Source organism: Equus caballus, chromosome 4 (assembly GCF_041296265.1).
Source record: "Equus caballus isolate H_3958 breed thoroughbred chromosome 4, TB-T2T, whole genome shotgun sequence".
NCBI lineage: Eukaryota > Metazoa > Chordata > Mammalia > Perissodactyla > Equidae > Equus > Equus caballus.
The window spans coordinates 89048888-89109185 of NC_091687.1; the positions used below are offsets into that span (position 1 = coordinate 89048888).

General features: G+C 47.7%; 2 protein-coding genes and 1 pseudogene across 9 annotated transcripts; 2 read left to right on the forward strand and 1 right to left on the reverse strand.

The window, feature by feature from the left end:
• Positions 1-16733: 16733 nt before the first annotated feature.
• On the forward strand, positions 16734-37265 carry CPA5 (carboxypeptidase A5). Of its 8 annotated transcripts, none has more exons than XM_070265068.1 (12): positions 16742-17152; positions 18355-18566; positions 20431-20512; positions 21532-21666; positions 28893-28991; positions 30227-30328; positions 31482-31583; positions 31940-32050; positions 32490-32580; positions 35882-36081; positions 36374-36458; positions 36947-37265. In XM_070265068.1, exons 2-12 carry the CDS (start codon positions 18451-18453, stop codon positions 37132-37134), a joined length of 1311 nt encoding a protein of 436 aa, XP_070121169.1. In that variant the 5' UTR covers positions 16742-17152; positions 18355-18450; the 3' UTR covers positions 37135-37265. The 8 variants fall into 8 exon arrangements, with proteins under 8 accessions (XP_023495446.2, XP_070121169.1, XP_023495447.2 ...); XM_070265066.1 differs by having other exon boundaries at positions 16765-18033; XM_070265067.1 differs by having other exon boundaries at positions 16765-17910.
• A 10223-nt stretch (positions 37266-47488) lies between these two features.
• CPA1 (carboxypeptidase A1) lies at positions 47489-54229 on the forward strand. Its single transcript, XM_001503015.5, has 10 exons — positions 47489-47645; positions 48132-48213; positions 48652-48885; positions 49129-49230; positions 49796-49897; positions 50091-50201; positions 50903-50993; positions 51500-51699; positions 52223-52307; positions 53960-54229. Exons 1-10 carry the CDS (start codon positions 47581-47583, stop codon positions 54145-54147), a joined length of 1260 nt encoding a protein of 419 aa, XP_001503065.2. The 5' UTR covers positions 47489-47580; the 3' UTR covers positions 54148-54229.
• A 2231-nt stretch (positions 54230-56460) lies between these two features.
• LOC138923698 (elongation factor 1-alpha 1 pseudogene) lies at positions 56461-59071 on the reverse strand (annotated as a pseudogene).
• Positions 59072-60298: the final 1227 nt, after the last annotated feature.

The following is a 60298-nucleotide window of genomic DNA, read 5'->3' on the forward strand; positions in this document are numbered from 1 at the left end:
AAAGGAGATGTAAAGAACTCCTACAGATAAATAAGTAAAGGACAAATAACCACACAGAAAAATGGACGAAAGATATGAGTAAGCATTTCACATAAGAGGAAACAGGTATATCTGATAAACATATGAAGAGATGGTTACTGATCTCAGACATCCAAATCAAGAGTGCAGTGAGATGCCATTTTATACTCATTCAATTTACAAAAATCAGAAAGCTGGAGAGGAGGTGGGTGATAGGATCTCATACGTTATTGGTGGGTGTGTGAATTAGTAAAACTGCTTTGGAAAATGATTTGGCATTATATTCTAAAGTTCACACCTTATGATCCAGCTATTCCACCTCAGGCATAAATCCAAGAAATTTTTCTACCTATACAACGGCACACGTATATGAGAATGTTCACAGCAATACTGTTCATAAGAGCAAAAACCTCAAAACAATTCATAAGTCCACCAGTGGGAGAATGGGTAAATAAAGTATGATATTTTCACACATTGTAATATTATACAACTGTCAAGACAAAATTTAGTATGATTTCATTTCTAGAAAGTTCCAGATAACCTGAAAATACATATATACATATGTGTGTGTGTATATACACATTTATATATGTGTGTATATATATATATATATACACACACATTTAAGGAAGACATACAAACTTTGATAAAACTGTATAAAAATGGAAGCAAGATACAGCAGACAAGCCCAGACCCCCTTCTCCTGGTTAAGTGCACTGATCCCTAGCTGCTATGAGTGTTGGCTGCCAACAGCTCAAGGCTCCATCCCTCTCTGGAGAATTGCCCTTAGCCAAAAGGGCGCTGCCTCACCCAGGAGTCTATGCACCTGCTTTTCCTATATCACCTCCCCAAATGTGAGCCAATGATGACTGACTTGGGGGTACAAACAGCTAGTCTTTTTCCTCAAGGTGGGGTCAACACTTGGTGCAATGTGTGTTCCAGAGCTCTGAGTCCAGTTTCCAGCTGATTCTACGTCCTTGCTTAGCTTTTTTCCCTGCCCGACCCTGCTCCCCAAACTCTCCTTCTGAGAACTCCCTCAATAAATCACCTTAAACAAGAATCCTGTCTCAGTCTCTGCTTCCAGGGAAATGGACGTAAGACGAGAGGAAGTGAAGAACCTGGGATTCTGAATGATGATTACTTCCGATGGGGAGAGGCAGCGGGTTGGATGGATGCCAGGGCCCTGCGGTTGGATGAAGGACCTAGCTTTTGTTTTAGGTTCTGTTTTTTCAGGTGTTCATTACATGATTTTTTTAAAAATGTAATTAAATAGCTAAAGTAAGTAAATAATAAAAGTGGACCAAGCATGAATCAATGATGAGCATGCCATTAGCCAAGGATTATGATTAATCTATTTCTGTGGACCTGAAATCCAATTTTAAAAATGTTTACAAAGATGCAGACTTTAACACAAAAAGGTTTTCCTGTTCAACGTGCGTTTATTGGTTGTCTTGTGTGTGCCAGGAACAGTTTTAGATGCTGGCAATACAATGGCAGATGAGAAGACAAAAGCCCTTCCTGCATGGGGTTTCATTGTAGCTGGAGAGACAGAAAGTACTCAAGTAAACAGATTAAATTTAATTTGGGTGATGAGAGCTGCCATAAATAAAAGAAAATTAGCTGCTATAAGGAGAGCAATAGGTGGTGGTAGGGCCTCTAGGTTGAGAAAGTTAGGGAAGATGGCATATGGGCTCATATTCTGTTATTCTTAACTTTCTTCTTTGTATTCTTTTTATACACATGAAAAAGGTGGACTAGATGTTATCCACATTTTATGGCTGGAAAATCTTCAGAGTAGTATGTTTCTCACCTGAGACAAATAATTAAGGTGTTTTGTTTTCTAAGTGAAGGTCCCACTGAAAAAGAGAAAACCTGAGCCATAAACATTCATGGATGTGATTTAAATCTCTGAAACACATTTAAGTTCAAAAGGCTTTTGTACCTCATCAAATCAATCTCCATGGCATTTTTCACTATTCAGGACACCAGTGAGGATGACAAAGGGGTGATCCATTGATAATGGAAAAAAGTATTTTGAGTTCTCTTTTTTGCAGTATTGGGGAGGGGATTTGCTGAGCCACCTCCAGGTCTTACACCCAGTCCTGTTGGGGACCGAAAGAAGACCTTTGTGAAGTAGCTGACACGGTGAGGGATACAGTCCATGCTGTGGATGGGATTAACTGTCCTATGTGCTGCCTACTTGAAACCAGAGCCTCTCATTGAACTGCATCCACCTGGGACTGAAGAGCAGACCATAGCCACTCTGTCTCCTGGGTTACGGATGGGGAGGAACAGTGGAATAGCCAACTCCTTCACTTAGCCATGTGACCTTGGGCCATGATGTAACCTCTGGGAGCCCTAGTTTCCTCATCTTTAAAATGAGAATGATGATAGTATTTACAATGGCTTATCAAGAGTACTTATTAAAGTACTTTGTACCTTACCTGGCAGTAGAAAGACACAGTATGTGTTTGCTTGAATTATTATTCTCAACAAGTGGTGGAAATTCATTTATAAATCAGGTTATTGGCATTTTCCCTAATTGGGAGCCTTATTTTCTTTAGACTTTTCTTGAGAGTTAATGAAAAAGATCTCAACAGTTCACAGAAAATCACTAGTTGGATGTTAAGTCATTTTTGGTATTTGCTATTTTAGTATTTGGTATTTAGTATTGGGATTCTTGCCCTGGGAGCTTTCCCGTGTTAAATAGATACTCTGATGCCCTTTCACTGGATGCATACAAAGGATCATTGCCTGAAACCTTCACAGGTCCAGCTTCCAAGCACAACTGTGTCAAGTATATGGGATCACCTTTGATTTTTACAGGTGTGGGAAGGCCCTGCTAGATGTCTATTTTGGGTGAAGTTGAAGTGATGTTCTAGCTATGGAATGTCCTATGTAGACTGCACTTCTTTTATATCACTATGTTAGGACCAGCTCTGCAGAATCATTTTTTAATCATTATCATCATCATCCTTATCTTTCTGTTTGATGAATTCTGGAATTTTGCCAAACCGGACAGCTTGTAAAATAACTTCTCTCTACTATTTGTAGTGAGCCTTGAATCATGAACACCAGCTGTTTCTGTATTTGAAGTAAAGATCCAGGTGTATTGGGGCATCCAGAGAGCACAGGCAGTTTTTTCCTCCTCGAGAATATATGGGGACTGTGGCGCAGCTGGGCAATTTGTCCCTTTAATTCAGAAAGTGAATCTCATAGTTTTTTGTATCTCCTACAAGGCCAGGCTCAGCAGCCAGTAAATATTTGTTGATTTGATTTGCTGCAGGGCAGCAAGTTAAAAATCCATAAGCCATACTCTCAACAAGTTAGGGCAGCTGGAAAAGAGCACTTTTTCCAACCAATATTATCAGTGGAATTCTGGAAAATAGATTGGAATGTATTTCCCGAAGTTCTAAGAGGGACAGAGTATAAATTAAACCTTCAGAGCTAAGGAAGACTTGATATTAGTTAAATTACTTGCATTTTTGTAATGATTTATAGTTTTAAAATGCTTTTATAGATATTGGATAATTGTTACTACAACCACCTGGTAATATATGTGGACTGGGGATTATTATCTCTGTTAAACTGATGAAGAATCGAAGTCTTAAGGAAGTGAAGTAACATGTCCAAACGCACACAGTTGGAAACGGTGAAGCAGACCCTCAAGGCCAGCTCTACAGATTGTTGCTGCAAAAGCAAAGAGGACACTGTTCTGTTGACTTCGTTTTTTAATTTAGACACCTTTAAAATGCGTAGAGTTCCTTCAGTCCCTCTGGGCTCACAGCCCTGTATTACGTGCCTGGTCCTGAAGCCTTTGAGCTTCCAGTTTTGCACTGATGACAGGGAATTTAGGGGGGAAACAGAAGCCAGGTCTCCCTCTCTGGCTTCCATTGCTGGCTGATGATGACCACGATTGAGGGCATTGTGTCATAGTTCCTATGGGTCTGCCCACCTTGTGCCTGCGCCAGAGACTGTCATACAGGAGTAGTGTTTTAATTATTATAAAACATCCAGAATGGACCCAAGACACCGTTTCTGTCCTTTAAGGACTTTATGCCTTTCATAGGGATTGGACAACCCATGGAACCACCTACCCCCATCTTTCACTATTAGCCTTTTGAAACCTAGTGTGACAAAATGTCCTCTTCTCTCAACAAGCAACTAGATATATTCTGTTGGAGTGTTTAAACAACTTGGCCTAAACTTAGAAAACCTTTAACCCAGGTTTTGGGCTTATAATTTCCTCAAGGGCAGAGCCAGGGTTTGATTTATTTTGGATCCCCAGCACCTAATGGTGGATGGTCATGGTGCATCAGGAAGACATTGAACGAATACTTGCAGCCATGTCAGTTTCACATCTGATCCAAGAGAAGCCCATCGTCTTTCTTCCGCTTAGCTAACTGGCTGAGGCAGTCTCCCTTCCTTGGCTCTGAGTACCTTGCCCTGGCATCGTTCTTTTCTGATCGATGTGAGAAACGCAGAGGTCAGGGAAAGCAAAGACCTTCTGCTCCAATTTCAGCAAATCTGTACTGGAAAGCTCAACAAGGCCAATCCTGGTGGGAAAGGAACGCTGGCCTATCGCATCATTGTGAAGTGGTATTTCTAAACTGCTTCCAGAGGCAGCTTGGTGGTGGGCAGGTTTTAACTTGTTAAGGAGGCAGGTCAAAGAACAAGGCCCTAGATCTTCCTCATTCTCTCCCTCCTGCCCCAGGGCCATGAATAGGATCAATATTTAATAGGCGTGTCTCTCTATGTCCTCGGGGCTCCCTGGTGCCTGGCAGAAGGTCTAGGAGCCTTCTGTTTACTCTGGAAAACAAGTGAAAGACTTGTATAGTCAGAAAGATATTCATTCAAGCTGGAAAGTGGACAAATTGCTAGACTGGCGAAGGCCTGATAATGAGTAGCACTGGCCCTGGAAGAGACTATTTCCCTCCCACTCCTTACCAGTGCTGCGGGGTAGTGGAAGGGTGCAGGGGCCCTCTCTGTCATCTCAGAGGCCAATGATATCATGACTTTGGAAGTTAAACCAGGAGATTGGAAGGAGGTGGGCCAGAGATGATTTCCGTTACTCTCAACAGAAGGAGAAATAATAACAAGTTGATCAATGTTTTATCTGAGTTGCTCAAACCTGTTGGAGCTCTTGCTCCAGCAATATCAGGATTTTATTTTTTATTTCTCTGACCCTTAGATCCAAATTTGTGGACCCTTCCCCAACTGCTACCATTATCAATATTTGAGCAATGTAAGGTTTAGAGGAAAGTTGTTGCTTAGGATTTAACGGCTCTGTGCTCTAAATCTCTGTTTTTTCAACACCCTGAAGTGTCTCTCAAATTTCTCATGACCTCAGCACCCAGGGTATTTCTGTGGCCCTAGGAAGGGATAGACCTCGCTCTTATTGCCAGAACCATCTTCCAGAGTCAGCCTGCCTTCTCCTTTCATACATGATAAATTCCTGAACATGTATGTATATAAAGCCTCAAGTATGAAAGTCTAGCAGTAAGCACAGATTATAACGAGAAGTTTATTCCCGGTGAGGCAAAAACTTTCTGCTCAAAGTCAAATGACAGCATCAGGCTGTACCAGGAAGCTTGTCAGAAACAGAATCTCTAGCATCACTCCAGATCTACTAAATCTGATTCTCAGGAAGTTCATGTGCCCAGCAGAGTTTGGGAAGCACTGAGCTAAAAATCTATATTATACCTTTCCTCATCATCTCTTAGAGAGGTGGTCTCCATTCTGGCTATAGGTTAGAATCACCTGGGGCTTTTGCGAAATACAGATGCTTGGGTTCCATCCCAGACCAATTAAAACAGAATCTCTGGACGTGGGTTTTGTAAAAACCTGCCCAGGTGATGCTAATAGACAGCCAAGGCTGAGGACCATTGTCTTAAACCCAATTTCCAGCACCATTTTTCCAATTTTTTTTTTTAAGATTTTACTTTTTCCTTTTTCTCCCCAAAGCCCCCCGGTACATAGTTGTATATTCTTCGTTGTGGGTCCTTCTAGTTGCGGCATGGGGGATGCTGCCTCAGCGTGGTTTGATGAGCAGTGCCATGTCCGCGCCCAGGATTCGAACCAACGAAACACTGGGCTGCCTGCAGCGGAGTGCGTGAACTTAACCACTCGGCCGTGGGGCTAGCCCCCTCCAGTGTTTGATATACATCAGTTGGGAGACAGGCCTCCATGGATTTCTTATATTTCTGCACATCCAGATTATTCCAGATTATCTTTTCAAGGATGTTAGAATAATAAACAACCTTGGAAGACAGAAATAATGTCTGTCCTCTGTGGTGAAGGGCAGATTTGTTTATGGTCCAGTATAATAGAAATAATCGTCATATTCAAACTGCAGAAAAATAAAGACAAAGAGAAAATCTTGAAAGAAGCCAGAGGCAAAAAAGCCGCCTTCCCAATAGAGAAATAAGAAATTACAGTGAACTTCTTATCAGAAGAGGAGAGTGGAGTGAAATATTTAAAGGATTGAAAGAAAAACCCACCAACCTAGAATTCCTATGCAGTGAGATTATTTGGGTGAAGGAGAAATACTTTCTCAGACAAACAAAAACTGAGGGAATTTGTCACCAGCAGACATGCTCTGCAAGAATCATTAAAAGAAGTTCTTCAGGAAGTAGGAAAATGATATAGATCAGAAATTCATATCTACATAAAGAAAGGGAAGGAGAAGGAATAAATAAAGGTAAAATAAATTTTTAAAATGTTTTTTTTGAGGAAGAATAGCCCTGAGCTAACTACTGCTAATCCTCCTCTTTTTGCTGAGGAAGACTGGCCCTGAGCTAACATCCATGCCCATCTTCCTCTACTTTTTTATATGTGGGACTCCTACCACAGCATGGCTTGCCAAGTGGTGCCATGTCTGCACCTGGGATCCGAACTGTCGAACCCCGGGCCGCTGAGAAGCGGCATGTGCGAACTTAACCACCGGGCTGGCCCCAAATAAAATATTTTAATTTTCTTATTCTTAACTAGTCTAAAAGATAGCTGTTTAAAGTTGTATTGTGTGATTATAGCTTATGGATAGTGAAATTTATTTCAGCAGTGTCTTAAGGGATAGGAGGAAGGAATTGGGAAAGCTCTGTTTTGAGGTACATGCTCTACATGTGAAGTAGTGTAGTGTTATTTGAAGGCAGATATAGATTAAAGTGTACATTGCAAACTCTAGATCAATTGCTAAAATAATGATAATAAGTATACTTGATACGCCGAGAGAGAAGATCAAATGGAATCATACAAAATGCTCAATTAAAACCAGAGAAGGCAGGAAAAGAGAGGAACAAAAGAAACAAAGAACAAGTGTAATAAGTAGAAAACAGTTACAAACATGGTAACTATTACTCCAATTATATCAGTGACACACTTAAATGTGAATGGTCTAAATACACTAATTAAAAGACAGAGATTGTCAGACTGGATAAAGAAACAAGATCCAACTATTAAGTTATCTACGAGAAACTCACTTTAAACATAAAGATTCAGATACGTTAAAAGTGAAGGGATGGAGAAAGCTATTCCATGCTAACGAATCAAAAGAAAATTGTAGTCATATCTTAATTTCAGACAAAGCAAACTTTAGAAAAACAAAAATTATCAAGGATAAAGAGGGGCATTATGTGACAACACAGGATTTAATTCTTAGAGAAGAGATAACAATTCTTAATATGTAGGTGCTTGACAAGAGTGTGTCACAATACACGAGGCACAAACTGATAGAACTGCCAGGAGAAACAGACAATCCACTGTCTGGGTGGAGACTTCAACACTCTTCTTTCAGTAATTTATAGGTCAAGCAGGCAGAAAATCAGTAAGAATATAGTTGACCTGAACAGCACCATCAATCGACTTGATCTAATTGACATTTATGGGACACTTTATCCAACAACAGTAGAATACACATTCTTCTCAAGCTATCATGGAATTTTCGTGAAGATAGACCATATTTGGGGTGATAAAAAAACCTAACAAATTTAAAAGAATAGAAATCATAAAAGGTTTCAGGTTCCCTACGATCAGGATAATGCAGGTGTCACCTGGCCCTCTTTGTGGAAAATAGGGCTCAGGGAACTGGCACAAATGCTGATATTGCCATGAGTAATAAAGTCCTTTGTCTGTGACCCAGGATTTTTGTCTCCTGCTGGCATCCATGAAACTGTGGCAAGCTAACTTGTTAGCCTGAAGGCTGGGTAAGATCTCTGACCTTTCAGAGTTTTGACAACATCTTTGATAATTTTATTCTTTTCTTGCCCAGATCAATACCTAGCTCCTGGGTTAATCCAATGAGTGTCCAAGCGAGGCTATTTGCTCCCAGAATGTTTATTTCCATCTTTATCTCAGTTGCATCAAGTTTATCTCAATTATGTAATCATTGGCACTAATAATTTCAGTTTTCCATTTTCCACTAATTTCTACAACATATGGGCAAAATGCACAAACACTGCTGTTTAGATGAAATCAAGTAAGTTGAGGAGCTAAATTGGCAGGCAGCCCCCTCCCACCTTCCACCCCCCTCACATTTGCTCTCCTTCCACTGTTGCACAGAAGTCTGCTGTTGTACAAGAGGCTGAGTTCAGCGCATACAGAGAGTGTTACTGCACAACTGCTGTAAGTGGAGGAGAGCCTGAAGGACACACGGGCCCAGCCGTGGTCTTAGAGTTCTTGATCCCAAAGTCCTGCTGCGGGGGAAGATGGTTCTGACGAGCTACATGACAAAAAGGAGCAGCAAAGATTCAAAATCCCAACCAGACACCAGGTTCCAAAGGCAGAACCTTGCTCACAGCAGTGCTCAAACAGCTTTTTTTTTTCCTCATAATACGTTGATTTCACAGATAGTGAAATTCTCCCATATCTGCCAACATTGATTTAAATAAATTTTAGTTTAAAAAATCAGATTTTACTACCCAATGCTATGTGAGAGAAGAGGTACTTATTAAGAATGCCAGCACTTAGGCCAGCATTCTTCCGATTTTTTTCATCCTGCACTCCTATAATTAAAAAATTTTTAGCGTGTCACACGGAACATATAAATTATAAATTCTGCATAAATACTATTGAACTCATGTATTTTATAAAATTGAAGAAATGGAACAGAAATTGAAATAAAAAAGGATGAGATAAAAATATACCGTAGAAGTCTTAATACTTTCTTTCTTTACTCCCAATAGGAGTGAATGCCTCACTTTGGAGATCGTTAGATTTGATTAAGAATGCTTCTAACTCCTTCTCTAATTTACCTTGAACTCTAGTAGTTTCTCTAATAGTCTCATAAATGAATGGCTGCCTTGTCAATTAGACCAGGGGTAGGCAAACCACAGCCTGCAGGCCAAATCCAGTCTCCACCTTTTTATCTTTTTTTTTTTGAGGAAGATTAGCCCTGAGCTAACATCCACCACCAATCTTCCTCTTTTTGCTGAGGAAGACTGGCCCTGAGCTAACATCTGTTGCCCATATTGCTCTACTTTATATGTGAGATGCCTGCCACAGCATGACTTGATAAGTGGTGCATAAGTCCGGGCCTGGGATCCCAGCCGGCAAACCCCGGGCTGCCAAAGCGGAGCTCGCGAACTTAACCACTCAGCCACCGGCTGGCCCCCCTAGACTCCACCTGTTTTTGCACAACCCGAAAGCTAAGAATGGTTTTTATATTTTTAAATGTAAGAAAGACTATTCAGCAAGAACAGGGCTGTACAGGTGGCTCTCCAGCCCAAGGGGCTGGCCCTGGCGGTAGCTGCACCCCTGGGCCTGTAGGTACCCTTCTTCCAAAAAGGAGGAAGTGGCTTCTTGGGTGGTGACTGCCAACCGTCTTCCTCACTGGGAGCGGGCTCTTGGCCTGTGGTCTGGGGCACCTCACAGTGATCATTAGCTAGGCAGTCCTGGCTGGCCAGAGTCTCAGCCACAGGATGGTGAGAGCTGTGGGCTGAGGGCCAGGGCATGTCACTGGGCAAACCCTCTCCCCCTTAGAGACTGAGTAGAGGTGGCCTGGAGCTGGCGACTCCCTTGTTAGCTGGCTGGACCAGTGCGCAAGGGGGTGGGTATACTGCGTTTGGGAGGAGCCCAGCTGGGTGCCCAGGTGGAGGCAGCCGTGTGGCAGAGGGTAGCCCAAGAGCCTGTCATCAACTGCTGGGTCTCAGTTTGGGAATGGACACCAGTCCTAGCAGAGGGGAAGGCAAGACCCTGCTGTCGGAGGGCTGCACTTAAGATGACACCAGGTGAGGCCTCTGGTTGTGGGTGGTGAGAATGGGGTCTAGACACTAAAAATGGGGAGCAGGACAGAACAAAGATTTAGGAACTCTGAGCTGGTGGAACAGGCACAGGGAAAGGCCTGGGAAACAAGGGTTGGTTTCCCTGAGCTTTGGGCCATCATTGGAATGAGTGAATCAACAACTCAGTCAATAAGTAGGTCCTAGGCAGTGGCCTGGGCTGTATGCAGGGCTCCTGGGGTCACATAGATGAAAATGACACGGACCCAGCCCACGAGGACTTTGTTTCATGTTAGACTGATGCTTGTCGAGAATTAGAACCTATACGCTATGTGATGATAGGGGGAGGCACAAGGTGTGATTAGCTAAATTGGAGATATGAGCAGCCGTCTACGGCTTCTCCCCAGGGGAGGGTGGGGGTTGGCCCAGTGTGGGATTTGAAATGATGAAGTGGATTTAGAAACTCTAGTCTAGAGCAGCATTAACCCACCATTTGGGGGGTCATTGTTTTCTTGGATTTTCGGTACTTGATTTCCTCTGAAAACACCTGTTTAGAATATTTCTGGAAGGCAGGATAAGCCTGCTTTTTGTTGATTAAAGCGCATTTTGAGTGTAGCAGGGAAGCTGGCTATGTTAAAAGACTGTGGTAAATCCTCTTGTTAATCAGAGTCCTTTTGTAATGTGAAGGATGACACTTCTGTTTTTCTGTTTTTTAAGATTACATTTGATGTATTTATTGCCATTAAGCACCCAAAGGGGACTTTTGGACATTAAACATAATTTAGTTTGGGAGTTTTATGTGCAGATATTGGAGCACCCCCTGAGATCTCTGGGACCCTTGGCTGGGGGGGGGGGGGGAGGGTGGGGTGGGGGTCCTAACCAGCAGTGGGAATTAATACCTTTAATGAAGAAGTAATTCAGGGCAAGAATCAGATTTCCTGCAACCTCCTCACCCTGCTTCGGCTTGTTAACTCCTTCATACCCAACCTAACTCAGCTCAAATGAGCTTTAATTTTCTGCGTGTGGTAAAATGTACATAAAATTTACCACTTTTAATACTTTTTGAGTGTACAGTTTCGTGGCATTGAGCACATTCATATTGTTGTGCCAGCCTCAGTAGCATCCGTCTCCAGAACTTTTTCATCTTCCCCAACTGAAGCTGTACCCAGCAAACACTACCTCCCCATTGCCCCTCCCCCCGCGCCTGGTGACCACCATTCTACTTCCTGTCTCTATGAATTTGACTCCTCTAGGTATCAAAAGCCACTTTTTAAAGTTCAGTTTTATTTTAATCAGTTATACAGTTAAATAAATTGTTTGAAGAGTCAGTGGGTTCTACAAGACTTGTGAGAAAAAGCAGCAGGGTCCTACTCCCCTTCCTTCTTCCCACGTCTTGCTTTCTGGCAACAACCGTACTGAATTCATTTAACCTTGTTATTCACATCCACAAACCTAGACAAGGTGTTTATGTTGCTGCTTCTTGATTTTTCAGCTTTAGGCATTTCCTATTGATTTTTCACTGTAAAAATAAGAATTTAGCTTTTCCATATTTCCTTTAAAATGTGTCATTATAAAGTATATCATACATACAAGAGCTTGTCTAAAACTTCCATAACCTGTTAAAAATCAAATTAACACTCTTTTCCCCACTGTTTAGCTTAAGAACAAGAACATAAGGCTGCCCGAGAGGTCTGTATGTGCCCCTCAATTGCGCAGCCTTCCCTTCCCCAGAGGCAACCACTGATCCATGCTAACAATTTCCTTCCTTTGCCTTCTAATTACCATGTGTGTAGACATTCCTAAACAATACATTGTTTCGTCTTGCCTGTCCGTGAACGTATATAAATGGGAATAAACAGTGCATGTTCTGATTTTGCTTCTTTTACTCAACATTCCAGTTTTGAGGGTCATCCCCTGGGTGCATGTAGCTGCAGCGCGTTCATTTTCTCGACTCTGTTGCCTTCTGTGTGAATACAACCATATCTCCATTTATCTAATCTCGTACATTTATCTCGCTGCACATGCACGAGAGTTTCTGCAGGCTGTATAGCTGGGAGTGGAATTGTCAGGGCAGAGGGTGTGCAGTACATTTTCAACTTTACTAGGTGACAACTGTTTTCCAAAATGATTTCATCAATTCAAAGCTCCACCAGGGGTGAGTGAGAAATTCTGTTGCCCCCCATCCTTGCCAACACTGGGTATTGACTGACTCACTTCACTTCTGCCCATTTGGTGGTGTGATATGGTAATTTCATTGTGGTTTTGGCTTGCTGTTCCCTGATTACTCATTACTAATTTTCATATGTTTACAGATCATTTGCGAGTCCTCTTCTGTGAAATGGCCTTTCATGTTTTTTGCCCATTAAAAAAAATTAATTCACAGATGTTGTTTATAAATCATGGATATTAATTGTTTACCAGTTTTACGTGTTGTAAATAAGTCTTCTCAGTTTGAGGTCTGCTTTCTAATCTCTGTCAAGGGTCTTAAGAACAAAAAGTTCTTAATTTTAATGTAATTAGTTTGTCCATCTTTCCCTTTATGGAAGTCTTTATTTTTTTTTTCTTTTTGTGTCTTATTTAGAAAAATTATTCCCTATCCAAATGTCATAAAAAATATTCTCTATATTGTCTTCTAAGTGTTTTATAGTTTTGCCTTTTACATTTAAATATTGTAATCTACCTGGAATTGATTTTTTTTCTTTTTTTCTTTTCTATCTTTCTTTATTTTGAGGAAGATTAGCCCTGAGCTAACATCTGCTGCCAATCCTCCTCTTTTTTTGCTGAGGAAGACTGGCCTTGAGCTAACATCCATGCCCATCTTCCTCTACTTTATATGTGGGACGCCTATCACAGCATGGCTCGACAAGTGGTGTGTAGGTCTGCACCCAGGATCCGAACCGGCGAACCCCACACCACCAAAGCAGAACATGCGAACTTAACCGCTACACCGCTGGGCTGGCCCCTGGAATTGATTTTTGTATGTGGCATGATAGGGATTTGGTTCCATTTTTCCCAAGTAGATCTACGATTGTCTCAGCGACATTTATTACTTATTCTATCTGTTCCACAATGATCCACTGTGCCAAGTCTGCAAAAAGTAAAGTCTCCAAATGTGCTTGGCTTTGTTTCTGTGCTGTGTTCTATTGATCTATGTGTGCCAAGACTATGCTGTCTCCATAACTATAGCTTTATGTGTTTTAATGTCTGGTATACAAAGTTCTCCCACTTTGTTCCTCTTCAGGATTGTGTTGACTCTTCTTAGGATCTTTGTTTTTTTCATGTACATTTTTATCAGCTTGTGAAGTTTTGTGGGACTCTTGGCCTTTTGACTAGAATTACATCGAATCTCTAGATCTATTTGGGGAGAATGGATAATTTTATCACTTTGAGTTTTCTTATCCAAAAATATAGTGTATCTTTAGATTTATTTAGAAACTTAGCATTTTTCAATCAAGTTTTATGATTGTCTCCAGGAAGGGTTGCATAGTTTTTGTTAGAATTATTCCCGAATATTTTTATATGTTACATATTCTTGGGAAATTGAAAGTAGTATCATTATTTAGTGACCTTCTTATTTCTGATAATGCTTTTTGCCTTAAAGTTTATTTTATCTTATATTAATAAATGCACAGATGCTTTCTTCCACTTAGCATTTACCTGGAATATCTTTTTTCCATCTTTGACTTTTAGTTTCCCTTTGCTCTTATGCTTTGAGAATGCCTATTGTGAATACATATAGCTAGGTTTAAAAAAAATCTATTCTGATCATTTTTGTCTTCCACTGGAGAGAGAAAACCATTTACATTTAGTACAATCAAAAATATGTTAGTGAGTTTCTTCTTTTTACGTCCTATTTGTCCTCCTTTTAAAAATTCCTTTGTTCACCTTCTTTTCTTACTTCTTTTGCTTCATTTTTCCCACCTTTTCTCATTTCATCTCCACCTTTTCTACCTGTTTGGAGATTATATAGCTCTATGCTTAGTCTTTTAGTTGTTATTTAAGCAATTTGAACATTGCATACTTACCAAAGTCTAGAAAATTATCAAAATCTCTTCTTTCTCCCAACAATTCCAAGACCTTGAAACACTAACTCTGATTTCCCACTTGCAGCTGATATGCTATTATTGTCCAGGATTTTAAAATCTTGGTGTTAGTTAGGTGATCTGTGGAAAAATATCCCCTGAGAATTCATAACCATAAGTGAGCCCCTACCTGAGTTTGTGGTCTAAATTTATGCTAACCATACAATCCAAAAAAACTCAAGTAAATAATTTAATTTAGAGTGGTCTCAGGTTGGTAGGGCCCCCCCAGGCAATTCACAAAAGTAAATGCAAATCCTCTCAGGAGGAATTCAACTTCAATCCAGGCCTCGAAGGATTTCCACCGATAAAGGTTCAAAGAAAATGACTGGCTCATAGATAAATGGCACAAGAAAACAATGCACCATGAATCAAAACCATAAGAAACAAAATGCAGAAGAAATAGACTTACAAAATCTTCAGATGTTGCAATTATCTGACACAGAATATAAACTGTGTTTTATAAGTTTAAGGAAACAAACAAGGAGTTCTAAAATACATAAGAAATACAAATCATTTGGGCTTGACAAAAGAATCAAATGGACTTTCTAAAAATGAAAAATGAACACCATATTGCATTGACTAAAAAACACAATTGATAATAAGATGTACCATAATTTTATGTACCATCAAAAACACTGCCAATTATCATTGCAAGATGCCACTGATTAAAAGATGTACCCTGATTTCAGAGGTGTTAAAATGTGGGAAAAAAATTGTTTCAAAGTCCATGAACTGTAGAAATAGAAATTTACAATTTAGCAGATTGATTAAAGTACAGATTAAACTCAGCTGATGAGAGAATCAGTTAACTGGAATAAAGAAACAAATATTTGATACAAATAAATTATCCGGAATGCAGCCTAGAGAGATAATGAAATGGAAATATAACAGAATGATTAAAAGTCTTGGAGGACAGAAGAAGACCTAACATATCTAATCAAAGTTCCAGGGGAAAGTAATAGGAAGAATGGAAAAGAGGCAATGTTTAAAAATATAATGACTGAGAAATTTGTGAAAATAGTGGAAAGAGAGCTACCTCCAGATACTGGAATCTAAATGACTCCCAAGCAGGGTGAACCAAAAGAAATTTATGCCCAGATGCATTGTGGTGTATGGTGGTGAAGATAAAATGGCAGGACATCAAAAGACAAACAGAAGATCTTCAAAGCAACTAATTGATTACCTTTTAACAGCAAATGGAGGCCAGAAGACCGTGGGAGAGTGTTTTCAGTGTGCTGAGAGAAAAACAATAATCAACCTAGAATTCAAACCCAGTAAGACTCTTTCAAGAATGAAAGTAAAATAAAGAATTTTCAAGCAAATACAAACAGAGAACTTTGCCAAAGGAAAGTTTTAAAAGATATACTTCAAGCAGGACAATGATCTTAGATACGAGATGTATTCTTCCAGGTGAAAGATGGAGAACTCTCGAGTTCGGAGGACTCTTCAGGAGAAAATGTGATTACCTCTCAGGCGTCTGGCTTTTGCTTCTTTGTGGGATCTGTAGATTCTTACTTTCATGCTGACACAGCAATATATTTAAAAAGCTGTTATTAAAAATATTTTATCCAGGGCTGGCCTGGTGGTGTAGTGGTTAAGTTCGAGTGCTCTGCTTTGGCATCTTGAGGTTCACAGGTTTGGATTGCAGGCATGGATCTAGCACTGCTCGTCAGGCCATGCTGTGGCGGCATCCCACATAAAATAGAGGAAGATTGGCACAGGTGTTAGCTCAGTGACAATCTTCCTCACCAAAAAAAAAAAAAAAAAAAGTTTATCCAGCATTTTAGTTGTTTCCTTTGGGCAGAATTGTCTAGCTGTCTAATCCACTCACCTGCAGGAGATAAAAGTCCTCCAAGAAAATTCTTCAGGGAAACTCTTGTCTCTTCAGTCTGTGTGGAGTCCATGTTACCTGTCCTCATGGCACATGGCACCTTCCCCTTGTAGCACATACACTAGCTATATTTTTATATTTATTTGTATGCTCTTTGAATTAATTGTTTACTTTCCCCATTAGAAATCTAAGGGCCAAGTCTGTATGGCTCTCTATTTTATTCCCAGGCCTTAGCAAGTGTCTGGCACATAGTAGGTATTCGATGGACATTTATTGAATAAATGATTAGATGAGTAAACAGTTTTGAGTGAGAAGTCAACATTAGGTATTAAGTCAGGTACAGCTGTGTGTCTCTGCTTCCGATCCAGCCATTGGAGGGAGTCTCTAGGGCAAGTGAATTCCCATAGAATCATGCAGCCAACAGGATAGCCATTACCACATGAGCCTGTTTAAATTAATTAAAATTAAATAAAATGAAAAATTCAATTCCTTAGTCTCACTAGTCACGTTTCAAGTGGCTAGCGGCTCTCCCACTGGACACTGTGGACATAGAACATTTCCATTATCACAGAAAGTTCTATTGGAAGTGCTACCATAGAATTCTCAAAAATTCTTAACTGCTCCTCTCTCTTTCTCTTTCTTTCTCTTTTGCTCTGCTTTTGCTCTCGCTCTCTCTCTCTCTCTCCTCCACCCCTAAACCAAGGACAGGAATAGTTGTCTTATTATTAGTGACTTAAAATGATGCTTTTGAACGAGAAGATGCTGGGTACTTTTGGTGACTAGCACCATCTGCACTTTTTTTTCTTTTAAATTCCTGAGCTATTGTTTACTAATGCGTTCTTTTATTCCTGTTTCTACTAAAGCTGAATGTTACTTGGGTGGAAAACCTAATTGCTTTCTTTTCTAGGTCCCTAAACCCTTTGCTAATGTTTCTGTCTGAGAGTTCCCAAAGCCAGGGTTCTAGGAGAGTGTGGCACAGCTCGACAGCTGAACCACGAGATAATGGAGTAGGTCCAGTGGGGTGTGGGAGCAAGGCATTCTGTCAATAAAAGAGCTCCCCTCTCTGCACACATGGCCAGTTAATTGGCCGTTCTGGGAAAGGACGGATGGGGAGGGGGGCTTCTGAGAATCGCCGGTGACAGTTAAGCGGCCTTTTGTTGATGTCCTCTGCCGAACAATTTTGTTGGATTTAGTCTCTGCCTTTCCTCCACCTCCTGCGGATTTTCTGTTAGATTCATCATTTACCATTCAGGCATCATCTTTCACTTTCTCCTTCCAATATGACTGCTTTGTGTGCTGGCCTCTGCTTTATTCCTACTATTCTCAGACCATAAAGGGGGCCATGTGGGGCTTCAGCGGGACTGAGAAATTGGCTCTCCTTTCTGTTGAGAACCATAATAATGGCGGCAGTGACCTTCATGTCTGGCAGAAAACGCACTACCTATCCTAGCATAATGGTGACCCCCTGCAGATAGAGAAAAGGGAATCTTCACTGAATTCCTTCTCATACAATACATATTTCCTTTGTTCCCCTCTCCATTCTCTTCTCTTCCCGTTCTCCCCATTGCAACTGGAGTACTGACCCAAGATGCGGCTATGACTAAGAATTAATGCTTTGAAATAATAATGTTACATTTTTCAGGCTTTGCTAAGCCAGTTCCTCAGATTGTCTCCTCTAATACCATCCCCTCTAAACCCTGTGAAGTAGGGCCAGGAGGTGTTATTAACCCCATTTGGCTGATGAGTAAACCGAGACTTAGAGAGAGTAGGTGAATTGTCCTGGATCTTTTAGACACGAAGCGAGCACCAGCTGTCTCTCTCTAAACCCTGCATTCTTTCAATGGTGTCCACACCCTTATGCATAAGGAGGCTGTGGCCCAGGGAAAGTGTGAGTGGATGGGGAGGCAGAAGGAAGTGAAAGAAAAGAATTAAATGAGGAGGGAGGAAAGGAGTGGTGTCCTTGGGCCTCTAGCTGCTTTCATCTTTCCCGAGAGATAGAGGGTTCGATGTTCACAAGAGGTTGGCCCAGCACACCTCCAGGGGGCACAGAAAGCTAAGGGCCTTGTCTTCCTCTTTCCCCCTTCCCTCTCCCCTTCCCGGGAGAGGATTTGCCTGGAAGTGGAGAGGGGCAGCCCTGGCTCTCCCAAGGCCTGGTATGTGCGAGTCATACGCTGGGTCTCCCCAGAGACAGCCTAACACCCATTCTCAGGCCGGGCCTGCCGGCCTTTAGGTGCTGTGCTGTCCTGAGGCCTGGGCCATGCCTGTGCGTGAGGAAAGCCCCTGAAGCTCGCCTGGAGGAAGAAGCATGCAGGGCACCCACGGAGGAGGCGTGGGCCCTGGGCTGTCCCCTGTGGACAAGCGGACGCTTCTGGTCTGCAGCTTTATCCTGGCAGCAGCTTTGGGCCAAATGAATTTCACAGGGTGAGTGACAGCTCCCTAGTGGGAGGGAGGGACCACTAGTGCCAAGAGCTAGGGGACCAGGTGTCCAAGTGGGGTCTGTCCTGCTGAGACCTAATCAAGGCAGAGGGAGTCAGAATTTCGGTTCCCACCCTGAACCCACTTCCAGTTCCATAATCTCCCACTCTCTTGCTCAAAGGCAGGGCACAAAGCTGTAGGATTCTCCCTTCCCAAATCCAGAGTTGTAATCTGGGGTCTTTGGGTAAGCTTTCAAGGCTCGAAGAATCCTCTGAAATCATATGTAAAGTTTTTTGTGTATCTACCTTTTTTTTCTGGGGGAAGTGTTCATAACTTTCCTTTGATTCTTAAAGAAGTTAGTAACCCCCAAAATACTGTGTACCCCTACCATAAGTATGTGGTATTGTCCTCCTTTGAATAACAATGAGCACTAATATAAATAACATATAGTATACTATACTTTTTGTGTGTGTGTGTGAGGAAGATTGTCCCTGAGCTAACATCTGTGTCAATCTTGCTCTATTTTCTGTGGGACACCACCACAGCATGGCTTGATGAGCGGGGCTAGGTCCCTGCCTAGCACCAAACCTATGAACCCCGGGCTGCCAAAGCAGAGCACGCAAACTTAACCACTATGCCACCAGGCCAGCCCCCACTATTTTTTATATATACATACAAATAATATAGTATAATAAGCAGTAGCAGCCTGGTGGCCTAGTGGTTAAGATTCAGTGCTCTCACTGCCACAATCTGGGTTCAGGTTGGTTTCCCGGTCAGGGAACCACACCACCCATCCTCTGTTGTCATACTGTGGCGGCTATGTGTTGCTGTGATGCTGAAAGCTATGCCAATGGTATTTCAAACACCAGCAAGGTCACCCATGGAGGAGAGGTTTACAGTGGGGTTTCCAGACTAAGATAGTCTAGGAAGAAGGACCTGGCCACCCACTTCTAGAAAAGTTGGCCATGAAAATCCTATGAATAGCCTCAGAGCATTGTCTGATACAGCACTGGAAGGTGAGAGGATGCTGTAAAAAGACCAGGCAGGGTTCTGCTCTGTTGTTCACAAGGTCACTTAGGAGTCAGTATCGACCCCAAGGCACTAACAACCACCACTAGTATTATACACCAGGCCCTCTATGGACATGATTTCTCAGTCTCCCAAAGCCCCCGCAAGGTAACTGCTCCATAGTAGAGAAGAGGAAACACAAGCTTAGGGAGGGGGCCCATTGTCCACAGTATCAGAGCCAGTCTGGGAGGGAGCCAATGCCATCCCAGGCATCAGGCCCCAGGGTGACACTGAAGGCTGCTCAGTTATACCTCCTCCCACCCCATCCAGTGGGCTGGGAAGGAGTGAGACAGGGGTGCCCTATAGGGTAGGGTGGGGCTGATCTCTCCTTCCATGTCCTCAGGCTCTTGAATGAAGGCAAGGAGAGGGCACCAGGTTTGGACAGACCATGGCCTTGGGCCCTTATTTGAAGAGTACTTGGGGCCACTGTTGGACCCTCGGCCCCCCTGTATCTATTCCTTTCTCCCCTTCCCTCCTCCATCCCCACATTCCTTTCCCATCTCTCTTCCCCCGTCTTGGCATTGTGTTAGTCAGTAACACTGACCGGCTTTATTTAGTCTCCTGGGTGGTCCGTCCTTGGGGCTGGAGAGACAGCCGGCCCCAGGCTGAAGGACTTGCCTGCTTCCCAGAGCTACAAATCCTTCTGCTCAGGGGTCCTCCAGCCTCCTGGTGACAGGGTGCCTCCAGCCTTCTGCCAGGTTCCCTCAGCCTGGTCTCTTCTCCTCTCTGCCTCCTCCAAGCAGCACAGCCTTCCAGGAGACCCTCTCAGTAGCTCCCTCTGCTCCTCCCCGTGTCTTTGCAGAGACCAGGTTCTTCGAGTCTTGGCCAAAAATGAGAAGGAGCTTTCACTTCTCAAGGAGCTGGAAGGCCTGAAGCCCCAGAAGGTGAGGACTCCTCAGGGCTCGGGGACACGTTCTCCCTCCCTCACAGCGGCTTGTACTTTTGGCTCCCTGTCCTGCGCCCCCAACCCCAAACCTGCCCTCGGATATCTCTGCCAAAGATCACAACAGTGTGGGAAAGTCAAATGCGGCTCCTCTTCAGGAAAGGTGGGGAACACTCCCCCGGACAGTTGGGTGGCCCTTCCTGGCTTTCTGCTCTGTCCAGATGGGGGGTCTGCTGAGCAGACCCTGTCGGGGGGGCCACTCTGAAAATAGCTGGAATGTCCTGAAGCCACACGGCAGGTACCTATGCCTCCGGGTGAGATGCCATACAGCTCACAGACTGGACACATCTGTTTCCCAATTGACATGGCTTAGCTTGGCAAAGCTGTGTTTTATTTGGGTTCGTCCCTGTCAGCCTGAGCATTTGTTTCCAAGAACATTTGTCATCTGCAAGTATTCCACAATGGAAAACATTTTCCTCAGCTATTATCATAGGAGGGTTTTGTTCGAGGGCTGTTGAAACAACCAGGTGTTTCTGGAGGTGGCCCAAAGCCCTCATTTGTATTCGTGTGAGTGGCCCTGTCAACCAGTAATTCTCTCCATTTTACAAATTGAAAAATAGTATTCAGGTGACACGGGCACCCAGATTAGGCCTCTCCTACTTCTCCCAGGTTTGGGGGCAGTGATGGCTCTCTTCTGACTGGAGCTCTTGTCCCTGTTAATGTCCCAGATGATGAGCCGTCTCACTTTGAGAAACAGTTTCGGGCTCTTTGGATCCTGGGGAAGTTATAGTGCTTGGGTGGAGCTGGGAGATGAAAGTGCCTGAAATTAGAGACGAGAACTCAGTGCCTTGGGGATTTTGTTCGTCCCCAGCTCTCTGCTCGGCCTTAGGCCCTGCTTTATGGAACTGGGGACCTTTTTTACCATATAAGAGAAGATCATCTGGCTCTCCAGGGTGCCTACAGGATTGTGTGTAAGGACATGTGATAAATATGCCCATTTTTCTTTCCCTTGTGAACAAGGTGGACTTCTGGCGAGGCCCAGCCAGGCCCAGCCTCCCTGTGGATATGAGAGTTCCTTTCTCTGAACTGACAGACGTCAAAGCTTATCTGGGATCTCACGGCCTTGCTTACAGCATCATGATAAAGGACGTCCAGGTGAGGTCATGCCCCAGCGCTGCAGCTGGGGGCTCATCTTCCACACACCTTTCTGGTTTGGGCCCAACATGGAGGAGAAAGATCCAGGGCTACAATGGACGTCTTGTTTCTGGAGTTCCACCTGATTTTTGTGAACCAGCTGTGGAAGGAGTGGAACCTCACACTTCTCAGAGAAAATTTAAATCTAAGACAGAGCTCACGGGGGAGAAGTGCTCATAGTGTGGTAACAGGGTCACTTGTGGATGGGTCCTCCTAGAGAGGATTTGCGGCTCACGGCCAAGGAGGAGATGGGGAGAAGGAAGACGGGAGGACAGAGCAGAGGCCTGTTCCAGGTGCCGTGCAGAGGCAGCTCTGGATGGCCTCCTCTGCGTTTCCGACTGCTCCCTCCTGTGCTGTGTGTCTTGGCCATCCAGGGAATTCCTTCCCTCTAGAGGAGCAGGAAGCGGTGAGAGAAGCTGCGTGTGAGCCCTGCTGTTTCCCTCACTAGGCACCCCTCCCAGGCAGAACTCTCCCAGAGGAACAGCTTCAGGAGAAGGGGCTGCAGACCCGCCGTCGGGTAGGGCGAAGAGAGACTTCGTCCCAGGCACCCCAATCTCCTCACCCGCCTTGTTGCTGCACCTTACAGCGTCTCTTCTGGACATGTGAAATTCTATTTCAATTGTTCTGTCTTCAAGGATAGCCCAAGGGGCCTCCTTCCTAAAGTGACTCTTTTGGGTACCACTCCTTGGTTAGGCCTCTCTGGCTGCGCCCCTCTGCAGATGCTGTTGTGTACCTGTAGAATGATATCCACAAAGGTTCATTCCCAACCACGTTGTATTGCGGCTAATCTCCTCTAAGGGCTCTGAGTGTGGGAACGCAGTCTCCCGGGGCGCACACACTTGACACCACATGCCAGGGGATAAACGCATTAGGCGGCATTCCTTTCTCATGCAGGCACAGGGCTGGGCCACTCAGGTCCATTCAAAGACCTTTATCCCTCATCAGGCACATCTGTTTCCCCGCTCAACATGGGGGTGGGGAGTGGTGGGCTATTTCTCTAATTAAATCCCCCCAAACAAAAATGGGGGAACTCCCCACAGACAAGAGAGGCCACCACCGCAAAAGAGATAGAACTCCTTTCTCGTTTTTAGCCCATGCCTGCATTGTGAAGTCTGCATTTCCCTGCTTCTGCCGCACCCTGGAAACTTCACAGCATTTGGCCAACAGATATCAAGAGGTCTCCCAAAATTTTCTGTTGATTTCTGCATATCAAGAAGGCCCTGGAGGCACCCCTGAGCCTGGCTCCCCTAGAGTTGGTCATCTGCCTTCTCCTTGGCCTGTCCTCTCTTGTCGTCCTCAGCCCTGCAATTGCTCTGGGGGTTTTCACTCCCTCTCATTTACTGGACTCTCTCGGCCTTCACCCAGCTAGGCGGGATTTTCACCAGCAACTCAATCTGTCTGCAACGCGTCAAGCTCTGATTGTCACACTTGGGATCACATTTTAGCTTCAAGGGCCCTGGGAGAGGGCGAGGCTGCTGCGCTGAGTTGATTTGTGGTGATGATAAGGGACAGTGTCCAGGAGGAGGAAAGCTCAGAGCCGCTAACAGGAGGGGAAGGGCTTTGCCCCCCTCGGGTCGTTGGCCTCCAGTTTTGTGTTTTAGTTATTGACGCTCAGGCCCGATTTCTCCCTGTCTTCTGGTTCTTCTCAGCTCCAGTATTTGGCATAGTGTCTCCTGCCTGGTGGGCCCTCGACAACTGTCCACTGAATGAATTACTCTGCTGGCAGATTCAGGAGGAGGATGCCCAGAGGGAGACCTTACAATATGTTGGTCTTTATCTCCAGAGCCCCCTCCCCGAGCCCCTCAAGATCCAGGATCATGCCCCTTATCCATCTTTCCACCCCAGCACCTACGATAGGATCTGCTACTTAGTTGCGGCCTAATAAGTGTTAGTTGAATTAATAGACGTGAGAAGGAAAGGAGGGAGGAGAGGGTGTGTTTGCTTGATACTACAAGGCTGAGAGGGAGCGTGAAAACCCTTGGTGCTGCCTTTCCCTTTGGCCAGAGGCCCCCGAGATTTTTGAGGAAAGGACGCGCACCTCCGCCCCCCTGCCCTGTGACCAGAGGGATGTTTGAGATGGAAGAGGTGGGTTCATTCCCTCCACCCACAGATACAGAGATACCTACTGTGTGCTGGGCATTGGGCCAGGGGCTGGAAATACAAAGATAAGAAATCTGGCCCCTGTATCTAGGGGAGCTGGAGCATCGTGGGGCTGGAGAGCGAGGGGAGTAAATCAGTGATTACAATGGAGTGGATGAGTGCGCTGATGGAGTGGAGCAGGTTGCTATGGGAGCGAGTACAAGAGGCACTGCTTGTCTCTGCTCTGAGAAGGCAGTAATTACGGTGCGGCTGAAGAGCGGGCGAGGGGGGGACGGTGGAGGGGAAGGGCCCACCCCCCACCCCGCTTTGAGATGAGGCTGAACCAGATCACAAAGGGCATGCTCCACCGGGTCAAGAGGTCGAGATTTTGTCCCCAAAACTGCCAGGGAGCCATGGGAGGGCTCTGTCATGATCAAATTTGCATTGAAGAAAAATCCCTCTGACGGTGACAATGCAGAATTGGGGACAGGAGCAGGGAGAGACTGACAGACAGGAAGGTGGTGAGGAAATTGCAGTGGGCCAGGCAAGAAATTATCTGATTCCGAGTGAGCTCTATTTGCATTTAATTTTTCTTCACCTCCTTGTTCTTTTCAGCCATTTGGTTTTTGTGGTTTTTTCCCTGGGATGAGGCACCGTGGAAAGGCTTCACTTGAGCAATCAGCTCTGTGGATTTTAATAGCTTTTTCTGATTACAAAATTAATAAATATTCATGTTAGATAATTTGGAAAATAGGGGAAAGCACAAAGGAGAAAACAAAAATCACCCATGCTCTGAGCATCTAGAGCAAAATACAATTTAGTGTAAATATTGCTTTGCCAATTTTCCCCCTCTCTCCTGGGTCATTCCCATTAGCATAGAAATACAGAGCTATTTGTCTCATCTTAAAAAAAATCCTCTCTTGATCCTTCCCCCAGCTATCACCCCATTTCTCTGCTTCCCCACAGAGCAAAACTCCTGAAAATGTTGACTATCCTTGCCATCTCCATCCCTCTCCTCGGACAGACTGTCCACCCCTCGCTTCACCAAACTGCCCTTGACAATGTCACACACATCTCCTAGGTCCACCTCCATGGTCAACTCTGAGTGCTCATCGTTCTTTTGTCTTTTAGCACAACTGCTGGCTCTCTCCTCGTTGAGATGGGCCTCTTCTTCTGGCTTCCAGGACACCATGCTCTCCTGGGTTATCTCATCTTACCGGCTGCTCCTTTGCATATTGTTTTCCTGTTTCCCAGCTCTGTCCTTGGACTTCTCCCCTATTCCCCCATACAGGATCATGGTGTGGAAATACCTTCAGCCTCCTTAGTGCTCCCATATTTCTAGCTCCAGCCAGACGCACATATCCGACCTGAACTGCTCTTTTCGGAGTTCGGGGGGAATTCAGATTCCCTGGTCATGCCTTGTAATGATTGTTCCATCAGAGAGTCCTGGAGTCACCCCAAGGGTTACAATTGTTGTCCTGTCATTGTCATCATCATCATAGCTGGCGTTTACTACATGCTAGGCAACTTTCTAAGCATTTTGTATGTATTAATGCTTCAAATCCTCACGAGAACGCTTTGAAGTATGTGCTAAAGTGTGTGATCACATGACCCCCATTTTATGAAGGCCCAGGGAAATTAGTAATTTGCCCAAGTTAGTGACAGCGTCAGGATTTAATCTGAGGCAGCCTGGCTCCAGGCGCTGCACTCGTTGATCTTGTGCCATCTGCCTCCTCAGCAGTGGTCACTGTTGTTTGTGTGGTGTTTTAACTTTGCCTTTTGGGCAGTGAAGCAACGGTTCAGCCTTGAGCTCTGAGGGGGTCCGTTCTGACAACCCCATATCCATAGACACCCCCTACATTGTCATGGACTGTAGTTGCCACCAGCCGTACAGCTGCTACTGTGAACGTTAGGCCTGGAGAACAAGCCAGGGACATATGAGGCGAGGTGACTGCTGTTGTCACAGAGCAGGGGTTAGAGCCCATCTCCAGCTTTCACCGACTGTTTCTAGGAGCTGCATCCATCCTGCGTCGGTGGTTGGAGTTTTGCTGCTGACTGCCATTCCGTCTCCTCCCCTCCCCCATTCTGGAGATGCTGTTCTGTACTTAATATTCCCATCCTTCCTTACCCTGTCATAAATTAATTCACACCAAGGTATTACTTTCCCTGACAGGTTATGACTTCCAGGGAGGCAAATGGCTTACTTCTGAGTTGTGTTTTTCCCCCTGAGAAGGCTGACAGGGCTGTAATTAGGCATTCCTGAGCCTGTGGCAGGACTGCATTCTCAGTTCTCCCGTCCCCTTCCCTCAGCCCCTTGAAGGGAGCAAACATCTGTGTATTTTTCAAGCCAGGGTAGATTAATGTTCCTGGAATTGGGGCCCAGCTGTGAGGGCTGAGCATTCCCAATTTGTAAGCGGGTGTCGTATCCATTCACAGGGCTGGGAGGGGGTTTGGAAAGTTATTTGCAGATTGGTGCTGACTTCCCATTTGCCTCCAAGCTGTTGTGTGGAACAAAGGACTGCCTCAAGGGAGCTGTCTTCTTGTGGGCGTCCCTGGGCTGTGTGGGAAGAACTGGGTCCTCCGGTCCTTTCTTCCCAATTTCTCCTCCCTGTCCTCAACTTTCACCCACCGCCTCAGGCCCTTCACCAGCCCCTAGGAAACTAGATATGTGTCCTCTGTAACTTCATTCCAGTGGGACCAGAGCGAGGACCAGACCGGGCCTGACTCTGGGGGCACTCTGGGTCCGGCCTGCCTGCAGCTGCTCGCCGCGCCTGGCAGTGCCCAGCCTACAGTGACCGGCACACATCGGTCATGGGGGCTGCTGAGATTTCCGTTGATTTCCTGGGAAGAAGCCAAATTCCTGTTGTGGTGCTCCGGCTGGTGAGGATCAGGGCTCCTCCAGCCATCTCCAACCCAACCAGCAACCCCAGCTTTGCCTGAGTGGGAACGTCCCCAGCCTAGCCAGTTCAGCTACAAAACATTGCAATTACAGTTGCCTAGCGTGTCAGTCGGTGCTCACAAGGAAAATAAAATGAGCCCCACACATCGATTTCTAGTCGCATTTTTAAATCTTTGAGCTTGAGGTTTGTGAGCAAGCTGACTGGGACAGCAGGATGAGCGAGTCACTGGGCAATGGCTTAGTCCAGGCAGGGGGCTCTCCTCCAGCCCCGGGACCGAAGACCCCATGGCTGCTTCGTTTTACCCATTAGGGCTCTCTGTTTTTGTTTTAGTATAATTTATTCGTTTAGAAGATCATACTTACTGAAGTAGTACAAGCACACTGCAAAAATGTAAAAATAGAGAACGGAAAAACATTGCTTAAAATCATAATCCTTCTATCCTAACAGGCATTGTTAGTATTTTAGTGTCTTGTTTTTATATGCCTGGGGTACTTACTTTTTCATTATTTTAAAACACTTTTTAATTGCGAGAATAGTACAATAGGCTTTCCCCTGTTGTTAACATTTTGTATCATTTGCTTTCTCTCTTTCTATGTATACACACACACATCTGTATCTATATCTGTATCTTAATACACATATATAGATATGCATGTATACATATAACGTATGTATCTATATGTGTGTGTTTGTTATTATTGTTAGCCTTTAGTTTTTTTGGTTTTGGTTTTTTGCTGAGGAAGATTCACCCTTAGCTAACATCTTCCAATGTTGCCAATCTTCCTCTTTTTTTTGCTTGAGGAAGATTAGGCTTGAGCTAACATCTGTGCCAATCTTCCTCTACTTTATATGTGGGTCACTGCCACAGCATGGCTGATGAGTGGTATAGGTCTGTGACTGGGATCTGAACCTGTGAACCTGGGCCACTGAAGCAGAGTGCACCAAACTTAATCACCATCCCATGGGACCTGCCCCATTAGCCTTTAGTTTTGATAGCTAGCTAGCCTTAAGGAAGCCAAGGCTAGGAACCAGGACATCTGATTCTTATCTCACTTCTGGCCCTTGTTAACTTTGCCAGTAAGTCCTTCACCTCTCCAATCTGCTTAATCTCTAAAACACGAATAGTTAATTCCTGACTTATTATCTGGTCATCTGACCAGATCAACTGAGATAATGAGAATAAAGACGCCTGGTAAACTCAAAGACTCTGGCCTGAAGCAAGGCATCATCAAAACTTGTGACCCAGAGCCGCAAACTAGGGGTGACTTTGGATTGAGGTCCTAGGCTTTCCCAGCACCCTTTGTGGCAGAGGGGCCCAGGCACTTCTCATACTGAACAGTCAGCACTGAGTCCTGGAGTGCCTTGGCCCCTGGGTGCCAGCGTAAGGGTATGAGCTTGGGGTGAAGGGCACCTGCCCACCTCACTGAGTCCCAAACTGGGATGACTAACCCAACCCAGGTACTATACTGCCCTCTCTATGGTCAGTGGAAGTACCATGTGAAGACTGAGTGCCAACTCCAAGTTAATACCCAAGGATATTTCTTTTGGATCACCTATTCTTATATTTAAGAGGCAGTTAACATGGTGAGTGAAAGACTGTTGGAACATTAATAATAATGATTTGGATTGGCCTTGCTCACACCTGGCTTTCTGAACGGCTTGGACACCAATTGTCTAGACTACTTCCTGGGAGCAGAGTCGATGCTGGGGGTCAGGGGAGCCCTCTGCTCCCATAGGGAGTCAGTGCACATGGTTCAGCTTGGGCCTTGACTCCACAGAGTGTTCACAGAGGGCAAAAGCAATGTCGGCAGTAGACTGTGAGCATCTTTTCTGAAACACTATCATATCCATTACTACATCTTATCCTTTGAGATGGGCAAGGCAGGTATCACTGTCCCAATTTTCAAGCTGAGGAAACTAAGGCCAGGTTTCCACAGCAAGTTAGTGGCAGTGGCAGACTTAGAACGCAGCTCTCTGGACTCCTTGCCTTGTGCCCGTTTGAGAAATGGTGGCATGAATGCCAGCTTACCAAGCAGAAGAATCACCCGGCAACCTGGCATCTTCTCCTATTGCGCCACTCACCCTCATGGTGGCTCATTCTCCTGTGTCAGTGCTGTCTTTGTGCACAGCCAGCTGAGGCAGGGCTCAGAAGAGGCGTGGTGGGCCCGGCTCTCCTCTTCCCTTCCAATATGTGCTCCTGTCTCCTAGGTGCTGCTGGATGAGGAGAGAGAAGCCATGGCGAAATCCCGCCGGCTGGAGCGCAGCACCAATAGCTTCAGTTACTCCTCCTACCACACCCTGGAGGAGGTAGGTCTGCCTGGTCAAGCTCTGGGCTCTGTTGCCCCTTTGGGCACCTGGGATCTCCAGACTCATGCAGAGACTAGTCAAGGACTTTGGAGTCTATGGGACTGTGAGTTGAGGCTTGGGGAGTACAGAACAGACAGTGGGGGAAGGTCTGTTGGTGGACAGTCAGCTTCAAAGAGGTCCAGAAGCCAGGATTCAGATAGAGGGGACTGCAGTTCAATAGTACAGCCTATGGCATGTAGGGAACCAGAGTAAAGGGTCTGCTAGGCAGAACACTCAGGCAGGGACCTGTCATAGGCCAGAACAGGGCAGGTAGACACCTTCATATCCAACGCTCTGGCTGGGGATCCAGGGCTCTTGACATCTTCACAACCAGCCCTGGTGTTAAGTGGCCCCAGCTGTAGGTACTGGAGGGTAGAAGGGGCAGGAAGGCAGGCACATCGGACAGCCATTTTGTAGAATAAAAGAGTTGCCTTTACTTGGAAAAAATTCATGATCACATGTACAGCCAGCTAGGGCGGGTGTGCCTGATTGTGACTTGTCTATAGAGGAGAATATATAAGAGCATAGGGATGCCCAGTCCAGAAAGAAACTCAAGGTACAGGCTCCATTTCCATGTAAAGGATGTGATGTTATTGATATTTCCACTCTATTGTTATCATCATCACTCTTCCTATTTCACAAGGCCTGTAATAGAGGATTCATTTTCTTTCATATATTTGTTAATTCAGTTATGTGTATTGAAAGAATAAGAGAATGAATTAATAAAGTCCATCAGTATTTATTGATGTCAGGGATAAATAATCGTGCCTTCAAGGAGCTTAGAGTCTTAAAGGGGCAAGAAGACCAAAAATAACACTGCAAGGTCTATGACATCTGTCAAATGGATTGAACGGGCAAAGAGAATGGAGGCAAGAGAGAAAATTTCCAACCAGAGAGAGACTTGCAGGCCGACCCTGGGAACCGAGTAGGCTCAGCATATGCTGTTCTTCCAGGCAAAGGCTTAGCTCTGCCCAATGGTGAGAAGCCTGGGAATCTGGGCTGACCACAGCTTGTTACGTTAGGCCTGGAGGGCATCTTTGATTTTTGCAGTTCTTGATCTGGGTTCTTCTATATCCTCAAGGGAGGTGGGGAAGCATTAAGGTGGGTGGGATGGGGGAAGGAGAACATTTAGAGAAGTCCTAGGGTTCGTCCCCTCCCTGCTTGACTGCCCGTCTGATAAACTTCATTCCTTTCAGATATATAGCTGGATCGACAACTTTGTAACTGAGCATTCAGATATTGTCTCAAAAATTCGGATTGGCCACAGCTTTGAAAATCGGTCCATTCTTGTCCTGAAGGTAAAAGCTCATGGTGTTGACCGCTAGACTCTGCAGTGAGAATCTCTGGCATTGAGCTCATGTGGGGTTGTGGCTGGATGGGAGCTTTGGGGAGAGAGAAGATGTGCATACTCCTGTCCTGAGGTGACTTGCAAGCTGTGGGATTGTGGTGTTCAGGGACACACCCTTGTAAGTATGGCCAGGTGACATGTGGTGATCTGGCACATCCTGGATCAGGGAGGAGAGGGGAGGGTCCCTAAGGAGGGTCCCTGGACTGGGGCTGTGGGTGTGGGTGAGTCAGCATTCTTCCTGTTACCTTAGTCACTTCATCTGTTAAATGGGAAGAGAGGGACATAGAGCCTCATTTGTAAACGACTTAGGTCATCTGGCTCAAGCAGCCACACATAGGCCTGAGACTATGGGCCTGAGATTCACAGGGGCCACTGGCAACAGAGTTTGAGCAAACTTGGCAGCTGCAGTGCCCTTGGTAGTGAAGGAGACGGCATGAGTGCGAGTGTGGAGCCCGTGGAAAACAATTCTTGGCGTGTGTCTACAGGCACCCAGGAGCATGGACCACACTGGGCATTGGACATCCAGCTCTCAGAGAAGACAGGCGCTGCTGCTCTCAGCAATGCCCTGGGGACTCTGCTGAAGGGCCTGGTGGTCTCACCTGACTTGAGACTTGCCTTTTCCTGTTGCTGCTTCCATTCCCTCTGGGGGCTGTCTATGTTCTCTTTTTATATACGTAGTGCTTGCTCCTTGAAGTGTGGTCCTTGCACCAGCAGCAGCAGCAGCAGCCCTGGGGGCTTGTTAGAAATGCTGAGCCTCAGACGCCTCTCTAGACCTACTGAGTCAGAATCTGCATTTTACTAAGATCCTTAGGGGAGTCATGGGCCCTTTAAAGTTTGAGAAGCACTAGTCTAAGATACTTTCAAACCTGGGAGATTCTAGGCTTCTGGCTGGATCACTTTGCTCTCCAAGAGAATCACTGTGTCACCAGGGCTCCCACATGCATGCGCTTCATGGGCTCATGCACAGGTACCTGCACACACAGCCCCTCCCTCGGGCACATCTGGCGGCCTTCGCTATGCATCCGGGACCTCCTCACCAGCAGCTCAGGGACAGCCTTGCAGCTGTCTCGGTTCAAACTTGTTTGGATTCCTCCTTTTCCCAGTTCAGCACTGGAGGTTCTCAGCGCGGGGCCATCTGGATTGACACTGGAATTCACTCCCGGGAGTGGATCACCCATGCCACTGGCATCTGGACTGCCAAGAAGGTCAGCACGGACGACGGGGGCTGGTGCAGGGGGCAGGGGCTGCTCCACTGTGTAAGAGCATCTCTAGTTGAGAAATTATTCTTGGTTCCTTTAAACTCAGGGTGCTGTCTGCCCTCCTGCCTTTTGGAACAGCTGCCACGTGCTCTGGCCTTTTGCAGCACAGAGCCCATATCTACCTTCTGCCTTCCAGTTGTTTAAAACCCAGGTCTTCGTTTCTGCACAAAGGATGTACCTGATGGCCTGATGCCACCTCTGCCTGCAGCCAATGGTCGTGCAAATGTCCTGCTCCACCTCGGAGGAGAGCCCAGCAGGGTCTTGCATCCCTCACCCTGTACCCACTCTGCCCTTTCTTGCAGATTGTCAGTGAATATGGCAAAGACCGCAGCCTGACGAACATATTGAACGCCATGGACATCTTCATGGAGATCGTCACCAACCCCGATGGGTTTGCTTTTACCCACAGCATGGTGAGGACACCTTGGAGGGAGGAGGTCAGGGGTCAGCTCTGGGGGTTTGGAGGAAAGGTCACTGTAGCTTTGGGAAGCTGGGCTGAGGTTCCCTGGGAACCAGCCCCTCAGGGGCTCCCTACGGAGAGTCTCACTGAGGCAGGTGGGCTGCTAGGTACTGAAGCTGCGACTCTCGCCTTCTGGCCTCCCTCCTGCTGCCCCAGGAAGGCCACTGCTGGCTGCCTGTGCTCAGGCCTCTCCCCACACCCCAGCTTTAACCATAAAGTGTCTGACCTGCAGCCTTGGCCCAGCCCCATGCCGGCCCCATCCTGCCCTAGAGATTCCTTCCCTTTGCCCCTCCCGGGCCCAGCAGACCCCCCTTCCTAGGCCAGGATGTCAGCGGTTCCCACCCCTGGGAATGGGCCCAGGGAATGACGGCACCTGACCTGGCCTTTCTCAGAACCGCTTGTGGCGGAAGAACAAGTCCACCAGACCCGGAAGTTTCTGCATTGGTGTGGACCTTAACAGGAACTGGAAGTCAGGCTTCGGAGGTATGGCAGTCTACTGGGCCGGGGGCAGGGCTGGAGGAGGACTTGTGGGTCCTTGGCACATTCTCCCACACAGTCAGATTAGGTTGACTCATAGCTTGGGAGGCAAGGGAGTTAGCTAACGCAAGTGAGTCATGGCCAGGGACAGGCAAGCACGTGCCTCGATTGGCCGTGGGATATGGGGAGAGGCTGTACATGTGTGTTACATGTGTACATATGCTAAGCGTTTATGGGAAACAGCTCCTTGCTTGGGGATGCACTGCAAGGATCGAATCTTCAATATGGTGGAGAAGGGCTTGGGGTAGTCTAGCTGGTTGCTCAAAACTCAGAGTTTATGTGCCCCCAAAATATCCCTACCCCTTCCTTGAAGGGAACATGTCAGAAGAAAATACCTCTGAGCTCGTTCCCTGAGAGCTGTGACCTGATATTTGCCCTTTGAGGAGGCCAGAATGATACTTCACTTATAGAGTAAGCCGGTTCCCTATCATCGACATTGACTCGAGCCTGGTTTTTATTTTTGACTCAGGTACTTTGTAACCCTGGGCTGATGGGCTGGTGCATATCTGCAGGGCTGTATGATTCCAGGGAGGGGCGGGCAGCTTCCTCCCAGTTCCTTGATGTTCTTCCCTGGTTATTTCCCTTATCATGCAAGGGGCACAGGGACTAGATGGGGAAAATGAGACTTCCAGATAGCCCAGAGATGCGCACGTGGACCTCGGGAACGTGGCAATTTGATGGGTGGGATGCTGGGTGTAGCCAGGACAGTCTGCAGAGTGGAGGGTTGCATGGGCACAGCCCTCAGCCCCCAGATGTGGCATCCACTCTGTACTGTGGGATTGGGGTTTGGCTCCACAGGAGACAGTGCCATTGCTGTTGAAAAGCAGATCCACAGACGGGTGGCCAAACCAACAAGATAGAACATTCTAGATCTGGATGCCTATTGCTTTGAAAATCTGGCTTCTTTGGGTCTGTTGTCATTGAAAACTAATGACAGCTCTGAAGTGTCTGGAGCGAGGCCCCCAGCCCACAGTGTCGGGGTTGCCTGAGAGTCTGGGCTGTGTGTGTAACGCGTGTGTAAGGGAACACGACCCCATAAAATTAGGTGATTCTACCTCCAAATGACCAGATGCTCGCCCCAGGTGGGCATCCACATGGGCCCCTCAGAACCGGTTGAAGTCAGTGCCCATGGAACATGAGCTGGATGGGCTGGTAGAAAGACAAATTACCTCTTAAAGAAAATAACTTTTATGGGTTTCGTTGCAGGAAAAAAAGATCAGTATATACACAATGGAAAAAAAAGGAAGCCCAGGGGGGACAAAACACTCCCATAATCCCACTACTCAAAGATTACTGCTTTTAATAATTTACCGTGTCCTTCTAGAGATTTCCCCTTGCTACAAATTACATTTTTAGAGGAGGAAAAATAAATAGCTAATGAATCCATTAGCAGGTACTTGTGAAACAGGCAGGCTCAGAGGACTCTGTGAACGTCAGAGAGAGGCAGGCAGCTAATTCCCATTTGGTCAGAGGAAGATTAGTTTATTCTGCTTAGCTCAAACCAGAACTAATGGCCTGAAGTGTTTCTCCATATTTGGGCAAAGCCACCTGGTCGTTGGCAGGGGAACCGCTCTCCCTGCGTGGGCTGCAAACGCAGACAAAGCTTTCAGCCTCCCCCGCTCTGCTCATCTGTTGCTATTTGTCATTCATCAAGTGTAGCAGGTGCAGAAGCTCCCGGCAGACGCAAGAAACAGGACCACCATTAGCTGGGCCCACTCCAGCCTGTGGGGCTGCTCCTCACCCTCTTGCTCCCTGCAGCCACATCCCCTTCTAACCAGGGTCCTCACCTCAGATGAGGTGCCACAGACCAGGAGGGGATGTGCTCCCTGCTCCCCAGTGCATTGCTTCTGGGCCTGCCTGCGGTCAGACGTAGCGTGTGTCTGGGTTGGTGACTCAGGCAGGAAGATTTTGTTTATGGTTTTATTATTGCCTTAATTTAATTGCTGTGTAATGAGTAATCTGTAGATCATCCCTCCCACCCATGCCACCCTCACCTGTACTTTTGGGAAGGACCAGTTTGCTGCAGTCCTAGAGCAGCATCTGAGCTGGTCCATGAGCCAGCCCCTCAGCTCTCCAGCCAGCCAACTGCCCTGGAGCCCAAGAGGGTGCCCTGGCATCCTTAGGAGGCTTCTGAAGTTGGGCCGATCCCTGGCCTCTGAACTGGGTTTGTGTGTAATTTCTGGGAGGAAGAACGAGAAGAAGAACTGGGATGGCTGTTTCCCAATATATCCTTAACCTACAAATCTTGACCAGCTCAGCCTAGCTCTCCACAACATGGCCCTTGGGGCGGGGAGGAAAACAGAAGAAGAGGGGACGAGGAAGAAAAGAGACAGAGAGCAAAGAATCCAGGAGGAGATGGGAACACATTAAATTTGTGGAAAAAATAGAAGCACAGCTTCTCTTTATCCTCTCCCCCAATTTAGGTCCCCAAGAAGAATTTTCAAAGACCTCTGTATTTGTGGTTCCCAGAGCAGTCTAGGGCAACTATGGGGATATCTGTTCTCTCTTTTCCTGGCCACAAGTCCTTGTTGCTCCCGGGGCCACGGCTGTGACAAAGCTTGAGCAGATGCTAAGTCCAAGTACTCAAGTGACGCTGAACCCAAGCCTTCCACATGGCCATAGAGGGTCCACAGGGAAGGGTCAGCTCAAAGGGGTCACTGCTCATAGGGGAAGCTGGAGTTGCTGGGGAGACCTAGAGTTTCCTGTGGGGGCAATGCTCAAACAGGCTTGCCTTTCTAATGGAACCAGAGTTGGAACAACCAAAGGACAAGCCAAGGGAGCTCCCCAAAGGGCCACAGAATTGCTGAGTCGTGGGGTGGCTACACTCCTCTGATGTGTTAGACTAGGGTATGCAGTAGTAACAAATACCCCTTCAAATCGCACTGGCTTAACACAATAAAAGTTTATTTTTCATGCACACAAAGTCCAATGCGGGTAAACTCTCCTTGACAGCTCTCTTCCAACAGTGACAGAAGGATCCAGGATACTTCCTCCATCTAGAATCTTTTGCTTGCAACCACACGAACAGAAGAGAGTGAGGAGAAGTCATGCTTCCTCTAGATAGCCTTGCACTAGAAGTGACACATCATTTCTGCTCACATTCTCATTGGTCAGAAGTAGTCACATGGCCTCAAACTGCAAAGGAGACTGGGAAATGTAGGGGAACACATGGATATTTTGTGAGCACAAAGTATCTTCTCTAAACCTGGAAATCCTAACCCTCTGGGTGGTTTTATTTAACTTCCAGGAAATGGTTCTAACAACAACCCCTGCTCAGAGACTTATCGTGGGCCCTCCCCTCAGTCAGAGCCAGAGGTGGCTGCCATTGTGGACTTCATCACGGCCCATGGGAACATCAAGGCTCTGATCTCCATCCACAGCTACTCTCAGATGCTCATGTACCCTTATGGCCACTCACTGGAGCCTGTTTCAAACCAGAAGGAGCTGGTGAGATTGGCAGCTTAGTGTTTAGGGGAGGCATCCAGCAGACTCCCAAAGGGTTCAGACCCTCACTTTGAAAACAAGGATCTGGACCAAGAGACCCCATGGTAGGGAGGAGGGGGAGCTTGTTGTTCTCACCTGTGATCAAGTTCAAAGTCGGAGGTGCTGTGCTCCCTCATCATGAGAGCCATCTACACGTTCAACTTCCAGGACTCCTAAGTCCCTGCTTCTCAGCAGTTGGTGAGGGAGCGGGATGTGGGGAACCCCAGCCTCTCACCCTCTGGATGTAATCTTGCAGTCCAAACTTGCCAAGGACGCGGTACGGGCCCTATCTGAGGTCCATGGGATCCAGTACATCTATGGCAGCATCAGCACCACCCTCTGTGAGTGAGCCTTCCCCTGGCCTCTGCTTCAGGCTCCACCTGCACCCAGGGTTGGGTGGGTGCAGGCTCTTTGCTGACTGGCAGGCCTGGTTAGCCACAGGGCAGTGCCATGGATCCTGCTGGGCTGGACCAGAACTGATTCCCACATCTGGATAGAAGGGTGGATGGTGGTACCCAGAAACAGGCAGCTGTTTCTTTGCAGCATTAATTAATGCACAGCTCCCAATGCCTGGCTTACTGCTAAGTACCTTGAGGGGAAAGATGCTCAGTCTGGTGGCTTCAAGGAGCTTTCTTTTTGCTGGGACAGAGCATGCGCTGAGTGGGCAGGGTGTGGCTCAGATTGAGGCCTGGGCTAGGAAGCTTGGTGTGGTCTGGGGCGGGTGGGGGTTTGGCCCTCAGGGCCCACTTTCCACTCAGGATGCCTCTGTACCTTGTGGCCACACCCTGTTCTTCCTCCCGGGGTCATTTCTTTGCCCTACTGTTTCCAGATGTGGCCAGCGGGATCACCGTGGACTGGGCCTATGACAACGGTATCAAGTACTCCTTCAGCTTCGAGCTCCGGGATACTGGGCACTATGGCTTCCTGCTGCCGGCCTCACAGATCATCCCTACGGCCCAGGAGACGTGGATGGCGATTCGGACCATCATGGAGCACACTCAGAACCACCCCTACTAGCAACGCTACAGATCGGGAGGGTTTGTCCTCCTCCCCAAGGCCCGGGGTCCCTCCTGAAACCCAAGTTATGCATTCCCCTGCCCACCCCCCTGCCCTGACCCCTTAGGAAATAAAAACAAGTTTGAACAGGCTTGGGGGCCTCTGGCACTGGCTGCCACCCCTTTGGGCTCAGCATTGAGGAAGGGACAGACACAGCTTGAAATACCTTTTGCTCCCCAGGTTTTCAGGAGGATGAGGTTAGCAGGTCTTGCCATTTCTCCTCTTGCGGGTTCTCACGGCCTAGAACAGATAACTCACCCTCTGGGAGCTACTAATATACACATTGTCCCCACAGTCTTTTACATTGTAAGATGACCCTGGAGGGGACACTGTTTGATCTAAAGGAGTGGATCTCTTGTGGTGGCATTTCTGGGACCTTGAGGGAGAGGTGGGTACCAACGGGCAGCCTCTGCCCCTTCCTGCTTCGTTTCCCATGCAGGGGAGGGAGCAGAGGCACATTTCAGAGGCCCCCACTCACCCTGTAAACAAGTGAACCAGTCACGGGTTTGTGACCTGTTCCTCCTGGGCGTCCTCGCAGGCTCCACTGGTCTTGGGAGCACAGTCTCAGCCTGTCAGAGCCAGCGTAGCAAAGCACCACACATCCAGGGAGAGGAAAGTCTCCTGTTCCTCACCATAGTTGTCACGGTTGTCAGGCACTGAGCAGTTACTCCAGGCCAGGCCATGCAGTAATAAGCACTTCATCTAAGCAAGAGAAAGGAGCGCTATTCTGAGACACTAATGAGGAGCCTTCCCCCATCCTCAGGCTTCCTTGTACCTTTTGCCTTCCTCCACCACTGGGGAGCAGGGATAGTGGGTCTGTCTGCCCTGCCCTCAGGGGAAGGCAGGTACCTCCAAGAAGAAAGAACAACTGGAGAGCCGAATTAAGTTTGAGGCAGAAGCAAGACTCATTTGCAAAGGCCAGACTTTTGTTGTTGCTATTGTTGCAAAAGAAAAGGGTTGTGGGTAGCTGTGAGTCAGCCCCCGCAGGACACAGAGCACAGGGTCTTACTGCAAATCACAGACAGGGAAGAAAGCAGGGTAAAATAAAAACAAGCCCCCCTTATACTCAACCTGTAAAGGGAGACAGAGGTTGGACCAGTGAGCAGAAGGAGGAGATCAACGATGGTCAAGACCCCAGGTAAGGCCCGTGTCCAGTATGGCGCCTGAGCAGCAGATTAACAATGGCTGAGCGAGGGGTCTGGGCAGGTGATTAGAGGCAGCCATATGGATGGGTGCACCACAGCGGTACAGCTCTTGAGAGCTCTGAACAAAGAAATGAGAAGGTTGGCGGCTGAGGAGGCCTCGGGTAGAGGCAAAAAGGCTGAGCCTAGGGGCCATGCAGCCAGTGGCCGTGGTGGCACAGTGGGCATTGACTGGGAACACCTATGCCCAGAACCAGCTGTGCCATGTGGAAGGCCTGAGGAAAGCAGGATGTTGAACCCCTGAAGAACCCAAAGGGGAAGAGCCAAGGACGGAGGAGGAGAAAATCCCTCTGCAGTCTGCAGCTTCCCAAAAGAGACTGAGTTTTTTTTAAAGCTGGAAGTGGTCTGAGTGAGCTAGAATTTCCAAGCTGAAGTTTTCTGCTATTAGCGGAAATACCAGGTCACGGGCTAAGTTAATAGAAGCTGTAGATAAATAAAGCAAGTTATACCTTCACACACTGGAGTCTGTGATTATAACTTTTATGCTCTCTGCACAAATATTTTTATTTCATCCTCATGGGGAGGATGTTACTGGTATCAATAAGCTCATTTTTCAGATAAGGAAAGCACGATTTGGAGAGGTTTTAAAGGCCGCGCAAGGCCAAGTGGATGGGAAGTTGCTGAGGTAGACTTGAGCTTGGGTTTGGCTAACTCCCAAACCTGTGTTACCATTTGTCTGAGTGTGGCCGTGGCCGCACCTGCAGCAGAATCCACGGGGGGTCATTTAACATGAAGATACATGGGTTCCATCCCCAGACGGAAGCAGATCTCTGGGGTTGACCCCCACATCTGCATTTTTACCATCTGTCCCGGGAGTTCGGAAGTCCTTACAAGCTGACAACCTCTGATCCCTGCTCTCCTCCCTCCCAGAGGGAACACACTCGAGTCTTCCAGGGGGCATTGGGGCTTTGGGTCTCCCACCCTCTGCCATTGTCCAGTAGGGCTGAAGGTAGCTACAACAGCAGGAGGCCAGTCATCCTTCTCCAAAATATTCCCGAGGGGCCACCTTGATCCTGACCTAATGCAGTGTGGTCTGCAGACCACAGCATCAGCGTCAATGGGGAGCTTGCTGGAAACGCAAATTCTTGGGCGCCCCCTAGACCCGCTGAATCAGAAGCTCTGGGGATGGGACCCGTGTGATTCTAATGCCAAGCTGGAGAAGCACTGGCCTAGAGGCAGGAATATCTGGACACTGGTGGGTTTCCCAGTAACAGTGAAAATAATACACTCTTTTCTAGTACTTACTATGTGCCAGGCATGGTTCCCAGTAGGACACACCACATTGCTTCCTCCTAGCTCTAAGAGGTAGGCCTATTAGTGTCCTTATTTTCAGAGGAGGAAGCTCAGGCTCAGAGAGGATGGTGGTCGAAGGGCACATGGCTACTGAGTGGCAGGGCTGGGACCAGCCTTCAGGCGACCGTTCATCATCTGCCTCCAGAACCTGAACTTGAGTCACAGCCAAAGGCCCTCAGAACCAGGGGCCGGGAACTTGTTGGCAAGATCTCTGTGTTGCCAGCAGAGGTGAGTCTAAGCTGCTTTCCAGATGGGGGTCTTCTCGAAAGGCAACTTTCCTCTTAAAACCCTTCAGTGACTTAAACCCCGCGAAGGCGCTCCATGATCAGCCCCGCTTACCTCTCCCACATTGTTTCAATACTTCTCGCCCCCTCACTCACCAGCCCAGCCTCACTGGCTTCTTCTCCGTTCCTTCAGGACGAAAGCCCCTTCCAAACTACAGGGCTTGGCATGTGCTGCTCCTTCTGTTCTGGAACATTCTTTCCTTCCACTCTTCCTGGAAATGGCCCAGTCCTTAAATTTTCCCCTTCAATAGCATTTTCTCACTGGTCCTTCTAGGACCATCCATTGGAAGTAGATCTTCTGTTATTCTCTTTTCCAAGGCCTTATTTATTTCCTTGATAACAATGATGATTAGTTGACTTCCTTGTTTATTTGTTGTTGTTTGCCTCTGCCACTAGTTTGAGAGCTCGTGAGGGTAGGGACCATGTCTGGATTATCACCCTTACTCAGTTCCTGTCAGGCGCACAGTAGGTACTCAATGTTAGTTGAAGGAGTGTTTCTCCTCTTCAGCCTAGTACAAGTTAGGACTAGGTTTAGCATTATGTGACAGAAACCCACCTTACGGTGGCCTAACCAGATCAGGATTTTATTTCTGTCATGTAAGAGGAAGTCGTCTGAGGTGAGCAGCCCAGGGCTAGTTCAGTGACTCCTTGGTGCTTTGGGGACCCGGATCCCTCTGATCTGTTCTGCTTTGTTGCTGTGCCATCATTTTGACCCCTTGTCTCCATCATATGACTGAATTCCATGCAGGAAGGACAAGGGGTAAAAAATATGGCCCATCCATGGACTTCAGCTTATATCTTATTGGCTGGGACTGTCAGGTGGCCATGCCCAGCTGCAAAGGAGGCTGGGAAATTGCTCTATAGCTGGGCGCATCACTGCTGCAAATAAAATTAGAGTTCTGTCGGTAAGGAGGAAGGAGAGAATGAATATTGGGAAGGCAGCCAGTGGAGTCTGCTGCAGCTTCTCTGAGCGGGGAAAGGATCTGAAGGGGCCTCTGAATCCGTTTTTTTTGCTCTGGTTCATCAAGTGACTGACTTAATCACACAGCCACAGAACTTCCCAAAAGAACGTTCCTTTAAAAGCTTCTAGTCCAACTCCCTTATTTTCAGTTACAAAGATTGGGGGCCTCTGCGTCACCTGAACTGCGCAAGGCCCCACATGAACCTAAAGGCCCAGAGAAGACCAAAGCCAGGGGTCTTCCTCCTGGACCGAGGGGTCATCTCACCAAGCCCAGGGAGGTGATGGCTGGAGGGTTAAGTTTATCAAATAAAAGCTCAAGACTGAGACGTGCAAGTTTTAGAGATATTATAATCTTCTGTTTTTCATAAAACCTGTACTTTTTTTTTTTCATTTTCCTAGGTATATAATGCTAAACAGGAATTCAGTTTTTCTACATTCTGGGGTTTTTTTTTTTTCCTCCCAACAAACTGCTCTTTCTAGGTATGTTTTTTCATCCTTTTCACCAGGAAAATTTATGAGGATTTATTTAAAAGAAAAAAACATTGGAAAAGCTGAAGAGAGAAAGAACGATTATACATATGGAAAGCTAGAAAGAAGCCCAGTGAATGTTTGCGGTTATTGCCGTCTTAAAAAAACAAGCCAGGCAGGCGGCGTGGGATGTGAGAGTCCTGTGTGAGGGCAGGGCAGGCGCAGAGGCCCAGAGGATGGGCTGATGGCCGCGGTCCAGGGCGGCCGCTGAGGTGCCTGTCACGTCCCCTGTCCTCCTCCACCTCCCCTCTGACGGCTCCAGACAGAGCCAGAGAGAAAACGGCCTTACTGAAAAATAAAACCAAATCTTAAAAAGCTCCTTTAGAAAAATCAGAAGGCCCAGGCAGCCACTTAGTCTGGGCTGAGAGCGAATCCAGTGAACATGGGGCGCGTCAGGGCTTCAGAGACTGGGGGAGCCACCCCACGCCTCCAGCTTGGGGGCAAATGATGCCCTTGCTGCGGAGGCTGGTCCTGAAGGACAACTTCAGCCTGCTCAGCCTTTGGAGGGTCTCCTTCCCGGAGGAGCTGGGACAATCCTGGGGAATGAGAACTTGTTTGCAAACCCATTCATCTGGCTTGTCACTCCCTGGCCTCTTGCCTGGCCTCCTGCTCTCTCCTAACCAGCTGCGCCCAGCTCTGTGGCTCGCCATCCGCCCTCCTGCCCCTCAGCCGACCTCCCTCACTTCCCCAAAGCATAGCTAAGACCGCAGGGCAACATGTCACAAAATTTTGCATGAGAATCCAGAAGGGTAACACAATGTAGAAAATAAAACACTTCAGTGGGACGCTGGAGAGCTCTGGAGTTGGTGGCTCATGTCCCTGCATGGGGTGACCCCTACCTCCTTCGCTCTCCTGGAGCCCCTGCCCACTCCCAGGTGGCTGGAGCGGCCTGTCCTGCCCCCCAAGTTTAGGGATGCCCCTCCAAGTGCTCCCCAGCTCCTCTCTCAGGTTCCGTGAGAAGCCAACCTCCCCTCCTCTACTTGTCCTTTTACAGTACTGGACATTCCTGTTTAGTTCCTCTTTCTTCCATGTCTCCCTTCTGAGATTTGGCCTCTGACTTGACATTTCTTAAAGACTCACTTCTCTCTTCAGGTGACTCTTCCTCCAGAGAAAAATTCTGCCTCCATTCTGGGGACAAACACCGCTAGCTACTTTAAAGTGACAATTGTACAGCTTCATAGCAAACATGCAAATATGCTCTCCTGGGAAAAACTCAAAAAGGCAGCTAGGGGGGCTGACCCTGTGGCATAGTGGTTAAGATTGGTGCGCTCCACTTTGGTCACCTGGGTTCACTGGTTCGGATCCCAGGTGCAGACCTACACCACTCATCAGCCATGCTGTGGTGGTGACCCGCATATAAAGTAGAGGAAGACTGGCACAGATGTTAGCTCAGGGCTAATCTTCTTCAGCAAAAAAAAAAGAAAGAAAGAAAGAAAGAAAAGAGGCCACTGACGGACCTTCTCCTCCCAGCCTTCCATGATGTCATCAAGCCCTGGGACCACCCCCTGCAGCCTCAGCAGGATGTGGCCACTCTCGACCTACCCTACCCTGGGAACACTTACCCATCACAAGCCCCAAGGCCCCTGTGGCTTTATTCTGATCGCTTCACAACCCTGGCAAGCCCAGACCTGTCACCACAATTGTGATTTGTTTGGGAGTGAAAAATACATGTCCTAGACTCTTTTTTTTAAAATTAAGATTTTGATAATTAACAACCTTGTGAAATTACATTTGTGCATTATTATTAGTCATGTTGTAAGTACATCACTTCACCCTTAGTGCCCTCCCCCCACCCCCCCTTTCCCCTGGTAACCACCAATCAGTTCTCTTTGTCTATATGTTAACTACCACCTATGAGTGGAGTCATACAGAGTTCGTCTTTCTCTGTCTGGCTTATTTCACTTAACATAATACCCTCAAGGTCTATCCATGTTGTTGTGAATGGGATGACTTTGTCCTTTTTTACGGCCGAGTAGTATTCCATTGTATATATATACCATATCTTCTTTATCCAATCATCAGTTGCTGGGCACTTAGGTTGGTTCCATATCTTGGCTGTTGTGATTAATGTTGCGATGAACATAGGGGTGCATGGGACTTTTGGAATTGCTGATTTCAGGTTCTTAGGATAGATACCCAGTAGTGGGATGGCTGGGTCATAAGGTATTTCTATTTTTAACTTTTTGAGAAATCTCCATACTGTTTTCCACAGTGGCTGCACCAGTTTGCATTCCCACCAACAGTGTATGAGGGTTCCTCTTTCTCCACACCCTCTCCAACATTTGTCACTCTTGGTTTTGGATATTTTTGCCATCTAACAGGTGTAAGGTGATATCTAAGTGTAGTTTTTTTGTCCTAAACTCTTAAAGTGTCACAGCTGGAAGGGACCACAGAGATCATTCTGACCAACTCCCTCATTTCATAGATGAGGAAACTGAGGCCCAGGGATATGCAGTGACCCGCCCCAAATCATCTAACGGGTTTGTGGCCATCTACTTTTAAAAGGCATCCCCTGCCCCATTTTGCTCTTTTCTGAAGCTAGAGAATGTCTTTGTGTTGGCTATGCACTTTTTTCAGTCATATGCGGCAGAAAACCAACTTGTTGGCCCATCCCTAGAGCTGGGGTGGGGGTGGGGTGGCTAGGTCCACCTGAATCAGAGTCGGGAAGGGGGGTCCTTCCCTCCACAAGGGAAAATGGAGATGCTGTTGCCAGAAGGAGGAGGCCCCTTGGCGGGGAAAGTGAGAAATGTTCACTACAGTGCACCACACGGCTGCCCCAAATTCTCATAGACTTCTCTTCCCATACACACAGCTGTACCATGTGTGACCTCAAGCACACTTGCCAAGGGGAGGCTCCTGAAGTCTCATCCAGCTACTGCATCCAGTCATTCTGACTGCACCCACTTGTGCTCTCTTCAAGGATTTCTCTTGTCCACTGTCCCCCTTTGATCACTAAAATGGACATGGGGTGGGGCACTGGTTCTCCTTCTGCCTCTTTTACAACCATTTTCTAGGTTTTGGTTTGGGGGTGGTGGTGTTCTCTTAGCATTGCCTTACAGCCTCTGTTTACCATGCTTGGACATTCTCTGGCAACAAGGCTGCCACGGATAGTTGTTCAGTTTGTGCACTGCACAAAGGCATTCTGCTAAGGGGATAAGGGACTATGATTGCCCAGAGAGGGAAGGGTCCCTTTCTCCATGTCACGTAAAGGCTCTCCCAGGCTAAAATTGTGTTGTCCTCTGACAATACCAGCACCTTAAGAGCTTGGTGAATGCATCAGTTAGAATGCTTTCTATAGCAACAACAGAAACCCCAATTAATAAAAAGGAAGTGTATATTCTTTCCTATTACGTAGTCCAAAGATGGGGCAACAGATTTGACAATATCCAGAGAAAAGTGCCTCCTTCTCAAGAGTTGGGAGATATTTGCTAGAAGCTTCCTTGCTGGCCTCCCCTCGCATGTCATTGGCAAACCTGGGTCACATGCCTGGCTCTAAACCAATCACTGGCAAATGAGAAGGGATTTCTCAGTCGTCTTAGACCAATCTTAGAATTTATCCCTGAGCTGGCAATTGGGTGACTTTCCCGAGGCGTGACACCTGCACACAATCTGGGTTTGTTCAGGCTGGAAGAAGGGAGGGACACTGAACACTGGTCGATGCTATAGCAGGCCTCCGTCTGTTTGCATGTGGTGACCTGTCCTTGGATCTAGATGCTAGCCTGGTGGTTCCTTTCTCATGCGAATGGGTCTCGGTGCTCCGCCTAATGGCCTTCGTCTTTCCCCGTTCTTTGGACCAACGTGAAACACGCTCACGGAGTGGGAAGGCAGAGCTGTGGCCCTCTGCCCCAGGTTCCATTCTAGCAAATTGGTCTTCAGCAATTTTCAGCTTCCTGAGGTGCTGTGGAGGGGCCCACAGAGTCAGGCTGAACCTCCACCTGAGACCCCGATTCCTCTGCTGCTGTGCTCTCAGCTTCCTGCCGGTGCTGGCTTCAATTTCAGCTTGCAGCATTGAATTAATCTTTCCCAATCTTGCAAGAAAACAGATTACTTGACTCTTGGACACTTTAGATTGCTGGCGAGAGGCAGCGAGAGGCCCTCTTGGCGAGGCAGGGCCCTTCCCCCCTCCTCCTGTTCTATGGGCTTATCTTTTCTGGAAGGAATTCACAGAAGGCCCAAGAATTTGCCAACATCCCCCAACATGTGTAGTGTGCGTGAAACAGAGTCAAAATTATAGGACAGCTTTAGATTTAGAAATAGAAAAAAACTGTTTTCATAATGCAGGCTAAAGAAAGGCTCTACAAAACCTTCTTTCCTGGTAGGGAACAGATTAGAAAGCTGGAGAACACTGCAAGGCACTCAGGGATGAGGGAGAGCGAGAGGGACGGGTAAGACACGGTTCCTGGTTGGAGGAAATTTATAGTCTCGTTGGGGAGACAGAAATAACTCTCTAGGAACAATTAAGGAGGAATGAATTTGAGTTTGTGTTCAAGCACTGAAGAGTATGATAAGTATCCCCTCTCTTCCCGGCCTGGCAAGATCCTGTCATTAAGACCCAGGCTAAGTGTCACTTTCTTGGTAAGGTCTTCCCCAGACCCTCCTGTACGCGTATAGTGCTGAGTCCATAGCCTCCGGTAATTTTCATGCCCTGTCGCAGAAAACGGTGCTGCTGGGGTCTTCTGCAGCGAGGAGAGCAGCCCAGGAAGTCTCTTGCGCGTCTCATCCTGTCTTGGCAACAGTTTCTTGGAGAACCTGAGAGAGCACAAGGTAGTTGGTGACTTCTGTCTTCCCCACGAGATGGTGAGCTCCCTGAGATCAGGGACCAGTCTGTCTTGGGCATCACCCCGGCGGGGAACACAGTACCTGGCCGGGTAGAATGAAGAACAAAGGGATGAGCATTCAGATAAGAGGCAGATTTGTAAGGGAGAAGGACACCAGAGGAAGCTTTTGGGAGGAAGTGAGCCTTCCCCGGGGCCTGGAGGGCAGGCTGCTGGCACAAAAGGAGCAGTCTTTGTGGAGGCTCAACATCTCTTGAGGATGGGGTCAGTGTTTTATCATCTTCCCAGAGCCAGGCTAGGAGAGATTGGGGGTAAATAGAACGGGGTCACTCTGCCTCGGCAGAGGGCTGTCTAGGTAGGGCAGAGGGTAGAAAGGCAGAGGGAACAGATGGGAACCAGAAAGGACCGCCTTGGCTGTCATCAGTGCCCAAGCCTGGGGCCCTGACACAGAGCAGGGCCCCCGATGGTGCCAGGAAACCAGTGCAGGCCCCGGTGGATTAGGGCGGATTTGCGTTAGATGTCTCTGTAGTGAGGTCAGCATCCAGAGCCAGAGTCAATCCCCCTCTGTGAGTTCCAGTTTCTCCTGTACACTGTGCAGTCCCAACGGGGCTCTGGGCCTGCTTCCCACCACCACGCTTTCCGCTCAGATGACATCTGGTCACAGTTCCCACCACGGGCAGCCCTGAGTCCTGAGCTCTAGAGCGGTTGGGGTGGAGGGAAACACTGGAGAGAGTCGGGCTCCTGCCCCAGCTGCGGCTGCTGTGGCCTGACCCCCATGAGGCCTCTGGGGCTGGTAGGAGTGGGGCTGTGCTCCAGAGGGGGATGCGCTCCAGTGGGGGATGTGCTGTGCACAGGTAGGGGCAGCCCTGGACAAAGCCAGGGTGCTGAGGAGCCAGCAGGTACAGGAGCTGGATGTGGGCACAGGGTCCTGGCTTGCTCTGTCCCAGGAACAAAACAGCTGGTGCTCAGGGACATGGGAGAAGGGGACGCCTCGAACAAGGCCCCTAGCTGGTGTGGCCTCTCTGGAGTCCTGGCTCCTTCTCCATTGCTGGGTCAGCAAACTGGAAGTGCCCGGGGCTGTGAGCGACTGGGGGTCCCAGCTGAGGCTTCAAGCCCAGACCGGCCCCTCATGGCCAAGGGGTTGGGGCCAGGCTTATCTTTCCAGCTGCCCTGTTCCCTGCCACTTTATCACAGAGGGTGAGAAGGTGTCAGAGCTCAAAATGTGCCTCCTCCCCGTGGGACAGGGCCCAGGTGCAAGGGGAGGACAGTTCCGGGGCATAGCCAGGAGACCTCTGTCCAGGGAGAGTTTAAAAGGCCCCAGGAGCCTCTCCCAGCCTCTGTTGGCCTTCCTAACTGGGGACAGCATGCAGAGGCTGCTGATTTTGAGTGTGCTGCTGGGGGCTGTCCTCGGCAAAGAGGACTTTGTGGGGTAGGGGTGTGGAGAGGAGGAGGGAGTGCTCAGAGGGGAGAGAGGGAGGACTTGGCCCCCAGCCAGCATCTAGAGGAGACAGACACACAGATGCATGGGAAGACGGCCAGAGAGGAGCAGACCAGCCCACCCTGGGAGACGGGCTGACTGGGGACCTGGGCTGAGCAGGGGTCTGGTCTGTCAGGACAGCCTCCTGAGCCCTGGGGAAATCTGAGCTCTGAGAAAGGATTTTCAGGAGAGGGGGTGGGAGGAAGCCTAGCTGGCCTTGGAGAGACAAATAGAGTCTCAACTGGGATGGGGACAGCAGTAGTGTCCAGAAAGTTCCAAGGAGCCCAGGCCTCCCATTGCTAAGACCCCTCACGCTTTGCCCCCCTCAGCCCAGAGGATGGGATTTCCAGGCTGGCCGCTGCCCAACTCCCACCTCGGGCGTGTGCTCGGCCAGGAGGGGCTGCTCAGGCCCTCAGTCTCCCCTCCCGTTCTGCCTAGGCACCAGGTGCTCCGAATCTCTGTGGCTGATGAAGCCCAAGTGCAGAAGGTGAAGGAGCTGGAGGACCTGGAGCACCTACAGGTCAGAGGAAGCGGGGAGCCCTCCCTGAGGCCCCAAGGTGTTTCTCAGGCCAGTTGGGCCCATCTCAGGCCCCCACGATCGCCTGGGGCCCACTGGGGCCTGGGCTCTCTCTCTCCAGCTGCCCAAAAAGGAGCCATGGGACTGATCCTTGTTAGGAAGTGACTTAAACCCCCTAGTTCCAGAAACTTGCTGCCCTTAAGCATCTGAGCGAAGGGGGAGCCCCTGCTTCCAGTACTTCTCTCTCGATTGCTGTCTCAAAGCCCCTCCTCTCTGCTTCCTGGGCCATTTCCCTGACCGCCCTGGACAAAGTCCTTCGCCCTCTGCCCCTAACACCCGTGCCCCACCCCCAATTATATGGGGAATTTTGGCACTAACACCCACTCCCAGGCTGGTCCTTTTCCAGTCCGTTGTGACAGTGCCGGCTCTTGTTGTCCCCAGCTGGACTTCTGGAGGGGCCCTGCCCAGCCTGGCTCCCCCATCGACGTCCGAGTGCCCTTCCCCAGCATCCAGGCTGTCAAAATCTTCCTGGAGGCCCACGGCATCGAGTACACGATCATGATCGAGGATGTGCAGTCGCTGCTGGACAAGGAGCAGGAGCAGATGCTCGCTTTCCAGGCCCGGGCCAGCTCGACCGACAACTTTAACTATGCCACCTACCACAGCCTGGAGGAGGTGAGGGACCCCTGAGGCCACTCCCCACAAGCACCAAGCTCTTCATCAGGCTGGCAGAATGTGGCCAGAGCCGGGGCCGCCTGGGTGTGCGTGGCGCCCACTCTGTCTCCACATGGCCTGGGTGGTCTGGGTCACGCTCCTCTGTATCCGAGAGCTCACAGGACGCTGGTGAACAGAGCTGCTAGGGGAGACATCCAGGTGCTCAGAGCCATTAAGGCCACCTCCCCTCCTCTTCCTTCTCAGATCTACGACTTCATTGACTTGCTGGTGGCTGAGAACCCGAAGCTTGTCAGCAAACTCCAGATTGGCAGCTCCTATGAAGGTCGGCCCCTCTACGTGCTGAAGGTACGGGAGCTGCATGCGGATGTGCATGGGCACATGTGCAAGAATGGGCACCCACATCTGTGCATAGGCTCCCACTGGTGAGCCCACGGTCACAGAGACTCCCAGGACAGGAAAGTCCCTGGACTCCCAGGGCCGACATTTGGAAAGGTCTGAATTTCCATGCTGGTCATTTGTGTGCATACCTATACACGCACAATTTTAACTTTTTTTAAGTGGCCAAGTGTTTTAATCAAGTGTCACATTGTGGGACGTATCCTGGAGGCAGGGTAGTGCAGATAAATGTGACCTCCCACAGAGAACTGTGCATGGGCAGCAGACTGGGGCTGGGCCTGGAAGTCTGGCTGAGTCATCTTTGCCCCAAGGCCAATATGAGGGCAGAAGGCCCAGCTCTGTGGGATCCCCATCCCTACCCCAGCCCCTACACCCCACCCAAGTGATGGCCCCACGAACAGAGCATTAACTGGAGATACGCAGAGAGAAGGTGGCCTCTGGCCCAGGGTACTCTCCCCTTCAAGGACGTGAGATGGGGCCCTAGCTGGACCACTTCTCTGTTCTTCTCGTCCAGTTCAGCACTGGCGGAAAAAACCGTCCCGCCATCTGGATCGACACGGGCATCCATTCCCGGGAGTGGGTCACCCAGGCCAGTGGGGTCTGGTTTGCAAAGAAGGTAAGCCTGGGGAGGAGAGGCGGGCTCTTGCGGGGTAGGGCATTGGTGTCTGAGGCCCAGAGAAGCCCTGGCCTCCCTTTCCCGTCCAGAAGCAATGACCGCAGAGGGAGGCCGAGGACAGGCGTCCACTGCTTAACACGGCAGAGGCCTGGCCTGGTCCACTCTGCCTCTCTGCCCCCTAATCCTCCATCAGATCGTGCAAGACTATGGCCAGGACCCAGCTATCACCGCCGTTCTTGACTCCCTGGACATCTTTCTGGAGATCGTCACCAACCCTGATGGTTTTGCCTACACCCACAGCACGGTACAGGCCTTTCCTGTCCTTGAGGAAAGCTGGGTGGGCCTCTGATCTCCAAGATCCGAAAGCTACTCACCCCTAATCTCAACCCCCAGTAGTTGGGGGAGCGGCGCACACACCGGTCCTCCTTGATCAGGGGTTCCTGACCTCAGCGTTCTCGACTTTTGGGACAGGACATTCTTTGTGTGGGGGGTTGTCCTGGGCATGCCGAGGGTTTAGCAGCATCCTGACCTATTACTCACTAGATGCCAGTAGCAACCCCCAGTTGAGACAATCAAAAAACGCCTTCAGACATTACTGAATGTCTGGGTGTGGGGGAAAAAAGTGCCCTCAGTGGAGACCCACTGCCTGTTATTAAAATAGAACCTTATTGCTGGTTCTATTTTATTTTTACGGGAGGTACAGCACGCTTCCCACTAAATGTGTTTGGGGGGGTACCTTATGCCTTCTTCATTTCCCACCAGTAGAGCCCTCTGGCCAAATGCCATCCATTGTTTCCTCCGTTCTCCTCCTTCAACCAAGGGCCCCCTTGGACCTTCCTCCCTGACGACCAGTTGAAAGTGGTTTCTGATCACACGCTGTGTCCACACCGGAGCTCTGGGTCAGGGCGCTTCGTGTTGCCTGAGGCCGCTTGCAGCCCACGCAGCTCTCTGCAGGCCCTGAACCGCAGCCTGGCGCCATGACCAAGTGTCTGATTCCTTCCCCAGAATCGCCTGTGGCGCAAGACTCGATCCCGCACTTCGGGCTCCTTGTGTGTCGGGGCCGACCCCAACAGGAACTGGGACGCTGGCTTTGGATGTAAGGTCCAGCGTGATTTGGGGAGCAGGGAGGGGACCCAGAATGGCTTCTTACCCTCCTTTGTCCTGATCCAGCCCTGTGGGTGAGGGCGGGAGGGGGCTCAGCCTCTCCTCTGAGGCTGTCCGTGAGGAAGGCTGTGCTCTGAGATTTGCTTGTCCCTGGTCTGTAGAAAGAAAGTTCCTCCCAGTGGAACCAGGGTCTGACACCTATTCAGGGGTTTCCTAGGGTAACTCCAGCTCCTTCCCTCCGTGGTCACTTCACTACAAGAACCCGTCTTGCTCGAGTTGCCCTGCTTACCTCCCTGGGCCTGGCCATCAGCTCTGCCCAAGCCTGGCTGACCCCCAGGTTATAAAAGGCCTCTGGCCTTTCCTTAACCCCAGGGTGGGGGTGAGCCCTCCTGCTTCCCACCTCACCCCCAACTCCGTGCAGAGACCTGGAAGCGGTGAGGGCCACACCCACACTGCTTGGGGGCAAGGAATGCCACTACCCCGACTCTCCTTCCGCAGTGGCCGGAGCCAGCAGCAGCCCCTGCTCGGAGACTTACCACGGCAAATCTGCCAATTCTGAAGTGGAGGTCAAGTCTATCGTGGACTTTGTGAAGGACCATGGGAACATCAAGGCCTTCATCTCCATCCACAGCTACTCCCAGCTCCTCCTCTATCCCTATGGCTACAAAAAGGCAGCAGTTGCTGACCAGAAGGAGCTGGTATGTGCTGACCCCCTGCTTGCCCTCCGATCCCAAAGGCAGCTTTGGGCAGGCTTGGGTTTTCATGTTGGACCTGCTTAGGGCCTGAGGGCCTATCCCCTAGCACCCCTTCCTCCCACGGAACCCCGATGATTGGGAAGACCAGCAAGGCAGACTAGCCTCGCTTTCGGTCTGGGAAACTGAGGCACAGAGTGGTTGAGTCACTTCTGTCACATGACAGAGCAAGAGGCAGGGCTTGACTTTGAGCTTGTACTGCAAGTTCACACTTGGAGCTGCAGTGTGACCAAGGGCAGCGGAGTGCTAGCCAGACATCCTGCAGGGTCAGAGGATTGTGGAGCTGCTGAGCCCCCAGGGCTGAGCCTGCAGGGCCTAGGAGGCCCCATGCTCATTGCCGGGGACCCACTTCTGCGGGGCGCACGCTCCCGGGTCACCCTGCCAGCCCCCCGGGCTACCCTGGCCCTGCTGTTCCGAGGGCCTGGTGCTGCTGGCCATGACAGGTGGTCTGGTTTGGCGTTTTCTCCAGGATGAGGTGGCTAAGTCTGCTGTGGCAGCCCTGACTTCTCTGTATGGGACCAAGTTCCAGTATGGCAGCATCTACACCACAATTTGTAAGTGGGTGCATGGGCTCCGAGGGTGGCCCCAGGAGGAGGCTCAGCTGGCTTTCCTGCCCAAGAGAGCATCCCTTCTAGAGGAAGTAGCCAAGGGTGCCTGGATCTGGGAGCGTCTGACAACCACTGGCTCGGTGGGCAGGGGTGCCCTTTTCTGACGTGAACTCTGCCTTCTTTGACACCTTCAGACAAACATGTCAGGTCCTCTGTGGACTCTTGTCCCCTTGTCCTGGGGTTAGGTCCAGCTTGATGCATGGACTGGGTGGAGAGTTCTGCTGGTATTTGTGGAAATTCAACTTAAAAAAATACTCCTCGTCCAATCCCCTTCAATTCGAGACTATATCTTATCTTTTCCCAGTTTACTTGTACATGTAATACCCCGGGAGGAGCACTTCCAGAATGGAATTAAATCCGCAAGTGTGTAGTGCACACTTCCTGTGCACCAGGCCGTATTTTGTGTGCTTGGGATACAATTGGGAATAAGATCAGCAAAGATCAGGAAACATTCTAGCCAGGGAGACTGACAATAAACACAAATAAGTAAATGATGCAGCCTGTGAGGTGGTAAGTGCTAGCGAGGAAGAAAAAAACTAGAACAGGGTAAAGGGCCTCAGGAATAAGGGCGTGGATGTGGGGCAGGCAGGTGAAGGGCAGACCTCACTAAGCGAGTGAAATTTGGGCAAGTGTTGAAAGAAATGAGGGTGGGAGCCAAGAGGCCCCCTGAGGAAGAGCCTTCCAGACAGAGGAACCTTCTAGAGCAAAGGCCCCACTGTGTCACCTGGCCTGGCGTGTTGCGGGAATAGCAGGAACAGCACGGAGACCCTCGTGGCTGCAGCAGAGTGACAGCAGGGGACTGTGGGAGACAGGTGGGGTGGGCAGATCTGTTGAGCCCTGAGGGAATTCTGCAACAAGTTTGCCAGTTGACAGGAGGCAGGAGTTCTGAAGAAGTGGGGGTGTTTGGGGGGGGACATGACAGGGGCAGAGGTGGGAGGGCGGCACGCCCCCCCCAGACTTCCTGCCCCAGCGCCCGGGTTGTGGTGAGTGAGCTGGTCACGACCTTACCTAGGGCCGGCCTTGTTTTGTGGACTCCAGGTCTTCTTTGGAAACTGTTTCAACCCTGAGTCAAAAGGCTGCTTCACTGAATGTGGTCAAGTTAAATTCTGACGTGCAGCCTCCTCCCTCTCCCTGACACAATTCGAAAATGGCTTCATTTCCCACTCTTAACTGCACCTCTCGGCAAAGACAGACAAAGGGCTTTTGCTTGACTCAGGCCCTCTGCAGCTTCCCCTGCAGACCAGAGCCCAGGGGCAAAAGGCCCCATTGCCCTGGCTGGTAACTCTGGGATATTTGGAGGCTCGACCAAAGCAGCTGTTGGGCGGTTTTCAGTGGGGTTTTCACAATCACAGGAACTTTCTTGCATCTCCCGGTGAGAGAAGAACCATGGCTGGTGGGCCTCCCTGGGCCTCTTGGTCTGAGATCCTTTGAGGGAGCTTCTTGGGAAGAAGCCAGGCTGCTTGGTCCACAGTGGGCACTTAGTAGACACCGACTCCAGTCAACACCGTATGAGGCTCTGGGCTTTGGATCATTGCCTGGCCCATGTACATCTTTCCGATTGATTGACCTTTGTTCTCCTGTTTCTACCTCTGCCCCAGACCAAGCCAGCGGCAGCTCCATTGACTGGGCCTATAACCAGGGCATCAAGTACTCCTTCAGTTTCGAGCTCCGGGACACCGGGAGCAATGGCTTCCTGCTGCCAGCCTCGCAGATCATACCCACGGCTGAGGAGACATGGCTGGCACTTCAGACCATCCTGGAATACACCCTGAATCACCCCTACTGAAGTGGCCCCTCAGCCTCTCCCCTGCCTCCTCTTTGGCCCCACCCAGACAACGAAATAAAGTTTGAGCATATATGGAACAGAATCTCTGGGCTTGTGTGTGGGAACTCATGTGGCGCGTCTGCCTGTTCAAGCTGGCGCAGAAGTGATTAGTTCCTGCAGGCCTCACTCGAAATGTGTGGGTGGTTAGACTAGATGACCCCTAAATTCCCCTGCATTCCAAGGTTCTGTGAAGTTGTAGCCAAGTGGCGTCTGTTTTAATTAGACCACCCTGAGCTCAGCTCATCAGTGGGGTGATTTGTTCATACCTTAGTAGCAAGCAGCAGCCACAGCTGCTAACCAAATGCCCGGCACCCCACGGCGGAGAGGAATTCGGCTTGTACAACAGTCTAGCTAGTGGGATCCATTCATCTACAAAAGCAATACCCTTGAGTATGAAATAGAATAAACCTGGTGGCCACTGCTGTCCCAAATAGATGTTGCAGCCGGGCAAAGCAAATTTCTATAAAGCAGAATATGGTCTCCTGAATTAAATTGGAAGAAAACAATTAGGTTAAATGGAATCATTTACTGAAGATAAAGAACAAACACCAATAGCAGGACATTTTACTAACCGCAGTACATCATGAAGACTATGTCATCATGAAGACTATGTCTTTAGGGACAGTAGTTTACTTTTCATTGCCACATCCTTTCTAGCATCTTTTGGTGCATTGGCTCTGCTCCTTCTGTTCCATTCATCATCATCCTTATCATTCACGAAATTTCTCACACATGAGGCTCTCCTCGTGATACCTCCACAGCTCCTAGAATTTGGCTTCCCTCTTTTGGCTTGTGATTCTGATGGCTGTGGTGACACACTTGGTGGCTAGCGTCACAATACATAGGTGTCTCAATTTTTTTCAAAGAAAGAATCTACCTCTTGTTTATTCCAAATCTCTTAGGATGTGAATGTGGAGCAGGGGTTACTCCCACAGAAGTCGCTGGGACATGGGTCGGGGTGGATTGGTAGCTCCTCAAACTAGGGTTCTGGGGCTGAAGATGGTAGCCTCTCCCTGCATCTGCCAGGAGAGGTGTCACAACGCATCCAGCTCCACTGACTTAAAAGTATTGTCTTTTCCACATAAAATGCCCTGAAGCCCAAATGCTTTTTTTTTAAAGGGACAGTTGGGGAATTTTCATCTTGGAGTTTTTTATTTTAATCTTTTTCTTGTTGCCAAACATTCTAAAAAACAAAAAGAATGAGGCTGACTGTATACAGAGTATACATAAACTTACACAAACGTAAGTTTATGAGGCAAGGTAAACGGTGTTTCAGTCTTTACAGAAAGATGCCCTAATGATTTTATAACACTTCCTTCAAGTGATCTTTTGGGAAACATTTGCCATCAATCTATGCAGATAACCTGAAACCCATTTAACTGCTCAGTTTGGGCAAGCAAAAAGCTGATCTTATATTTGATTAATAAAGACTGATAAGTGAAAAAATATTGTTAGCAAGACAATGTATCATTTTACAAAATTGGATTACTTAGACTTCAAGGGTAGAATTGCTTAATTTAAAATAAACTGTGCTCCCTCACAGCAGAGACCACTTTGTTTGGCATTTAATCTCCAAAACCATCAACAGAACTTGACATACGGATGCCCAATAAATATTTGTTGAATGCATGTTCTCCACTTTTACTAATGAACTCATGAACTTTCTAAACTGTGTATTGTAGAATTGCAGGTTATTTTGAATTCTCTGAGTTGTAGTTTAGAAAGTAGGGCTCTGAGCAAGTAAGAATCTTAAGAAAGCTGAAAAGACAAGGAATGAAGCACCAGAATGGAAATTCCATGAGGGCAGGGATTGCACTGTTTTGTTCAACATTTAATCCCTACTGTACATGGTGCATAGTAGGCACTTAATGCTTGTTAAATGGAGACATGGAAGTGGTTAATATCTTTTTTTAAATTTTCAAGTGCAGGAGAACCTTACATTTTGTTTGCAGATATATATTTTTACAAATCTATAAGTAAAAAAAATTTTTATTTTATAAATAAAAACACAAAGCTAAAATGTAAAAATTTTAGAAAATATTGCAGCATATATGAAAAAGCATTAATAACTTTGAGGGGGCAAGCTCATAAATAAAGGGAGTTACATAAAGAAAAACTAACATTTCTCTCTTTTTTTTCTCATTAAACTTTGTTTTAACGGGTCTCAAAATTCTGTGACAGATTTTTGGTCAAATCGTTTCCATTAAAAAGTACCGTTTTTAAAAACTAACAACTGAAAACTGCCATATGCACACAAAAACAAATGGTCCATAAAACATTCTCCTTTCCTTCTGAAGGTTTTATGATGTATGATCATTAACCAGTCTTTTACTTAAACTTAAATGGCCAGTTGACACAAACAGTTCTGAGCTGTCTCACCACTCATTCAGACTGGGGTGGCGGGTACTGGGGATAGTATTCATTTAGCCTTCTGAGCCTTCTGGGCGGTCCTGGTGACCTTGCCGGCTCCAGCTGCCTTCTTGTCTACTGCTTTGATGACGTCCACAGCAACTGTCTGTCTCATGTCATGAATGCAAAATGACCCAGAGGAGGATAGTCAGAGAAGCTCTCAACACACACGGGCTTGCCAGGAACCATATCAACAATGGCAGCACCACCAGATTTCAAGAATTTGGGGCCACCTTCCAGCTTCTTCCCAGAATGAAGATCAATCTTCTCTTTCAGCTCAGCAAACTTGTAAGCAGTGTGAGCCTTGTGACAATCCAGCACAGTTGCATACGCAGCACTGACTTGGCCTGGATGGTTCAGGATAATCACCTGAGTCATGAAGCCAGCTGCTTCCATTGGTGGGTCATTTTCGCTGTCATTAGCCATACTGCTAGGATGAATATCTTTGACAGACACATTCTTGACATTTAAGCCCACACTGGCCCCAGGAAGAGCTTCACTCAAAGCTTCATGGTGCATTTCAACAGAACTTACTTAAGTTGTAATGTTGACTGGAGCAAAGTTGACCACCAAGCCGGGTTTGAAAACACCAGTCTCCACCAGGCCCACAGGGACAGTGCCAATACCACCAATTTTGTAGACCTCCTGAAGGGGCAGATGCAAGGGCTCCTCAGTTGGTGGCAGGATGCAATCTAGAGCTTCAAGCAAGATGGTTCCACTGGCATTGCCATCTTTATGGGCGACTTTCCATCCCTCGAACCAAGGCAGTTAGCACTTGGCTCCAGCACGTTGTCACCATTCCAATCAGAAATTGCAGAAATGCTACTGTGTCGGAGTTGTAGCCAATTTTCTTAACGTAGGTGCTGACTTCCTTAACGATTTCCTTCTCTCTTCTGGCTGTAAGGTGGCTCAGTGGAATCCATTTTGTTAACCTCAACAATTGGTTGTTTCACATCTAGTGTGTAAGCCAGGAAAGGCATGTTCGTGGGTCTACCTGTTCTTGGAGATAACTGCTTCAAATTCACCAGCACCAGCAGCAACACTCAGGACAGTCACAGTCAGCCTGGGATGTCCCCGTAATCATGTTTTTGATAAAGTCTCTGTGTCCTGGGGCACCAAAGATGGTCACATGATACTTGCTGGTCTCAAATTTCCACAGGGAGATATCAATGATGACACCATGCTCAGTTCAGCTTTCAGATTATCCAAGACCCAGGCATACTTGAAGGAGCCGTCTCCTGTCTCAGCAGCCTCCTTCTCAAATTTTTTGACGGTTCTTTTGTTGATCCCACCACACTTGTAGATCAGATGGCCAGTAGTGGTAGACTTGCCCAAAACTATGTGTCCAATGACAATAATGTTGAGTCTTCTCCTTTCCCATTTTGGCTTAGATTTACCCGTAGTTTTCACGACACCTGTGTTCTGGCGGCAAACTCATTGCAAAAAAGCAAGACTAATGTTTTTGTACCCCAAAGAAAAACAAATAGATCATTTTTCTCCCATCAGATTGACAAAGAATAAAGACTGATAACTCAGTCTTATAAAGGGTATGAAGAAATAAGACCCGTCATGTACTGTTGGTGGAAGGATAAATTTACACCACCTTCCTGAGGGGCAATGTGGCAATTAAATAAAAATTTAATTGCTGCTTTGACCCAAAAAGTCCGCTTAGAAGAACTTATTTTATAAAAATATTCAGGCAAGTTCAAATATACGTATGTACAAGGTTGTAATAATACAAATTTAAATATAAATGAAAAACCTAAATACATACTAGTATTGATACCGATATGACATGTTTACACAATGGAACTTCATGAAGCTGCTGAGGTCTGTGTTGACACAGAAAAATGGTCACAATACACTATGTGACAGAAGCTGGCCACATGATGGAAATGCTAAATTGGATTGTGGTGATGGTTGCACAACTCTGTAAACTTACTAAAAATCATCGAACTGGATACTTAAAATGGATGAATTTTATGGTATGTGATTTATACTTCCATACAGTCATTAAAAAAAAAAGAAGCTGGTTACAAAATAGTATGTTGAGTACAAATCTCATTTTTGTTTGAAACACACACACTATGCCTGGAAGGATATATTCCCCAATGACAGTCGTGGTTACCTGGGTGGTGGTGGTTTTCTTCTTTATACCTTTCTGAATTTCTTATAATAAGCTTTTATAATTAGAAAAAAAAAGCTATTTCAAATATACCAGATAACCTGTGGGTAAAGTTATTTAATATCAACTTATTATCCACACTAAACATCTACATGGGCATCTTAATTTGTGCCCAGATTCTTTCTTATAATTTGTCTAAACTCATTTCTTCTGTTCTGGCATATTTCACCATCTCGCCCAGAACAAGGCATTTATCTTATCTTTGGAAAAATTTACACTCCAGATAGAGCTGAGAGCAGCAGTGTTTCTACCAAGGGGTGGGGTTTCTTGTGTCTCCCCGTAGGGGGCCATTCCCTAAGCACTCTGCCACCCCTCAGATGAACACTCTCAAGAGTACTTTCTGCTCACATTCACTTTCCATAGTAATCTGGGAAGTTGATTATGTTAATGCCTATTCTCCAGAGCTTTTCAAAAATCTTTATTTTTAAACGAACTCATTTTCTGTTTTTCTAGACCATTATATATAGGTCTCATGGACATTGGTGGTCCATGAGAATTCTTCAGGCAGTCTCTTGAATTAACACTCAGATCTGCATTTCTAGCTTTCTGGCTGTGGCCTGAAGTTAAAATTGAAATGTCACTGAATACAATCCAGATATGAGCTCATTGCTCCCTCATCCAGTGCAGGGCTATTCATCATCTCAGCCATTGTTTTGCAAGGGCACGTGGGACTAGGTAGATGTGAAGATGCAGATGGACTCTCGCTCTGAGGACTATAAGGATGAAACAACATTCTGTGAACACACTAAGACCCAGATGCTACTTATGGGAGACTGATAGGACAAACCATAACATTCCAATTGGCCAATTGAAGGGCGAGCTCTGAGAAGAAAAGCACGGAGAAACCGTCAAACCTGAAAAACTGTCAAAGGGTAATGAATTCTCCCCAAAGCTTTCGGGATCCACATTAATTTGGCAACTCAAATTGTGAGCATCATCTAACAACCCCGGAGACTGAGACTGCCAAATGTTTATTGCCAAAGTAAAAGAAGAAAATTAAAAGTCTCTGCTTAACCTCAGGGGTGGTGCTGGGCTATGGTGTTAGAAGAGGGCAGTGGAGTAAGAGCTCTGCTGACACGGACTGAGGCACAGAGGCTGGCCGCTGCTTCCTCCCATGAAACCCGGGCCTGTGGCCACGAGCCAATTCACGCAATTTTTGTTTCAGCCTAAATCAGAAACATCACCACAAAGGGAAGAAAAGATCAGACACAAATCATATCAATATGGTTTATTGAATGAATAGTTCAACCCATCAGGAAAACAGCTGACTTTTTTCCTACAATCTAATTAAAGTTTGTAATTCTCATTCCTCAAGTGATATCTCTTTAGGTGTTCATTAAGAAACAAAACTCAGAAACCCTGGAGCACCTGTCTTCAAGATGGGTCACTGGACATAGACAGCGGAAATGTGGAAACACATATGCCAAGGAGCAGAAGCTTCCTTCCCTAAATTTCTATTGCCTCTTGTGCAAGCCGAGGCAGAAAGCTTTCAGTGGAATCTCAGTGACAAGGAGGAAG

What these genes read in the sequence shown, in the direction of transcription:
- CPA1 (XM_001503015.5), top strand. Translation starts at nt 47,581, where the DNA reads ATGCAGAGGCTGCTGATTTTGAGTGTGCTGCTGGGGGCTGTCCTCGGC. An exon ending in GGCCCCTCTACGTGCTGAAG is followed by an intron (nt 49,231 to 49,795) that starts GTACGGGAGCTG and finishes CTTCTCGTCCAG; the next exon opens with TTCAGCACTGGCGGAAAAAA. An exon ending in TTGCCTACACCCACAGCACG is followed by an intron (nt 50,202 to 50,902) that starts GTACAGGCCTTT and finishes TTCCTTCCCCAG; the next exon opens with AATCGCCTGTGGCGCAAGAC.
- CPA5 (XM_023639678.2), top strand. Translation starts at nt 18,451, where the DNA reads ATGCAGGGCACCCACGGAGGAGGCGTGGGCCCTGGGCTGTCCCCTGTG. An exon ending in GGCCAAATGAATTTCACAGG is followed by an intron (nt 18,567 to 20,430) that starts GTGAGTGACAGC and finishes GTGTCTTTGCAG; the next exon opens with AGACCAGGTTCTTCGAGTCT. An exon ending in CTGGAAGTCAGGCTTCGGAG is followed by an intron (nt 32,581 to 35,881) that starts GTATGGCAGTCT and finishes TTTAACTTCCAG; the next exon opens with GAAATGGTTCTAACAACAAC.